This window comes from Bos javanicus, chromosome 5 (assembly GCF_032452875.1).
Source record: "Bos javanicus breed banteng chromosome 5, ARS-OSU_banteng_1.0, whole genome shotgun sequence".
Lineage (NCBI taxonomy): Eukaryota > Metazoa > Chordata > Mammalia > Artiodactyla > Bovidae > Bos > Bos javanicus.
Window position 1 is genome coordinate 97,676,159 of NC_083872.1, and position 55,086 is coordinate 97,731,244.

Sequence of the window (55,086 nt, forward strand, 5' to 3'; positions counted from 1 at the left end):
ATTAATACCCTTTATAGGCGTGAAGTCTTGTCAAAATATTATTTTAAACTCATTTTACAAATGGCGGCATTTTCGAAAACCTCATTGTCTCGCAGCTGCACCACCCACGCTCATCAGGGGCCTCTCTCTTTTTTCCTTTTATCATTTGCGAATTCATGGATTCCACAGCAGTGTAACCTAGACTTTCCCTAAAAGGAAACGTTCTTGTGTTCCTGGTAAGTAGGCAGTTAAATTTATTTTAGGTTAAATTTATTTTCAGCCTGTCTCACTTCCCTTAGATCCTCTTTAATTTTTTGAGCCCCTACAATCTAGGCCATTCTGAACTTTTTGCTCAGCTGGACATTTCTGTTCAAAAGCTGTCTTCTCAGAAGACGCCTCCTTATTATTTTAATGGAAGTGTGTTGATTTACAATGCTGTGTTAGTTTCAGGTGTACAGTAAACTGGATATGTATATATTCTCTTCAAGATTCTTTTCCATTGTAGGATGAGTTATGGTAAGATATTGCATATATCTTACATATCTATCGGCCGTACAGTAGGTCCTTATTGTTTGTTTTATATATAGTACTGTGTATCTGTTAATCCCAAATTCCTAATTTATCCCTCCTCCTCCTTTCCCCTTTGGTAATCATGAATTTGTTTTCTATGTCTATGAATCTATTTCTGGGTTTTTTTTTTTAACTTAAAAATTTTTATTGATAATTCCATTTCACTTATTGGATTAAAGTCAGCTTATTTAATTTTACTTATTGTTTTATTAATTTTTATTGTAGTTGCTTTACAATGTTTTTATATTGGAGTATAGTTGATTTACAGTGTTACGTTAGTTTCTGCTGTACAGCAAAGTGATTCACTTATACATATATTTATTCTGTTTCAGATTCTTTTCCCATATAGGTTATTACAGAATACTGAGTACAGTTCCCTGTGCTATACAGTAGGACCTTGTTGTTTATCTATCTTATATATAGTAGTTTGCATCTGCTAGTCCCAAACGCATTTATCCTGCCCCATCCCACCATTCCCCTTTGGTAACCATTTAAGTTTGTTGTCTGAGTCTGCTTTTGTTAGTCAATACGTTCATTTGTATCTTTTTTTAGATTCTACATATAACTGTTATATAATTGTCTTTCTCTGTCTGACTTACTAGAAGTTTATTTTTTTAGAAGTTTCTTTAAAAGTATTGCTTTAAAAACTAATCAACCCTAATGAGTCATGGAATTAGGATTCACCTATAATTTGAAGAATGTGTGATTTTAGTTCTGCAGGAAAATGACCCCCAGAAATGCTGGGCTCTGGTGACAAGTCCATGTGTAATGTATCTGGCTTCAGGATTGTGATGCCAGTCTGGAAGCTTGAGAACATCATCTGGTTTCAGCGACAGGCAGTCACTAGAGCAGTTCCAGCTATTTGCCCACAGCAGGTAGACATGAGATGAAGGGGGTTTTGAATGAATACTCTCTGTTCTGTTTCCCTGTGATCTCTCCCAAAGAACGGTCTCTTTAAGGAGACTGTGTTCTGCTAGTAGGACCCTGAGTGTGCTAGACAGACCTTGGCTAGGATAACTGGGCAGCAAAAAGGTAGATGTGAAGAGTTGTAAGGTGGAGAGACTGGAGGGGCACACCGTGGCCCTTGTGTTCTTGAGAAGAACGGATTTATGCGCTGTTCATCAGCTCAGATTCATTTAAACTTCTGGGCTATCTGATTCTCCAGGCAGATGCACTGTACTTGAATGACCCTTTAAAAATTAGTAGAAATTGGGCACAGGACTCCAGTGACACCTCCAGACAGCAACATCTTCCTTAATCACAAGTATGATGGTTGTTTTCAAGGGCTCTTCAGTCAGCTTCTGTGTTGAAGTTCAGGTTCTGCTTACCACCTATTAATCAGCAAATTATTCTCAAACCCCAGCATCTCTGTTTTTAAAATGGGGGAAAATCAATGTCTACCTGTATTAGGGTTCTCCGGGAAAAACAGAACCAATAGGACATAGATGACAGATAGATGGATAGATGACAGTATTTTAAGAAATTGGCTCTTAAGAGTAAGGGGGTTGGCAAGCTGGAAGTTTGTATGGTGCGCCAGCAGTCTGGAAAATCAGGTAGCTGCTGTAGTTTTAAGTTTGAAATCTGTAGGGCAGGCTATTAGGCAGAATTAATGCTACAACTTTGAGGCAGAATTTCTTCTTAGGGAAACCATTTTTTGCTCTTAAGGGCTTTAACCAATTAGATAACCATATTATCAAAGATAATCTTCTTTAAGTCAATTGATTGCAGATCAAAGGGCAATTACAAAATACCTTCACTACAACACCTAGATTACTGTTTAATTAAGTAACTGAGTGCTCCTGCCTAATAGAATTGTAGTAATAAAATGAGCCCAAATCCATGTCAATCATTCATTTGGTGCATTACTAAACACATGGGAAGCCCTCAAAAAAGGTTTTCTATTGTTATTTCAATTTAGTCATTGCTAACCCAATGGATGTTTCCATTTTCAAGTTATTTAGCACCTATTGCCATGTGCTAACTCTTGTAGAAACAGGTTTTTAATACCATTCTCAGATTGTGGCATTATTTTCCTTCTTTAGCTGTTTTTTTTTTTTTTTTTTTCCAGCCTTGCTAGGATTTTGCACACTGAAGGTGGAAAGACTTGGGAGAAGGAACTTGAATGGAAAGCAGGGAGGTGGCAGAACTACTTCTATTCACTCACCCCAAAGGGGATTTTTTCCACCCTAGAACTATTTCTTAAGAAGGTACTTGTGTGTGCTCAGTCGTGTCTGACTTTTTGCAACCCCGTGGACTGCAGCCTTCCAGGTTCCTAAATCCATGGGATTTTTTAGGCGAGAATACTGGAGTGGGTTGCCATTTCCTCCTCCTTCTGGACCCAGGGATAAACCTGAGTATCCTGTGTCTCTTGCATTGCAGGCAGATTCTTTACCACTGAGCCACCAGGGAAGCTCTATTTCTTAGTAAGTCATGGTCTAAATTCAGGATATGAGAACACTTGAGAATGTAGACTTCCATCATCAGTCTTCAGTTGGGATTTCCACATATACAACAGAAAGAACTGATGGAGGGAAATTAGTTTCAGCTGTTATTCATTCTAGTAGAATACGAAAAACCCATGAAACAGGACTTAAGTCACTCTTGGCCATAGTTAATTGTAGGCAACTCTGTAGATAAAAACATGTAACCATTGTATATTTTCAGTGGAACTGTAAGTGAATCACACTGTAATTAGAAAAACAAATTTAAATGAAATCAAGTGAAATTTAAGGTGTTGTTTTTTGGGTTTTTTTTTTAAGCTATTTGGTAACTGGAGTGAAAGGGCAAAGAAACACAATGAAAAGCCAGAGATTGAAACTTATCAACACCAATATTGTAAGGAACTTTTAAGTTTATTTTGAAGAAAAATTTAAACCAGCAAAATGATATATGGCTTTTTTTTTTTTTAAAGAAAAGATATGTGAGTATGTATACTATTGGAAGGACAAAGGGGAAAAATACTAAAAGAGTATTAGTTTTGTGGTTTAAAGGAACTCTCAACTAAAAAAGACCACATATTAACACTCAGTGTAATTTCACAGACTAGGTAGAGATCTCTAGTAGCATCTGTTTCTGTTCTGTTTATCTGAGCTGTCACACCTTCTGGAAGGTGAAAGTGAGACCTTGCCCTTTGGCAGCCAAGATTGCCCACAGGCTGAATGGACCATAGGCTGGAGGGACTGGCATTCATCACCTGGCCTCAAAGAACTGCTGATGATCTTAGTGTGATTGTCCCAACCTGGCTTCACCCCCCCAGAATAAATTCTATAGACTAAAGTTGACTCCTCTCCCTAGTCATCCTCATAGGAGATTGAAGTATATTAACCAGAAGCTAATATATTCGTTTACAAGGGGGTAGAGTCCTTTCCAATGACCAGAAAGCTTAGATGATTTATTGAGGGCACATTCTTACTAATTTTGGAATTATTGGGAACCTGGAAGTATAACGGTAAGTTGCGTGATGAATAAGGGATCTGAAAAAAGAGGAGTGTGGTCATTGTTTTTGTTTACTGTTATTTTGGAAGATATTTGAAACTAGCTTATTTTTATAAACTGAGTATGAAATCTGCATTTCATATGGAAAAAAATGAAAAAAATTATATTAGTTATTATTGCATATGTTTGTGGCTCAGTTGCTAGTTGTGTCTGACTCTTTGCAGCCCCATGGATTGTAACCTGTCAGGCTCCTTTGTCCATGGAACTTTCCAGGCAAGAATACTGGGGTGGGTTGCCATTTCCTGCTTCAATGGAACCTGTGTCTCTTAGGTCTCCTTCATTGACAGGCGGGTTCTTTACCATCAGCGCCACCTGGGAAGCCCCTATTAGTGCATATCACCCCCAAATTTGGCAGATTAAAATAAAAGACATTGTTTAATCTCATAACTTCTGTGGGTCAGGAGTCTGGACATAGCTTTGATTCCCAAAGCTGTCGTTTGATTCACAAGGCTGCAATCAGTGTTGGCCAGGGCTAGGGTCTCATCTGAAGGTTCAATGGATGTAGAATCTTGCTTCCAAGCTCATGTGATCTTGGAATTCAGTTCATTAAGGGCCTGAGGTTTGAGAGACATCATTATTTACTTTTCATCATGAACCCTATAGCTTTTGTGAAATAAGTAAGCATGGTCTTTATTCCATTGAAGTGACAAAATCCAGAATTCACTATGGGCTTTTGGCCTGTTGATTCTGCGCACAAGAAGTAGAAATAATCTGAACTATTATCCAAGGCTACCTAGTGGAGGTGCAGGTGTCATCATTTCTAGTCTGCTGACTTGATTGGGTTTAGGGCTGTAAAGCGCTTGACATTATTTTCCTCTCAGGAAAGGGGCACTGAGGCACAGCAGGATTGAACTGGGCTCTGCTGGACCTCAGGAAATTTTCCCTGCTCAAATATTTACCCTCCTGCAGAGTCAAAATAGTGCAAAGCCAGAGCGTATTGTCAAACTGCAGCCTAACCCTCAGCCCAGGAGCAGTGTCACAATCGGTAAATTAGTTCTATCACTTTGACCCTAAGGCTTGCTTTAAGAAAGAATTCAGCTGATTTGCCTCCTAGTCATTTCCAGAATCCAGCTGGGTATTTCTCTGCAACCCAGAACAGTTTCTGAGTCACAACCATCATCTATCTGTCTTGTAAGCTGAATCTGATATGGACACCAAGCTGCCTACAGACTTACAGAGTCCTTTAAGCTCCACGTGTCCTCCAGTCATGTAGTTTGGGGGCCTCAAATGTGCCTGCTCTGATCAGGGCCATTCCAGCCTACACCAGGCCTTTTTCAGTGGTGTGCTAAAAACCCACTCTCTGGCCGGGGAGGGAAATGCCTGATTTCTGTGGTGTCGATACTCCCATCATTACTGATTAAAAGCTGCCCATCTGATGTCATTCAGCATGCAGTTAGGTTAGACGCACACCACTGGCTTTCCTCTAGGGCCAGCAGTACGCCAGCTGCAGCACACAGCTGTTCTGCACGTTTTAGAAAAGGTACCCTCCGGGTGAAGAAATTAAGAAAAGCTCCTCTCCGGGCAGACCCACACCACCTGTATGCCCTGGTGAGCAATGGCAGGTACCCTTTCCCGCACACGTGGCTTATCGAAGGGAAGGTGATTTTAGGCCCATCACTTCCTCAACTGTGTGCCCTTGTGCAGTCCACATTCTGTAGCAGTCCTGGCTTCGATTCACGATACTCTGTGATTAAGTAAAGTGGATGGAATAAGGGAAAAATGAACCAGGTTACCTAGCAGCCTGAAAACCTGCTCTATGCAGATGTTACTGCCAGGTGGAACATTAATTGTTCCTTAGTCTAATCAGTTTAGTCGCTCAGTCGTGTCCAACTCTTTGCAACCCCATGGACTGCAGCACTCCATGAAGGCTATTATTGCTAAAAAGAGCCTCCAGCTACACCATTCCAGGGATAGACATAATGATATAACTAAAAAGGCTTCAGAAACATAATACCTACAACACTACATATTTAGATTCTAGTCCATTAAATGTTTATCTTTAACGAATGACATTTTAACAACAGTCAAACCCAGGCACACTTAATGTAGTTCTTTACTAAAGAAGCAGTTTCTCATAACTCTATTTAGCCTATCAAATTAACTCTGGAAAATCATCCTTCCCCTTTTTTACAGATGAGGAAACAGTCTGAGAGATTAAATAATTCAAGGTGACTCAGAAAATGGATTCAAGACCAGTTCTGCCTAAATCTTTTTTTACTCTGCTTATACAGATACACCCCAGTACTATGAAACAGACAACCTGAGATAGCTGTGGTGAAGATATTTTATTTTTCATAAAAATATAATTGTACAATGCTCTTCAGAAAAAGAAGGATTCCTTCAATGCCCCCAAATACCATGTGGTTTAGAATTAAATTTCCTCTCTTTTAAAACTAAAAATGTAATTGATAATATGCAACTGATTTTCTGATATATCACATTTATGTTTTTCATTTTTATTAGCCTTTAACTAAAGGTGAGCCCAGTTTAAATCTATACTTTTTATAATGAGTCAAATCAAGCCTATTACAATTCAAAGATGATAAAATAAAATGCTAAATGGTGATGCTCATAAATACTGTCAATTAGCTGGTAAAGAGTGATATGAATTTGCTGCAGCAAGATAAGATTCTGATTCAGATATATTAGAAAGATTTTAGATAAAATAGAAAAAAATTTAAGAATGTCAACTATATGCTAAAATTTGACCTAGTCAAACTTATTCCATGTTATACTCAGTTGCTCTAATACACAGCAGGTCTGTGCTAAATTAATGACAGAATATGACTGGCCTAAATACATAAATATATCTCCCTCCTTACCTTCCTTTGGGAAAAAGGAAAAGTGCTCTGTCTACTCAGAGAGGCCTGAGTTCACTGACTCCCCCCTCTTTTGTTCTCTTTCTGTGTGTCTGTTGTCCTTACAGGTAAGTAAGAGATGCCAGGATTTCAGCTTGCTGCCCCCTAACTGGAATGGGGCGAGAAATGCTCCAGCTGTCTTCATCAGCGACGTTTATTAACGTGCTTCAGGGGGCCCAGGTGTGCAGCCTGCACAGAACCCAAAGCAATTGGAGCTTTCTTATTTAAGACCAATGAACTTTCTCTTGGTTTGATCTACTGCAAGATACCAAATAGACCGGTTTCAGAATAAACTCAAATAAATTATAATTTACTTTCACCCAAAATTACACATCCTCTACCTGAGGACAAAGTCAGTGCTCTTTCTTGTAAAGGGCAGCAGGGGAACAGCTTAAAGGAGCCAGTGATTTAAAATCACAACCAGAGAAGAAACACTTGGAGCACAATGGAGACATTCCATAGAAGAGCCACATTCATTTGGAATGTTTGCTTTGAAAACAACTCTTCTGGGGAATTCAAAAGGTACTGAACAAAGCAACAGAGTTAAATCTTGGGTTGTTTTGCAAAATAAAAATATACATTTGAATAGACCAGATGGCAAAAACATAACCCATTACAATCTGAACACTGTATTTAAAACATTTAAATTCTCAAGTCCTGAATATTAACAATCTATCTATATTTATGATCCAAAAAAGACATTAAATACTCTTAAACCCCTAGTCCTCCAGAACAGAGAGACCCAACAGACTGGGCTAGTGGTTTATCAGCTGTCACAAAGGACTGGACTTGGGATCTGAGTCTGGGACCTACGCACGAGAGCACTTTAGGAACTCAGGGAGGCACTTAATTCCAACGCATGGCCTCAGAGAAAGGACGGAAGTACCTTGTCACCTGAAACTACGTGGTCCGTCTCATGTTCCGCCTCACAGACAAGCTAGACTAGAATGCCTCCTCCTAAACTAGTTTGTGACAAAACACATTATATTTGGAAACCAAATGTTTGCTTCCTCAGAGCAAAGAACAATTACAATTTAGCAGCAACGGAGACCACAACCTCCTTTTTTAACTACGCGAAAGAAAAGAGAGAGTGTTAAAGTGTCTCAGTGGGGACGTCAAAAGATTCCCAGGTCTGAGTGTATCATATGAGTGTGATTCCTCAACCATCATTCCACTTGGTAGCCAGGAAGAAAGCAAAGGCAGCTGTGATGGGAATTGGAGAAAACGCCTCTGCCCTCGCCCCTCCCACCGGGCCCCCTGACTGGCGGTGCTGGGTAAGACTCTGGCTCCAGTGCTTCACTCCGGAGCGGAGGCAGGGCCAGGGCCCAACCGGAGGCACAGCCGCAGTGTATTTCTCTCTGGCTCAGAATACATTCATAAGGAAACTCAAGTCAGGGAAGAAACTAAGTGTTCTGGTTATAGCTAAAGCCATTTGACCCACCAGCAATGTGTCCCTCATTTGGTTCCGGATCTCCTGAGGCAGAAACTCCCATCTCAGCAGCTAATTTCATCCCACTGTCTTTAGAACAATTCTCCTAATTAGTTGACTACACAACGAAATGTGTGTGAACATTCACTCCTGCCCTCCCCCATATACATACAGAAACACATACAATAGAAACACACACATACATACATACTCTGGGTTGTCAAGATGATATATGCTGCTGAAATGCCTAACAGGTTATTTCTTATTTCAAAATAAAAAGTTTGACTGATTATTCTCCAAGTATGGATCAGGCCCTAATAAACTTGTATAAATACAGTTTGAAAAGACAGCAATTAAAGTTTTAAATAGAAGCTATCTTAAGGACTTTCTTGATGGATTTTGTTAATGTGTACATTATTTAAAACAGGCATATCATTATGGATTACAAAAATAGAAGTGTATATATTTGTTACTATATATTCACAGCTTATGCTGGAATGGCTCACAGGAGAAATCATGGTTCATGCAGAAAATAAACATGACTCAAGTAAATATAAAGAAATCAGATTAGGTCCATAAAAGGCTGAGGACTTAGTAGTTAGTCATCAGCCCATTTGGTTTCTCTTTGTAGGGCAATCAAGAACATGAAAGGAAATGACACCCAAACACACATACAAATACAATTACATGAAGTACATGGAAAGAATATAAATTAACCAGTAAAGCAATGTGGAGTTGAGGTGCAAAAATACAATCTTCACTCACTCTTTCTTTTCTTGTGCTTTCAAGCATCGCAACATGGCAATACCAACCAGAACGAGTCTGAATGTCTGTAAATTTTCTAAGTGTTGAAAATCAAAGCAAAATTCTTTGAGATCTATGATCACACATTTTGGTAGAAACTGCAGATTTACAGAGATGACTGAGCAGTAGGTAGTAAATGGAGCCAAGAAGCACAATCTTGCCTATTCATCCTCCATAGGGTCAGAATATTGGCTTCAGTCACTGACTCATCATTTTATATGATCTTCACCCTGAAAAGTAAAGTTACTAATGTAAGAATGTTTTTAAAGAGGTTTGGTTAATCTGTTTTAATACGCATTTTTAAAATTTAGTATCTACAGGAAGACTATTTTTAAATATAGACTGAAAGAAAACTGAACTGAGTGGCTTTTTTCCCATTAATTCCATTTAGATTAAGGCAAATATTACTTCATATAATAAAAGTGATCAAAAAGCCAATCCTTCAATTTCATAAAAAATTCTAAAAATAATTTTATTTATGTATTTATTTTCGGCTATGCTGGGTCCGTGTTACTGTGTGGGCTTTTCTCTAGTTGCGGTGAGCAGGGGCTACTGTTTGTTGCAGTGCACAAGAGTCTCGTTATGGTAGCTGCTCCTGGGGAGCATGGGCTCTAGGGAGGTCAGGCTTTAGCAATTGCGGGTCCTGGGCTCCAGTGCACAGGCTCAACAGTTATAGCCCAGAGGCTAAGTTACTCCACAGTATGTGGGATCTTCTCAGATCAGGCATTGAACTTGTGTCTCAGATTCTTTACCAGTGAGCCACCAGAGAGTCTCTTCATAACAATTTTTTTAAAGGATAAAAAATTTATAACATTTCCTTATAAAAAACAATCACAATGATGAACAAATCAACACATGACACCTTCATTCTAAAATACAGCCTCATCAACAAATGGTGCTGAGACAACTGTTATCTTCACATGCAAAAGAATTAAGCTGGACTTCTATCTTATACCACATAGAAATATTAACTCAATCAATCAATGATACGTAAGACCTAAAAGCATAAAGCTCTTAGAAGAAAACGTTGGGGCAAATTTTCACGACCTTGGATTTCACAGTGAATTGTTAGATAGGGTACCCAAAGCATGAACAACAAAATTAAAAATAGATAAAATGGACTTCCTCAAAATTAAAGTCTTTTGTGCACCAAAGGACACTTATCAAGAAAGTGAAAAGACAACCTATAGTATAGGAGAAATATCTGTAATCATATATCTGATAAAGGTCTAGAATCCAGAATATATAAAGAATTCTTACAACTCAACAACAAAATGAAGAACAACTCAATTAAAACATGGGCAAGGGACATACACAGACGCTTTTTTCAAAGATATACAAATGGCCAGCAAGCACATGAAAAGTTGCTCAGCATCATTAAGGAAAAATGGAAATCAAAACCACAATCAGATGCCACTTCACCAGGAAGGCTACATTTTTCAAAAATGGAAAATAAAAAGTGTTGGCAAGATGCAGAGAAATGGGAAACTTCATATACTGTGGTGGTAATGTAAAACATTTCAGCTGCTGTGGGAAATAATTTGTAGTTCTTCTAAAAAATACATAATTACCATATGACCCGGCAATTCCACTTCTGGTATACACCCAAAACAATTGAAAACAGGCACTCAAATGTATACTTATACACGCATGTTTATAGTAACACTGTTTGCAACAGCCAAAGGTAGAAACAAATATCCATCAATGGATAAATGGATAAATAAATTGTGGTATACATGTATAAGAGAATATTATGCAGTCATAAAATGGAATGAGATACTGATACATGCTACAAAGTGGATGAACCTTGAAAACATTATGCTAGCTCATTCAAGAAGCCAGACACAAAAAAGTCACACACTTATGAGTCCATTTATACAGAATATCCAAGAACAGGTAAATCCACAGAGACAGAATGCAGATTCATAGTTACCAGGACCTGGAGGGAGGGTGATAGAGTAACCACTAATGAGTTTAGAGTTTTCTTTTGCGGTGATACAATGTTTTCTAAATAGACAGAGGTGGTTGCTGTACAACAGTGTGAAAATCCCAAATGCCTCTCAATTGTTACTTTAGAATGATTAATTTTATGTTATGTGAATTTCTCCCTAACTAAAAAAAAATCCTTATGGTGATGGGCTACTGAAATATATAGAGCCTGAGCTAGGTGAGGACAGGTTCTACCTACAGCTGTGTGACCCTGGGCACCTTACCAAGCTCCTGTACTATTTCTTTATCTATAAAGTAAAAAGTACAATTATACTTAACGCAGTGATTGGAGGAAATAATTAAGATAAATATAAGTGAAAGTACTTTGTAAATCAAAATCAAAATAAAAGGTATTGTTATTATTAACAATAACTAGGGGATTCCCTGGTGGTCCAGTGGTTCAAACTTGGCATTTTCACTGCTGTGGGCCTGGGTTCAATCTCTGATTGGGGAACTATTACCCCACAAGCTGTGCAGTGAGGCCAATAATAATAATGACAACTACTAGAATGGTACACTCTCATTTATCGACGAACTCTACTTTTTAAAATTGCCATGAATTTATCAGCTGCTCTTTATAGACCCCATGTATAACACATTTCAATATTTAGAATATAATCCAATTTCACTTGGTTACCAGTGTATTACAAATGACATCGCCATTTTATTTTATTTGAAAACACAGCAAGGGAAGCGGTCAACAGAAAGCCTATTTTGAGTCACTCCTCTGAAGATAAACTCTTCCATGTACCGTACTCACAGGAGTTGCTGTTAGCGTCTGTCTTCCCAGCTTTCATGTGCCTGCTTGAGTTCTGCTGAGATTTGCTCTGCTCTTCTCCAGTGAGTAGGGCCTTTATTTCAGAAGGGATTTTACCTTGGTCCATTGCCATGCACCACTGCTTGTACTGAAATATGTAAAATATAATTGAGTAAAATTCTACTAGTCAGGTAGAAAATCCTAGACAGAACAACTCCCATAACTAGAGGTCAAACTGGCTGCTGGCAACCCCACCTTCTACTGTATTCCTATTCATGACCTAGGACATGGATGAGGCCTGCTATCTTCAGAAAGGAGGGTGAAAAACTACCACTGAATTTCCTTGTGATGTGCTGGAGTACTGCTCAGATGTAAAAGGCCCCTCTGGCTAAAATACCACCTCCCTGTGGAGTGCCACGGGAGAAGGCAATGGCATCCCGCTCCAGTACTCTTGCCTGGAGAATCCCATGGACGGAGGAGCCTGGTAGGCCGAAGTCCACGGGGTTGCTAAGAGTTGGGCACGACTGAGCGACTTCACTTTCACTTTTCACTTTCATGCATTGGAGAAGGAAATGGCAACCCACTCCAGTATTCTTGCCAAATTTAACTGGAGAATCCCAGGGACAGAGGAACCTCTTGGGCTGCCGTCTATGGGGTTGCACAGAGTCGGACACGACTGATGTGACTTAGCAGCAGCAGCAGCAGTAGAGTGCCACACATCAAAATTCATCTCTTTGTGCTGTCACATTATTATTTCCACTCCTAAAGTAAGTAACTTTGTAATTTCCTTTCTCTAGTTCATAAATATTCACTAAACATCTACTTTCTACCAAAGTGTATACTATAGACTTTGGGGGTATAAAAGATTAATCAATCCAAAGATTAAGTCCTCCAGTGGCTTACACTGCAGGAGGTAAAAAAATAATTTATAAGTTAAATTCAGCATATTAAAAAAAAAGTCTCCTGAATAGTGTGCATCTGGACTCTCGCCATGCCCCAACCTGACCTTCTAAAAAGCTGGGGCAGCCTGTCCCCATGTTAATGATCATGTTAGCTACATCTTTCTCTCTTCCAACCTATCACCTCCTCCCCTGAGCTTACAGTACTATCGAGGTTTCTATTCTCTTGAAATCTGAATGAATGAATAAAAGCAGGCCTAATAGTATCGTACAATGCATATTGTTACATATTGTTATACTGCTTTTTCCACTTAGCAATATGTTGTGTCTTTCCATATCAGTACATACATATGTGCACTGTGATTTTCATGGCTACAAAGTAGTCCAATATATGAATGTAGTATGATTTATTTAACCAATCCCTGACTGTTGAGCATTTGGGTTATTCTCCTTTTTGTCTCATATCGTAAATAATCCCTTAGTGAAATAGTCACTTTCTACTCCCACCAAGAACGTATGAAAAATGAGTATTTCCCTACGTTCTCTCTAACAAATAAATATTCTCTCTCATGTTCATCAACTGTATAGCTGAAAACTCGTATCTTCAGGTTTTAATACAATTTAGGTTGACTGTTTCGTACATTTACTGACAGGCTTTCTTACCATTTCCAGTTCCTCTCTAAGAGCACAAATGGCTCTTTCCCGGCTGGATACCAATTCTTCCAAATACTGATACCGCAGTTTTTTCCTGGCCCGGCATTCTCTTGCACTCTGCCGGCTCCTCTCGAGTTTTGCCTTCAAGTCAATTTTGGCTGGCTTTCGACCACGTTTGCCGGGCTTCTTCACTTTACCTCCAACCACCTTCAGCAAGAGAAAGTAGTAGTCATTTTTTTCCCTTAGTTCTGAGTCTAGGAAAGTGACTGTGGCTGCATATTAGCAAGGAAAACATTTACAAATAAACAAATAGAGCCCACGGAACTAAGAAAGCACGATCCCATCACATGCCTTATGATTCTTTGCTTCATATTTTTTTCTGATACTTTTCACACCAAGAATAGGGAAGAAACAGTGTAAGTGTTTATTATTTCTACTAAACTTTTTTTCATAATAAACTTTACATAGCTTTATAGTAAACTTTGGGTTTCTCTGGTGGCACAGACAGTAAAGAATCCACCAGCAATGTGGGAGATGTGGGTTCGATCTCTGGGTTTGGACGATCCCCTGGAGGAGGGCAAGGCAACCCACTTCAGTATTCTTGCCTGAAGAATTCCCATGGACAGAGGAGCCTGGCAGGCTATAGTCCATGGGGTTGCAAAGAGTCGGACACGACTGAGCAACCAAGAACACACTCATAGTACACTTTATGAACCATAAGCAGCTGGATAACAAGAAACTGCCATTACACATTTTGTTCACAAATTATTTTTATTAAGAAAGTCATAAGTAAATAAAAATCAGTATTGAAAAGTGTAAGTTCAGTATGATCTCAATCTCACAAAACAACACATAGAAGAAAGGATCTTAACCAAAGGTCAGTGAGGACTTTTCCAATAGGTGTGATTAGAAAAAGCTTCTTTCTCATCTGTATTTTTAATTATTTTCAGTATTTATAATTAGAAAAATATAAAATTTCTATTTAAAATTGGGTGTATATATAAATAAGTACGTATCCTAAGCAATTTGGCTCTCAATTCCCTCTTCAAATTTGTTGAGCCCAAAGGAACACACGGGAAGACCCTGACATTTTCGGGATAATTCTCTCCTGCCATTAGAAGTCTATAATTATAACCCTGGGACTGTCTCAGGAGATTCTGCCTGCTCCCACTGGTGTCACAGACATCCTCTCAATACCCCTGCTGTTCAGTTACCTGCACAGGCATGGTTTTTTGGTGACTGGCAAAGTAATCTAATCTTCTTCATTGTTTAGCTTTGGAGTTTCCCCAAGTTCTTACACAAGATATAACTATGAGATAAAGGTAATGAATTTTAAAATACATGAACCTGAACTTATACATCAAATGAATTTCCTTTAAAGGAGTCACTTTGAAAGGGGTACATTTACTCCAATGAATAACCTTTCTTGAAAGCTGCTTTTGGAGCCAGTTTCTTATAGGCCACAACACAATACACCATATTACTTTCAAGTAATACATTATTCTTTAAATTCCCAAGCAATCTGATTGTCCACTTTGTTTATCCAATGAGGTTACAAATGATGTCTAGTTCTTTCTGAAGATTACCCTCAAAGAATAAAAATGTTACAACTTCAGTATACTGAAAGGGATATTACTGAGGCTTTAAAAGTTAAAGTTAAGTCGCTCAGTTGTGTCCAACTCTTTGCGACCCCATGCACTGTAGCCCACTAGGCTCCTCCATCCATGGGATTCTCCAGGCAAGAATACTGGAGTGGGTTGCCATTGCCTTCTCCAGGGGATCTTCCCGACCCAGGGATCGAAACCAGGTCTCCCGCAATTGCAGGCAGACGCTTTAAAGGCAATTTTAAAAGAGAAGATGAAAAACTCAAACACTGGCAAATCATTGAACTAAATGTAGAAGTCTTAACTAGGTAACAAAACTTAAAGGATCAATCTTCATTTGGATATTAAAACTCTGATTTGTTTGTATGCTTGAAATCACCATTAATACTATACACCAACAATGCCCAGTACCTTGTAAAGATCAGATCATTGCTTAGTATCATGGTTAGATCAGGAAAACCAAATTTCATATGTGAGTCGGCTACATTTACCAAATCCTGTGTCACAATATGACAGCTAACCATTGCATCCAGCATTTTATAGAGTGGCTCTGAAATGAGACTGAATACTCCGAGGCTCTTGGAAAAAAAATCTTTCCTTTCTACCACCATCTTCAAAGCTAACTGCTTCAGTGCTACTCCCAAATTAGTTTGAACTTTTCAAAAACTGGTCTTTTAAAGCTTTCCTATTCTGTATCATCACGTTTTTTAAATTTCAGTATAATAATATACACGCCTGGGAACTTTTCTTCACAGTTAAGTATACAATTAGCAATTGCTGGGTAACTAGCTGATCCAAGTATTACTATGGGCTAAATTTTAAATTATGCTTATCAACTGTGCAATTTTAATGAAGTATTTTGAAATCACCCTTCAATAAAACATAGTATATTTGCTATTGATAGTTTTTAAAAAGCAATATGCTGCTAAGTTACTTCAGTTGTGTCCAACTCTGTGCGACCTCAGAGACGGCAGCCCACCAGGCTCCCCGTCCCTGGGATTCTCCAGGCAAGAACACTGGAGTGGGTTGCCATTTCCTTCTCCAGTGCATTAAAGTGAAAAGTGAACGTGAATTTGCTCAGTCGTGTCCAACTCTTAGCGGCCCCATGGACTGCAGCCCACCAGGCTCCTCTGTCCATGGGATTTTCTAGGCAAGAGTACTGGAGTGGGTCGCCATTGCCTTCTCCCAAAAAGCAATATATTTATAGCCTAAACCCATGTCCTTAGTGAAATAAACGGTAATCACATCTATTCTTTATATAGTAAAATGAGTCATCAATCACACACCATTACAAACCAGTATCTTCATATATTGCTGTTTTTAATTAATTAATTCAGGAATGGAATTCAGGAATGGCGCCTTTGAGAAGTCAGAAGGACATAGTGTACTGCACAAACTTCACTGATTTTTTTTACACAAACTTAGTGTAGTCATAAAAATCAAACAAAAGGTATAACCCTTTGTTTAGTTTTCATGGAAGTAAAATATTTAAATTGCAACTATTTCCTTTTTTTTTTAAATTAGAAAGGCAGAGTAAATAAATCCAGGGTTCCTGTACTTTACATCATCTGTAAAATTACATTTAAGACCACATAACCACCACTTCTCTAGCTTAATTTTTCCTCAGTCAGTAATAAACTGAAATTTTGGCTTTTGGTGCCAGCTAAAATCTGATTAATGTACCAGTTTTCAAGAGAGTCAAGCACATCACAGGATTATTGTAAATCTTAAGTAAAATAATGTATGAAAGCACTTTGTTTAAAAAAGGAGGGGATTATCATCATACAAACGCAGGTTAGTATAATAGTTGCCTTAACAACTGAACTTTACGTATTTCATACGCCATAAACCTTGGGGGATGGATAAGGGAAGTTAATTAGAAATGAGGAACCAGGAACTAAAACTGAAATCAACCCCACGAATTCCTTAAATATGTCTGAAACAAAAGTTATTCTTATTAATGCTTCTTAAAATTTTCATAAATTCAAAGGCAACCACATACTCTCATTCTCTGAGGAAGCACATTAATGTGGCTAAATAAAAGTACTAATTTGTGCACAACACCGACTCCAAAGAAAACTATTAAAATAACTCTCCAATTTAACTTTTTTTCCTGTTCTAATTTTACTTCTACTAACACAGGACCACATAAAAGTTTAAACAGCTGTTTTTAAAACAGTGTACTTTATCCACCATCCATTTTACCTCCTTTTCCTCCCCAAGACATATTTGTTAGCTCAGGACAGAAGGTCCTAGGGGAAACACTCACAAGGCCTGTGTCCCTAACACCCAGCATTAAGAAAAGCAACCTGCTAGCCAATGCTTTTTCTTGCTCTGCACAGCAAACTTATTTAACAAAGGCAGGATATTAGGGATGTTAGATTTCAGTTTCGTGTTGCATGCGCTCAGTCATGTCTGACTCTTTGCAACCTCACAGACTGTACCGCCAGGCTCCTCTGTCCATGGAATTTTCCAGGCAAGGATACTGGAGTGGGTTGCCATTCCCTTCTCCAGGGGATCTTCCTGGCTCAGAGACTGAACCCACATCTCTTGTGTTGCCTGCATTGGCAGGCGGATTCTTTACCACTGAGCATTCTTTACCACCTAGGGTTTCACAATGAGTTCACAATAAATGTTTAATAAATATGACAGATAAAACACAAAAGACAGACTTCCCTGGCGGTCCAGTGGTTAAGACTTCACATTTACAATGCAGGGCGTGCAGGTCTGATCCCTGATTAGGGAACTAACATCCCACATGCCACGCAGCCAAAAAAATATATTAAAAAATAAATAAAAATTTTAAAAAACCCACAGAAGACATTCCTAAGTAACCAATGAGTCATAGAAGAGATCACAAGGGAAATCAGAAAAATACTTTGAGATGAATGAACAGGAAAATACAACATACCAAAACTTTTAAGATACAGCTAAAGCAGTGCTCAGAAGTAGCTACAAACACCTAAATTAAGAAAGATTTTAAAGGCAATAACCTAACTTTTTACCCTAAGAAACTAGAAAAAAAGAGCAAATTAAACTGAAAACAAGTTGATGGAAAGAAATAATATAATCAGAGTAGATATAAATAAAACAGAGAATGAAAAAACAATCAAACCAAAAGCTGGTGCTTCAAAAAGACCAACAAAATTGACAAACCTTTAGCTAGACTGATCGAACAAGAGAAAATGTTCAAAACCCTAAACTCAAAACTGAAAGAAAAGACATCACTATTACCTTTACCAAAGTAAAAATGATTACAAGAGAAGACTATGAAAAATTGTATGCCAAAAAACCAGATAACCTAGTTGAAATGGACAAATTTCTAGAAAGATAAAAAGTAGCAAGAGTGACTCAAGAAGGAATAAAAAAATCTAAAAAGACTTATGACAAATAAAGAGACTGAAAGAGTAATCAAAAAATTTCCCATAAAGAAAAGTCCAGGTCCAGGTGACTTCATTGGTAAATTAACCAAGCATTTTAAAGAATTAACACTAATTCTTTACAAACCCTTCCAAAAAAACAAGAGGAAAGAACATACCAAGTTCATTCAATGAGCCAAAATTAGCCTGATAACAAAAAACCAAGATATAAGAAAACTATAGACCAACATGTCTTAAGAATATAGATGGAAAAATCTTTAATAAAATACTAGCAAACTAAATCTAACAGCATATAAAGAGGATTATATACCATAACTGGATGATTTATCCCAGGAATAAAGGTTGGTTTAACAACCAAAAATCAATTACTGTAATATACCATATCAATAGGAGAAAAGACAAAAATTACATGTTCATCTCAACAGACTCAGTAAAAGCGCTTGACAAATACAACACCCTTATATTATTTAAAAAAGCAAACCTTCAAAAAACTAGGAATAGAAGGGAACTTCAACCTGGTAAAGAGCATCTATGAAACAAACACCCACAGCCAACATCATGTAGAGGTGAAAGACTGAAATCTTTCTCCAAAGATCAGAAACAAAACAAGGATTCTGTCCTCTCCAGTCATGTCTATTCAACATTGTGTTGGAGGTTCTAGCCACAGCAATCAAGAAAAAGAAAGAAGGCATTCAGATTATAAAGGAAAATTTCTATTTGAGGATGATATGATCTTATATACAGAAAATTCTAAGGAATCTGCAAAAAAACTATTAGAACTCATGAGTTGAACAAAGTTGCAAGATACAAGATCAAGATAAAAATATCAGTTGTGTTTCTATACACAATGAACAAGCTGAAAATGAAATTATGGAAACATTCCATTTAGAATAGTATCAAAAATAATAAAATATTTAGGAATAAATTTAATGAAAGAACTGCAAGACTTGTATACTGAAAACCACAAAAATCACTGTAAGAAATTAAATAAGATATAATAAAAAGACATTCCCTGTTAATGGGTTGGTAGACTTAATACTGTTAAGATGAGTACTCCCCAAACTGAGCTACAGATTCAACACAATTTCTATCAAAATTCCAGATGACTTTTTGCATAAATTGACAAGATAATCCTAAAATTCATATGGAAATACAATGGACCCAAAATAGCCAAAGCAATCTTTTAAAAGAACAAAGGCAGAGGACTCCCACTTTCTGATTTCAAAACTTATTAGAAAGCAATAGGAATAAAGATAGTGTGGTACTGGCACAAGGACAGACATAGAGATCAATGGAAAAGAACTGTAAATCACATAAGAGACATACCCAGAATATAACACTCACACTCAACAATAAAAAGATAAATAATCCAATTAGAATGTGGGCAGAATATTTGAACAGACAGTTCTCCAAAGACATATGCCAATAAACATATGAAAAAATGCTTAACGTCATTAGGGAAATGTGAATCAAAATCATGAGATACCTCTTTAAACCCACTAGGATGGCTGCTGCTGCTGTGTAATCAAAAAGACAGCCCAGAACAAGTATTGGTACAGATGTGGAGGAATGGAAGCTTCATACATGGTTGATGGGAATGGAAAATGGCGGCCACTTTGGAAAACAGTTTGCCAGTTCCTCCAAAATATTAAACACAGAATTACCATATGACTCAGAAATTCTATGTCTTGTTTTATCTCCAAAAGAAATGAAAACATACATCCACATAAGAAATTGTACACAGATGTTCAGGGCACCATTCATTATTCATGATGGGTAAAAAATGGAAACCAACCAAATGTGCAAAGGTTGATGAATGGGTAACAAAATATGGTGGATCCAAACAGTGGAACATTGTTCAGCCATACAAGGGAATGAAGTGCTGATACACGGTAAAACGTGACTGAACCTTGAAAACATGCCAAGAGAAAGAAGTGGAAATACAAAAGGGTGTAAGATTCCATTTATACAGACTGTCTAGAGCAGGCAATGTACAGCAACAGAAAGCATATCAGTGGTTGCTTAGGGCTGAGAAGGGGAGGGAGAGAATAGGGAGTGACTGCTAAAGGGCTTGTTGTTTGTTTTTTAAATGAATAGATTGTTTTTAAGATCTGTTTTAGGTTTACAAGAAAATTCAGCAGAAAGTACAGAGAGTTCCATATATCCTCTCTCTCTGCCCACACAGTCTCCTCTATTAACATCCTGCATTAGCATGGTACATTTGTTACAACTGATGAGCCTCATGTTGGTATTAATAAGTAAAGACCATAGTTTACTTGAGAGTTCACTCTCTGTTGTATAATTCTGTGGGTTCTGACAAACCCATCTGCCACTGCAGTATCATACAGAGTATTTCCACTGTCCGAAAACCTCCTGCACTCTACCTATTCCTCCCCCCTCACCCTGAAACCTTGGCAAGCACTGACTTTTATTACTATCTCTATAGCTTCGCCTTTTCCAGAATGTCATGTAGTGGAGTTGTACAGTTTGTAGTATGTAACCTTATTCAAACTGGCTTCTTTCACTTAGCAATATGCATTTAAGTTCCTTCACACCTTTTTGGAGCTTAATAATGTGCTTCTTTTTAATCACTAAATAATATGAGTAACTTCCTCCATTATATGGATATACCTCAGTTTATTTATAAGGGATTCTTTTGGGGGTGATGAAAATGTTCTAGAATTATCAATAGACAGTGGTGATCACTGCAAACTCTGAATAAATACACTAAAAAAAAAAATCACAAAATTGTATATTTGTAAAGGATGAATTTTATAGTATGGGCTATTTTTAAAAATGACATGAACCTTAGAGAACAGAAAACAGCAGCAAAGGAAAAATGAAGGTGCCACAGAGACACAAGCAGATGAGGAGGAAAAAAACATGACGGGGGTGGAAGGTTTGAGCATGCTGCTGCTGCTGTTGCTGCTACTAAGTCACTTCAGTTGTGTCTGACTCTGTGAGACCCCAGAGACAGCAGCCCACCAGGCTTCCCTGTCCCTGGGATTCTCCAGGCAAGAACACTGGAGTGGGTTGCCATTTCCTTCTCCAATGCATGAAAATGAAAAGTGAAAGTGGAGTCACTCAGTCGTGTCCGACTCCTAGCGACGCCATGGACCGTAGCCTACTGGGCTCCTCCGTCCATGGGATTTTCCAGGCAAGAGTACTGGAGTGGGGTGCCACTGCCTTCTCCGACCGGCTCCCCAGTCAGTGGGTTTAATTTCCGTGGAAAGAGGAGTCATGATTTAGGTGCAAGTCCTTCAGGGGCTTCTTCAAAAAAGGAAGACTCCAGTGTCCAGAGGAAGTCCTATTCCAAAGATTTTTGTATCATTTTACTTTCAGTGTTTTCAGAACAAACACAAAAACAAATTCAGAGCCAACTCAGGGTGTGCAGGGAGACAGCACTCATTCTCTCTGCCGACAAGCCCTAACCCTAACCCTCCACATGGCAGCTCACATTATTTCACACCACTGGAGGGGAAAACTGTTATCCTCACCTTTTTCAGTTAAGGTGGGGAAAATTCATTTATTTATTCAACAACCATTTACTGAACACTCACTTTGCCCCAAACACTGTCAAACTCTAGAAATGTTAATACAAGAAGATAGGGTCCTTACCTTTAATGTATTTTGACTTGTGAAATGCAGCAGACATATAATAACATTATAAAGGGCAATAACATTATAAAGGGCAAACATACCACCAGCTTTATATGCTGCTGGTAAGGAGATGCACATGCATGCGTGCATGTGTGAGCGCACGCAGGCACACACACAACACACACGGTGATCTATTTCATGGATGACCCAATGTTTTTATTTTTTATTGAAGGATAATTGCTTTACAGAACTTTGTTTTCTGTCAAACCTCAACCTGATCAGCCATAGGTATACATATATCCCCTCCCTTTGAACTTCCCTACCATCTCCCTCCCCATCCCACCCCTCTAGGTTGATACAGAGCCCCTGTTGAGTTCCTGAGCCACACAGCAAATTCCCGTTGGCTATCTGTATTACACATGGTAATGTAAGTTTCCATGTTACTCTTTCCACACATCTCACCCTCTCCTCCCCTCTCTCCGTGTCTGTAAGTCTGTTCTCTATGTCTGCTTCTCCACTGCTGCCCTGTAAGTAAATTCTTCAGTACCACTTTTCTAGATTCCATATATATGCATTAGAATACAATATTTAACTTTCTCTTTCTGACTCACTTACTCTGTATGATAGGTTCTAAGTTCATCCACCTCATTAGAACTGACTCAAAGGTGTTCCCTTTTATGGCTGAGTAATGTTCCCTTGTGTATATGTACCACAACTCCTTTATCCATTCATCTGTCGATGGACATCTAGGTTGCTTCCGTGTTCTAGCTATCGTAAACAGTGCTTCAGTGAACACTGGGTACACGTGTCTTTTTCAATTTTGGTTTCCTCAGGGTATATGCCTAGGAGTGGGATTGCTGGGTCATATGGTAGTTTTATTCCTAGTTTTTTAAGGAATCTCCATACCGTATTTCATAGTGGCTGTATCAATTTACATTCCCACCAACAGGGCAAGAGCGTTCCCTTTTCTCCACACCCTCTCCAGCATTTATTGTTTGTAGACTTTTTGATGATGGCCATTCTGACCAGTGTGAGGTGATATCTCATTGTAGTTTTGATTTGCGTTTTTCTAATAATGAGCAATATTGAGCATCTTTTCATGTGTTCGTTAGCCATCTGTATGTCTTCTTTGGAGAAATGTCTGTTAGGTCTTTTCCCCACTTTTTGATTGGGTTGTTTGTTTTTCTGGTATTGAGTTGTAAGAGCTGCTTGTATATTTTGGAAATCAATCCGTTGTCAGTTGTTTCATTTGCTATTATTTTCTCCCACTCTGAGGGTTGTCCTTTCACCTTGCCTACAGTTTCCTTTGCTGTGGAAAAGCTCTTAAGTTTAATCAGGTCCCACTTGTCTACTTTTGTTTTTATTTCCATTACTCTAGGAGGTGGGTCATAGAGGATCTTGCTTTGGTTTAAGTCATCTAGTGTTCTGCCTGTTTTCTTCTAAGAGTTCTATAGTTTCTGGTCTTACATTTAGGTCTTTAATCCATTTTGAGTTTATCTTTTGGTGTGGTGTTAGGAAGTGCTCTAAACATGTAGCAGTCCAGTTTTCCCAGCACCATTTATTGAAGAGGCTGTCTTTGCCCCATTGTATATTCTTGCCTCCTTTGTCAAAAATAAGGTACCCATAGGTGCATGGGTTTATTTCTGGGCTTTCTATCTTGTTCCATCGCATGGATGACCTAATTTTAGTTCAAAGATTTTCAACATCAAAGCAAAGCCTAGAACCCAAGTCCCCTGATTAGCATCATAGCAGCTTGTCACAAGATGACTATCATCAAGCATGACTATTTCCCTTCTAGATTCCCAGGTAGGACTCATTAACCTGAACACGTAATTCCCTGAAGAGACTAAAACTGACAGATGCTTTATATGCACTGCTATATTAATGCTAAATAGTCACTCATTTAATGACTAGATTCATTTACTCCAACTCACTAGTCACTTGATGGGGGGAGTGGTGAGGAGATTAAGTAACAAATGTTTTCACTTTATGCTTCTTTGAAATTTCCCTCAACTCTCCATGCCCACTCACTGAAGTCATGCCAATTTACTCCTTTACAAAATCCCTGATTTAGTTCTTCTTTTCTATTCCTCCTACATCACTACCCTACTTACAGACTATTACCACAGGTTCCTGGCAGGTCTCTCTTCCATGTCTCCATGTCTGTCCTTAACTTCCTTGGTTAATCTATCTTACAAAGAACATCCAAATTAACTTTTCTTTTCCACTTATTAAAATAACTTTAGTGTGTTTTTCTTTATTGTGAAAAAGTAATACCTAATCATTACAGAAATGAATAAACTTTAAGGGCCCCTAGATATTCACGACCCAAATAATCATGATGGTGTGATCACTCACCTAGAGCCAGACATCCTGGAATGCGAAGTCAAGTGGGCCTTAGGAAGTATCACTACGAACAAAGCTAGTGGAGGTGATGGAATTCCAGTTGAGCGATTTCAAATCCTGAAAGATGATGCTGTGAAAGTGCTGCACTCAATATGTCAGCAAATTTGGAAAACTCAGCAGTGGCCACAGGACTGGTAAAGGTCAGTTTTCATTCCAATCCCAAAGAAAGGCAATGCCAAAGAATGCTCAAACTACTGCACAATTGCACTCATCTCACACGCTAGTAAAGTAATGCTCAAAATTCTCCAAGCCAGGCTTCAGCAATACGTGAACTGTGAACTTCCTGATGTTCAAGCTGGTTTTAGAAAAGGCAAAGGAATCAGAGATCAAATTGCCAACATTCCCTGGATCATCGAAAAAGCAAGAGAGTTCCAGAAAAACATCTATTTCTGCTTTATTGACTATACCAAAGCCTTTGACTGTGTGGATCACAATAAACTGTGGAAAATTCTGAAAGAGATGGGAATACCAGACCACCTGACCTGCCTCTTGAGAAACCTGTATGCAGGTCAGGAAGCAACAGTTAGAACTGGATATGGAACAACAGACTGGTCCCAAATAGGAAAAGGAGTACATCAAGGCTGTATATTGTCACTCTGCTTATTTAACTTATATGCAGAGTACATTGGAGAAGGCAATGGCACCCCACTCCAGTACTCTTCCCTGGAAAATCCCATGGACGGAGGAGCCTGGTAGGCTGCAGTCCATGGGGTCGATAAGAGTCGGACACCACTGAGCGACTTCACTTTCACTTTTCACTTTCATGCACTGGAGAAGGAAATGGCAACCCGCTCCAGTGTTCTTGCCTGGAGAATCCCAGGGACGGGGGAGCCTAGTGGGCTGCCGTCTATGGGGTCTCACAGAGTCAGACACGACTGAAGCGACTTAGCAGCAGCAGCAGCAGCAGAGTACATCATGAGAAACACTGGGCTGGAAGAAGCACAGCTGGAATCAAGACTGCTGGGAGAAATATCAATAACCTCGGGTATGCAGATGACACCACCCTTATGGCAGAAAGTGAAGAGGAACTAAAGAGCCTCTTGATGAAAGTGAAAGAGGAGAGCGAAAAAGTTGGCTTAAAGCTCAACATTCAGAAAAATTAAGATCATGGCATCCGGTCCCATCACTTCATGGCAAATAGATGGGGAAACAGTGGAAACAGTGTCAGACTTTATTTTTGGGGGCTCCAAAATCACTGCAGATGGTGACTGCAGCCATGAAATTAAAAGACGCTTACTCCTTGGAAGGAAAGTTATGACCAACCTAGACAGCATATTAAAAAGCAGAGACATTACTTTGTCAACAAAAATCCGTCTAGTCAAGGCTATAGTTTTTCCAGTAGTAATGTATGGATGTGAGAGTTGGACTATAAAGAAATCTGAGCGCCGAAGAATCAATGCTTTTGAACTGTGGTGTTGGAGAAGACTCTTGAGAGTCCCTTGGACTGCAAGGAGATCCAACCAGTCCATCCTAAAGGAAATCAGTCCTGGGTGTTCATTGGAAGGACTGATGTGAACCTAAAACTCCAATATTTTGGCCACCTGATGCAAAGAGCTGACTCATCTGAAAAGACCCTGATGCTGGGAAAGATTGAAGACAGGAGGAGAAGGGGACGACAGGATGAGATGGTTAGATAACATCACCGACTCAATGGACGTGGGTTTAGGTGGACTCCGGCAGTTGGTGATGGACAGGAAGGCCTGGCGTGCTGCTGTTCATGGGGTCACAAAGAGTTGGACACGACTGAGAGACTGAACTCAACTGAGGCTGTGTCTCTTTGCAGCTCAAGAAAAGACCTCTGGCTCAGCTCTGCTTACTAGGTCACCAAATCCAGTTTCCTGTGGCTGCTGTAACAATTACCACAAACTTGGTGGCTGAAAACAACAGACATGTATTCTCTCTGTTCTTGGCAGGACTGCACTCCCTCTAGAGGCTCTAGGGGAGAAGTCATCCTTTGTCGCTTGCAGGAGCTGCTGGTGGCCATGAGCATTCCTTCATCTGTGGCCACATCAGTCCAATCACTGCCTCTGAGGTCACATTGCCTCCACCTCTGTTTCTCAAATCTCCCTTGGCCTCACTCTTAGGAGGACATTTATCACTGGATTTACAGCTCATTCAGAGAATCCAAGGTACACTCATCCTCTCAAATCCTTACCTAAATCACATTTGGGGCCATCTAGTATTCCCTCTTTATCCATATAAGGTGATATCCACAGGTTCCAGGGGCTAGCACGTGGATATATCTTTCTAGAGGCCATTCTTCAACATGCTACATCCAGGCTCTCACTCACCAAGCCATTTTTCTCTTTCATTTACCCCAGCAAGTCATGCCAGTGTCCTTAGGGACCTCACCCTGCCCCCTGAATTCCTACTTGTCCTCACCAATTCTCTAAATGTTCCCTCTTCACACCGCCCACCCCCATCCCACCATCCAAACCAGCAAATACTAAGCTTTCTTTGGTTACAGTCAGCCCTGGCCCTCATTCTGCAAAGCTCTTGCTGACAGTCACTTCTGTCCACATGTTACTTTTCTTCTCCATATTTCTGGAACATACAGTCAATAGCACACTGAACTGTATGTTAGAGTGGCCTCACAGATTTAAGTTCTGTTGCCTTCAGGCGATGTGAGCACCTCGGGCACAGAAGCTGCGCTATTTCTTCTCCAGTCCCCATTGCATCTGGCCCAGAGACAGACATTTATTCAAAGACTGATGACTGAATGAATAAATGCAAAGAAAAATTAACAATATTTTGCAATTTAATTTAAATTGGTATTACTATGACCACCATACCACCAGCTTATAAAAGTTGTAAATTTTTTTTTAAAAAAAGAGAAAAAAGAAAACGAAACCTCTCTCATAAGGGATATAAAATCTGAAAAACCAATCAATAACTCTTATTATTTTACCACCCCTCTTGCACTTATTTCCATCCTAATGCTCTAATTCTTAAGGCAACTCATCAAAGTTTCAAGTTGTTAAGTGTACAAGAACTACTGTATTTACATGAAGTGGTAGCATCAACCCCAGCTAAGAAGGAAAATAGCAGGAAAGCCTGTTTCACTTTTCTTTTGAAAACATAAAGTGAAACCTTATCTGCCATCAATTAAAGAAAAATAAGACACATATGACTGTGGCCAGACACTGCGCTTTACCACTTTAAAGAAAAAAAACAAGCAGCTACACTTTCATTTGGGGTTAAGGCTCCTTTAACTTCCTTCACAGCTGTTGTTCAGGCTTTTTCTCTTTTATTTACCAGCTCTTCCGAAAGAGAGAAAGTCTAATCCCATCTTCCTGCTGCTAACCTCTCTGCCAGGTTTTCTAGTCAACAGAGGAGAAACAAGATAAAGCAGGCATTTCTGACTGAGTATTCACCCCTGCCTCTCCTCGCCTAACCCTTAATCCTCCCCTCCCCTTGCTGTTAACTGTTTGAAGCTAAATGTAATACAATTATACATATATTTTAGCAATCCCCAAAACTATTATAGACTGACTCAGTAACAGTGGTCTGCAGACATATCTCATTTCATTGTGCTTCACTTTACTGCGTTTTTTTTTTTTTTTTTTTTTACAAATTGAAGGTTTATGGCAACTCGGCATTGTCAGATGATGGTTAGCATTTTTTAGCAATGATGTACTTTTTTTTTTTTTAAAGAGATCATGCTATTGTATACTTAAATAGCATACTTTAATAACATACTGTCATACTACTACTAGCATACTTAAATAGCATACTTTAATAACATTATACTGTTATACTACACAGACTACCGTCTAGTGTAAACATAACTTTTATACTCATTGGGAAACAAAAAAATTTACGAGGCTTGCTGTATTGTGGTATTCGCTTTACTGCAATAGTCTGTAAGTGAACCTACAGTATATCTGAGTCGGCCTGCACACTGTATTCAACTCTCTTTGCTTCCTTCCCACCCACTTTCCCTCAACCACTACATTTCGGCTTCGGCGCCATCACTCTGTTGAAGCTTCTCTTGCTAGGTTCACAAACCACCTCCTATTTTTGAAATTCAGTGGATACTTTTTCCCTACTTCCTTTAGATGGAATACTAATCCTTTTTGTGTGTGTGTGTGTGTGTGTGTATCTCCTATATCACTAACCTCTTCTTTTCAGTTTGTTGAATCCTATTCCTCCACCTCTTCTGATCATTTTATAGTCTGCCAGGGTTCTGTCTCTAGCTCTCTCTCCTGTCCACCTTCTTCATCCTTCAAGGATTTTATGCATGCTGCATACACCTATATTCTAACAGTCTCCAGCATCGTCTTCAGCTCAGGTCTTTCTTGTGAGCAGTGTAACCAAGCTGGTGAGGAGGAGTCACACAGAACAAGCATTTATTTTGAACCCCTTATGCACTATGTTTTTTTTTTTTCTAATACATGTAACATTTCATTCTTAACTCTTACACTAACTCAATAAAGTTAACCCATCTATTTTATAGGTAATGAAATACAGTTCTGATAATCTGTTCAACATAAATCATAGCAATATTTTCATTGATCAGTCTCCCAAGGTAAAAGTGTCCCAAAATAAAAGCAAAAATAAACAAATGGCACTAATCAAACTTTAGAGCTTTTGCACAGCAAAGGAAACAAACAAAAAAAAAAGACAACCTTGAGAATGGTAGATAATACTTATTAACAATGCAAATGACAAGGGGATACTATCCAAAACATAGGAACAGTTCACATAACTCAGTATCAAAAGGTAAACAATAAATGGGCTGAAGACCTAAAGGACACACAGATAGCCAACAGGCACATGAAAAGATGCTCAACGTTGCTTATTGTTAGAGCAATGCAAATCAAAACCACAATGAGGTGCTTACCTCACACCTGGCAGAATGGCTATCATCAAAAAGTCTACAAGTAACAAATACTGGAGAGGGTGTAGGAAAAAAGGGAACCCTCTGACACTGTTGGTGGGAAGGTAAATTGGTACAGTTACTATGGAAAATACTATGGTGGTTCCTTAAAAACAAAAGGAGAGCTACCATATGATCCGGCAACCCCATTCCTGGGTATATATTCAGAAAAGAAGAAAACTCTAACTCAAAAAGATACATGCATCCCAATGATCATAGCAGCACTATGAAAGTCCATAACCAAGACATGGACATAACTCAAGTGCCCCTCAGCAGACTATTGGTTTAAGAAGATATAGTGTGTGTGTGTGTGTGTGTGTGTGTGTGTGTGTGTGTGTATGTGTGTATAATGAACATATGTGTGTGTTATATATATATATTATATATATATATAAAATGGAATATTAGTTATAAAAAATGAAAGAAATATTGCCATTTGCAGCAACATGGATGGACCTAGAGAATATTATACTTAGTGAAGTAAGTCAGAGAAAGACAAGTATTATATTACTTAATGTAGAATCTAAAAAATAATACCAATTAGCCTATATACAAAAAAAAAAAAGACACACTGACAGAAAACAAATTTATGATTACTAAAGGGAAAAGGGAGGTGGGTAGGGATAAACTAGGACTATGGGATTAATAGATACACACTGTGTTTAGTTGTTCAGTCATGTCCAACTCTCTGTGACCCCATGGACTGTAGCCTACCAGGCTCCTCTGTCCATGGGGATTCTCCAAGCAAGAATACTAGAGCTCGTTGCCATGCCCTCCTTCAGAGGATCTTCCCAACCCAGGGATCAAACCCAGGTCTCCCACATTGCGGGCCATCTGATTCTTTACTATCTGAGCCACCAGGGAAGCCCAGGAATACTGGAGTGGGTAGCCTATTCCTTCTCCAGTGGATCTTCTCGACCTAGTAATGGAAATGGGGTCTCCTGCATTACAGATAGATTAAAATAGATAAGCAACAAGGCTTTACTGTATAGCACAGGGAACCATATGCAATATCTTATAATAACCTATAATGGAAAATACTCTGAAAAATATATATATAACTGAATCACTTTGCTGTATACCTGAAACTAATGCACTATTGTAAATCAACTATACTTCAATTTAAAAAATAATAATCTGTCCAAAATCATAATAGCTTGAAAGTGGTAGAAATCAGATTTCCCAAATTTCTTAGCTTAACTTGCCAAGCAAATCCTGATCGGGCACCTGGTTATCTTTCCATCCTTGTCTCTGCCCACATCTCTACTTGTGCCTTATGCTCAGCTCAGGGATCAGCAAACTTCAGCCCACCTGGCCGACTAAAGTCAGCCAGCTGCCTGTTTTGGGAAATAAAGTTTTATCAGAATACAGCCACACCCATTCATTACGTTCTGCCTATGGCTGCTTTCACGTTTCAATGGCAGAGTTGAGTAATTACAACAGAGATCACATGGCCCACAGATATTTACTATCTGGTCCTTTACAGAAAATCTCCCAACTCCTGCTCCACCTTGTACCAAAATACTTATTTTCCAGTGCAATATGCTTTAGTATAGGATGTTCCCTCTTTCCCATTTTCTGGGGGACTTCTATTCTTCCTGACAGATTCATGCCTACTGTGTGAACCCATGTCTGACAGACCCAGACAGGCATCCATTCTTGGTGCCCTCGAAGCACTTTGCTGTCACTGCCCTCGTTTCTCACCTCACCACGCAGTAGTTATTTTTCTGTATGTTTATCTAGTCCACTGAAACATCAGTTCCTGAGAATATTATAAACTCTTACTCATCTCTGAATCTCTACTGTCTAGCACAATGTCTCGTACATATTAGGTGTCCAACAAATGTTTGATGAAGAATGGAGAAATGAACAAACTTTTGTGAAAATCTTAAAGCACAAAACATTCTGAATAAGGTTATTTAAACTTCAATTTCAACTGATATCTGCAGAGGTACCCCAATGTACACGGGACCTAGACAGGAAAAGGGGGCACATTTAAAATGTTAACAAGCTGTCTAGTTTGGCAAAGGAGCTGGCTCTTCTGCCTTGGTCTTGTTGAAAGCATGGATGGATCAGGAGGACAGAAAAGGTAGAAAGTGTCTGAGCTCTGTCACTGCCCAAAGAGGGCAGTTCCAGCTGTAGCAAAGGATGGCTAAGGGGCCAAGAGGAGGGACTTTAGGGGCCAAAGGACAGCTCTGGTTTGGTTTATTCACTACGTCATATCTGACTCTTGTGACCCCATGGACTGCAGCCTACCAGTCTCCTCTATCCATGGGATTTTCCAGGCAAGAATACTGGAGCAGGTTGCCATTTACTTCTCCAGGGTACCTTGCTGACCCAGGGATCGAAACTGGGTTTCCTGCATTGCAGGCAGATTCCTTACCAACTGAGTTCTGGGAATGTCAAAGAGATTTTTTGGCCAAGTAAAAATTTTTGTGAGAACCAGCACTACTCAGAACAACTGAATGGAACAAAGACATAAGGGGTAAGGAAGGTATAAGGCATTTTAAGATAATTGTGCGGAGCTCAGGTGGAAAGGAAGTATGCAGAAGAACAGCAGCTCATATCAGTATTCTGAGGCCAGAGAGGGACTTTCTCACCAGTCCCTCAAGTGGAAATTGATGCCCTAAACATCATATCGGAGAAGACAATGGCACCCCACTCCAGTACTCTTGCCTGGAAAATCCCATGGACGGAGGAGCCTGGTAGGCTGCAGTCCATGGGGTCGCTGAGGGTCGGACACGACTGAGCGACTTCACTTTCACGCATTGGAGAAGGCAATGGCAACCCGCTCCAGTGTTCTTGCCTGGAGAATCCCAGGGACGGTGGAGCCTGGTGGGCTGCCATCTATGGGGTCTCACAGAGTCGGACACAACTGAAGCGACTTAGCAGTAGCAGCAGTAGCAGCAGTAGCAGCAAATGTCATATAGGGCATTATATATTATACATTATATATTATAGTTAGGCTATACAGAAATGTCATCTTTTATCAGCTTTGTCTGTGGCAGGAACGCAGCTATCTAGGGTATTTCAAGTCACTCATTCATTCATTTGATAAACATGAAAGTCAAATATAAAATTGGAAATAAGAACTCTCTATGATCAAAGCCCCTGAAAATGACTCCTTTCAATTTTCTTTATAATTGAATTCAGCAGGTTAGGGAGAAAAGGCTTTCATAAAAAGAAACACTTTTCTCCAGTGGAGGACACATAGGTGGGCTCAAGAGACTACCATTCGCACACAATCTGACAGGGAAGGGCCATTTCACGTCCCATTCCATTGTTCCTGTCCCATTTGGGAGCATCATTAAGAAAGGAGGGTAGTATGGGGGAAACACAGCTGCAAATATCACGAAAGAGCACACACCTAATAATGACTACAGTGAGCATCTCGGGTGCCTGCTGCACTGTGCAGAAGACCAAGGACATCGCTGCCAGGTAATGTAACAATGGTAACATTTCTGGGTGCCTAAGTATGTGTTTACTCTGTACTTGATGCTTCCTATGCATGATCTCTGATCCTCAACAAAGCCTGGGAAAAAGGCAGTGACCATTTAACATAAAACAGAAGCTCAAAAAGGTTACCTCAACCAAGATTTTTTTTTTTCCTTCCTAACTAGGTTAAGTAGAGATCTGCTCAATCAGAATTTGAGATCTGCTACTCAGCACTTCCCCAAGCCCTCAGTCTTAGATACCCACTCTGTCTCTTGTGTTCTTTTTCCCGTTTGCTGTAGTCTGTATACTCTGGCTCAGCAGATCACATTGATGAATATTAATAAATCCCAGCTACACCTCGAGCAGTCTCCTTAATGCCTCTCTGTTCCAATCCAGCTTAGTCTTTGTGAACCAGTACTCTATGATGTAATGTACCAGGCACATTGCTAGACACTTGGGAGGCAAAGCTGCACCGGCCATTCCAATCTGTCCTGCTCTGACTCCAGGAAACCAGACAGCAGAACATGCAGCGCTCTTGCAGACTCACTCATCACCACTGATGAAAACAACTCAGAATACAGAATCTTTATAAAGAGAGGTCGTCACAGTGTCATTCTATTTCCTGACCTGTTCATTCAAACACTGCTTCTCTCTGACTGCTGACCCTGCCCACTCTGTCCTCGTCCTGTTGCCCTGGCCTTTCTGTCAGTCCGTCTGTCATCTTTTATGCTCTCACCGGCACAACCACACTTCCAAGCCCCAACCCTCGGCTTCCCTACTGCAGCTTCCCTCAGAACCTGAGACTCCATCACCCATACATAATGGGAGGGAAAATGTGTTGTGTGTGTGAGCCTGGATGGATATATTGGGAGAACAATACAACTTCGCAGGACTGTAACAATTAGAGCACAGGGAAAGGCAGGATTGGGAGCCTTTTAAAAAGGCCGTTTCATACCGCCTGACTCCTCACAGAGTAGTCCAATCTTGCAGTACATGGCATTTAAATATTACTCATCCATGGCTTCGACATGTATTCAAAGTGAAAGTAGTATATTCACAGAAGCAATATCCATCCACATACATCTGAAATGGATTTCCTTTTCCAAAATCATTAAAGAATAAAGAAACTGCTGGTTTCTGCCACAAAAACAATGAATTAGTAAAGAATGAGAACTCAATTCATTTTGCTTACCTATGAACCATCTAAGAAGTTACTTGTGAATCGTTATGAATAGTCTACTTGCAAATTTTAACCTCACTCTTTTAGGCAAAACCGTAACACCATACCCTCCACTACAGCTTGCTTGTTTTAGAAATAAGTTCTATGTGATTTATAGGCAGGTAAAATAACTCAAAATCCTGGTTTGTTTTTTTTTTTCTTGAATTTATTTGAGATTACTGAAGACTTTGAGAAAGTTATTAAATATTTCAAAGGTTTGAAAAAGAAACAACCAAAAATTCTGTAGAATATACCATGAGAGTCTCCAACCACGGAGACTAAAGACTATGTTAATTTGGCATCCTTTCCCAGCCAGCCGTATCTAGGAAAGACAGTGGATACAGTATTCGGATTTAATTTCAAAATTAACACTGAAAGATCAAGCTAGCAAAGACTGTTATGGAAAATTACCTTCTGATTTTTCTAGAAAAGTTTTAGAACTCCCTGTTTCTGACTTGGAAATCCCACTTCCTATTAGGAGGGCTTTACCCCTTTCCAAGTAAAGGTTCCTAGAGGTGAGTCCTACTTCCAGAGCAGTGCCCTGGGCTGTCCCTGCTGTCACTTTTCTCAGAGCCTCCCACGGGAATAGGAAGAGGAGATGATGGAGAGTAACACAAGCAGCACAGAGAAGATGGAGATTTTTTTCAGCCTCTCTGAGGATGTGTCAAACAAAAACTTAATAGCAGCAAAGTGTTACTGGTTAGGTGGAGGGGGAAAGGGTACCCAAACGAAGGAAAAAGCTCTCAAAAGCAGCATGCCAGAGACAGTGGAAAGTAAAGCAGAGGGAAGGAGTAACTGGCAAATTCTAAGGTCTGATGCCTTAAAGAAAAAAAAGGCGAACTTTCTAAACATTCTAAAACATCAATAAGCTGATGATCAATTAACTGGGCATCACTATCTTCATGACACATAACTAGATGACACTAACGAGTAAAGACAGGAAGGTTATAAACAAACTATATGAATTAACCAATAATGAATATCGTCTGTTATCTTAACGTCGCGGGGATAAGTGACCAGCATAAGCGAAGAGGGAGTGGGCATAGATTAACAAGAAGGAATTTACTTCTTTTCTTGAAGAAGGCTTTCTAGAGGTTAGATTCCAGGCTTTGGACGAATAGCAACAGGAGATTAGCAGAGTGTTCCAACCAACCACAGGAAAATAGCTCAGAGGGGGAGTGAACAGATTATATGAATGGGGCATTGAGTAAAGGAGCCTGAGAGAAGAAAAGGGGACGGTCTAGGGGAACAGGGCCGGTTCAGGGTGCCCTAGTTTAGGTCTCCAATGTGGAAAAAGGCTGGTTGGGGGCAACGGAAGGCAAAAAGAAAAAGCACAGTAGCTTCTTCACTTATCTCGGGAGCATTAGGGTCTGCACCACCTGGAAAAGCTGACCAACAAGCTTGCCCTGAGTGTGATTTTTCCGGAGTGGGCCCTTGTTGGAAGAACGCAGCCCGCTGTTCCCTCAATTCTTGTCTGGGTACCTGGGGTCATAGCTGGAGTCGCAGGGGTGTCTAAGGCAGACGTCTATTGGGTGCTGGGTGGACGGGGCTGAGGCTCAGCGGCGGGACGGGCACTTAGCGACAAGCAGGCGGCGGCGGCAGGGGAGCGTGCAAACCCCAGGACTTACCTTACTGTCATCCATCTCGGCAGACAGGCCGGCCCTCCCCCGGCTCAGCCGGCCTGGTCCGGCCCGGCCCCGCCCCGGGGGAAGAAGGGGATATGGTTCTGACCGCCTCCTCTCGCCTAACAGTTCGGTTCCCTGATGCCACAGTCACGGGGACGAGGGACCAGTTCAGGAATGGCAGAGCGGACCCTGGAGGCGGCCCAGAACGCCTCCCTTCGCTGCCGCCGCCGCCTCCTCCTCCCCCTCCATGACAGGCTCTGGCTGTGTTTACAGACGCCCTGGAGAGCAGCCCAGACCGGAGGGTGGGCTGGAGCGCGTCGCGCGGATTGGCCCGCTCGGCTGCCGTAGCACCGTAGCATTCTGGGGATTGTAGTTTCCCTCCCCGCGGTCTCTGCGCGGTGGACTGGAAAGGAAACTACAATGTCCACAGAGCCTCAGCCAGGCGGCGTCCGTTTTTCTGCCGAGGAGCGCCGAGGGGGCGGAGCTGAAGCTAGGTTTCCCACAGTGCGCGCTCATAAATGTTTGGGTCGGTGGTTTCCAGCGGCCTGGGGACTAGGAGGGGATCGTTGGGACCTAGCAGAGGCAACCCTGAAGGACGGTCCCTGGGAGCAGGCAATCCTCACGGACCCCGAGAAAACCATGAAGATTGTTTATTTTAAAAATTAAGAAACAACACCGCACCCCCACCCCCTAAAAACAACAAAGAATGTGAAATCGTAGATGCTTCTAGAAACCATTTGACAGTTCCTCCCAGTGTTAGACCATATGGCCAAAAACTCCACCGGAAACTACAGTTTGTCCCTTCTGTCCTAGAAGCGTTATTCAAAGTAGTCAACGAATGGAAACAACCCAAATGTTCAACAGTAGATGAACTGATAGGCCCATCCTGGTATTTATATAAAAAAGAATATTCATGATGAATGAGGTTCTGATACCTGCTGCAATGTGGATGAGCCTTGAAAATACACTTAAGAGTAAAAGATGCAGGACACAAAGGGTCGCATATGGTGGATTCCATTTAAATGAACTGTTCAGAATGGGTAAAGAAAAAGTTGGTGAGTGGTTGTCAGGGGCTGGGGTTGGGGAATATAGTGGATGGGGTTGGGGAATATAGTGGATGGGGTTGGGAAATATAGTGGAGGTGGAGGGTGGGGGACCAGGAATGGGGCGTATTGATGGGTATTGGGTTTCTTTTGAGGTGGTGAAACTGTTCTAAAATTGAGTTAGTGATAGCTGCACAACTCAGAGAAAGCAATGGCAACCCATTCCAGTACTCTTGCCTGGAAATTCCCATGGATGGAGGAGCCTGGTAGGCTGCAGTCCATGGGGTCGCAAACAGTCTGACACAACTGAGAGACTTCACTTTGACTTTTCACTTTCATGCATTGGAGAAGGAAATGGCAACCCACTCCAGTATTCTTGCCTGGAAAATCCCAGAGATGGAGGAGCCTGGTAGGCTGCAGTCCATGGGGTCGCGAACAGTGTGACACAACTGAGAGACTTCACTTTCACTTTTCACTTTCATGCATTGGAGAAGGAAATGGCAACCCACTCCAGTATTCTTGCCTGGAAAATCCCAGGGATGGAGGAGCCTGGTAGGCTGCCGTCTATGGGGTCGCACAGAGTCTGACACGACTGAAGCAACTTAGCAGCAGCAACAGCAGCACAACTCTGACTATACTAAAAACTACTGAATTGTATACTTGAAGTGAATATCATGATATGAGAATTTCATCTCAATAATAAATAAGGAAGAATGTTTTGGCATTGTCCACTTTTAGTAAAGTCAGTGGGCTTGTTTTGAACGGTGTTAGGCCATTGAGAGGAGAAGGCAATGGCACCCCACTCCAGTACTCTTGCCTGGAAAATCCCATGGATGGAGGAGCCTGGTAGGCTGCAGTTTATGGGGTCGCTGCTCAACGTTCAGAAAACGAAGATCATGGCATCCGGTCCCACCACTTCATGGGAAATAGATGGGGAAACAGTGGAAACAGTGTCAGACTTTATTTTTCTGGGCTCCAAAATCACTGCAGATGGTGACTGCAGCCATGAAATTAAAAGACGCTTACTCCTTGGAAGGAAAGTTATGACCAACCTAGATAGCATATTCAAAAGCAGAGACATTACTTTGCCAACAAAGGTCCATCTAGTCAAGGCTATGGTTTTTCCAGTGGTCATGTATGGATGTGAGAGTTGGACTGTGAAGAAGGCTGAGCGCCGAAGAATTGATGCTTTTGAACTGTGGTGTTGGAGAAGACTCTTGAGAGTCCCTTGGACTGCAAGGAGATCCAACCAGTCCATTGTGAAGGAGATCAGCCCTGGGATTTCTTTGGAAGGAATGATGCTGAAGCTGAAACTCCAGTACTTTAGCCACCTCATGTGAAGAGTTGACTCATTGGAAAAGACTCTTGATGCTGGGAGGGATTGGGGGCAGGAGGAGAAGGGGACGACAGAGGATGAGATGGCTGGATGGCATCACTGACTCAATGGACGTGAGTCTGAGTGAACTCCGGGAGTTGGTGATGGACAGGGAGGCCTGGCGTGCTGCGATTCATGGGGTCACAAAGAGTTGGATACGACTGAGTGACTAATCTGATCTGATCTGATGAGTTGGACATGACTGAGCGACTTCACTTTCACTTTTCACTTTCATGCATTGGAGAAGGAAATGGCAACCCACTCCAGTGTTCTTGCCTGGAGAATCCCAGGGGCGGGGGAGCCTGGTGGGCTGCCGTCTATGGGGTCGCACAGAGTCGGACATGACTGAAGCGACTTAGCAGCAGCAGCAGCAGGCCATTGAGAACTTGACAAAGACGGTGTCTTCATTAATGTTCTGAAGAATCCTTTGACTCTCTCTTCAGACTCGTACTAAGTGCTTTGCCAAGTCTTTCCTATATTCAAATTGAGGTAGAGTTACCAAATTTAGCAATAAATATATAGGACACTCACATCTGAATTTCAGATAAATACCTGTTTAGTATAAGTATGACCATGCAATATTTGAGACACACTTTTACTTTAAAAAAGTATTCTTTGCTTATCTGAAAGTCAGACTCAACTGGGTGTCTTTTTTTTTTTTTTTAACTTTTTCTTTTGTGTTGGAGTATAGCTGATTAACAGTGATGTGAACTAGTTTCAGATGCACAGCAAAGGGACTCAGCCGTACATATACATGTGTCCATTCTCTTCCAAACTCCCCTCCCATCCAGGCTGCCACATAACATTGAGCAGAGTTCCCTGTGTTCTACAGTAGGTCTTTGTTGTTATCCACTGTAAATAAAGCAGTGTGTACATGTCCACCCCCAACTCCCTAACCATCCCCCCCGTCCCCACCCACCGTAACCATAAGTTCTTTCTCTAAGTCTGTGAGAAAGTGTCTTCTATTTTATCCGACAACTTCAAATTGAGGAAGAATAAAAATAGAAAAGCAGAATCATCTCCATCAAATCTGTGTAACACTTCAGAGGAACTAAAGCAGGTCAGTTCCTCCAAAGTAAATGCCACCTAACAGGTCATGACGTGGGGTTGCCTGGCGTGTTGCAGTCCATGGGCTTATGAGGTGAGGTCTGCCCAGCCGGGACTGTATTCCAGGTAGTCGTAGAGACTCCAGCCACATCCTCTCTGACAGTTAGGGGAGCGCAAGTCTGTGCTCCTGCAGGTTCTCCTCTTCCCTCACCTACTACCCCTTTGGTCTGAGTCCCTTTGTACCTCCTTCTAGCCTCCTCTTCAGCACCCAGTAAAGCCTCAGTCCTCGTCCCCAGCTACCCCCTTGCCCTGCTAAGCCCCCTTTTTGGAGTGGAGCTGCCATTCTTCCAGATTAGTCCTTTGTCACTCTCCCTGCATCCCTGCTGACAATTGCCAGCCCCTCAGGAAGGAGGACTAAAGACCTTTTGAGCCAGGTAGTGAAAATTTGAACACTCCCAGGGAAGTAGTGTGTACACCAGATTCAGGAGAGTGATTTTCTATAGGGAGGGAGAGAGGAACTAGATGGAGAAGGTCTTGGGGTGGTTAGTTGCATATTTAACTTTTTTTTTTTTCAGCCGTTCCAGGTCTTAGTTGCAGTATGTGGGATATAGTTCCCCAGCCAGGGATCAAACCTGGGCCCCCTGCATTGAGAGCGTGGAGTCTTAGCCATTGGACCACCAGGGAAGTCCCCAGATACAACTTTTAAAGAGATGGAGCAAATATATGAAATCTCTTGGTGGAGGTACAGTGTATTGTTTCCTTCATATTTCTGTATGTTTGAAATATTACACAGTTAGAATAGGACTTTAAATTTAAAAAAACTATAAACACTTTAGAAAGTGTGGAAATATGTTAAATTATTTACTAAAAACTTAATTTATAAAAACAAACCTCAGGAGACTTCCCTAGAAGTCCAGTGGTTAAGACTGCACCTTCCAATGCAGGGGATGTGGTCCGATCCCTGGTTGGGAAGCTAGGATCACACATGTCTTGAGGCCCAAAACACCAGAACTTAAAACAGGAGCAATATTGTAACAAATTCAGTAACAGTGGTCCACATCGGGAATTTGCTGTATGACTCAGGGAACTCATGGAGAAGGAAATGGCAGCCCACTCCAGTATTATTGGCTGGAGAATTCCGTGGACAGAGTCTGTAGCCTGGTGGACTGCAGTTCATGGGGTCGCAAAGAGTTGAACACGACTGAGGCAACTTAGCACACAGGGAACTCAAACTGGGGCTCTGTAACACCTAGAAGCATGGGATAGGGTTGGTGGTGGGAGGAGGCTCAAGAGAGAGCGGACGTGTATATCTATGGCCGATGCGTATTCGTGTATGGCAGAAACCAACACAATACTGTAATTATCCTTCAGTTTACAATAAATTTTTTTAAAAAAAGAATAAAGATGAAAAAAAGGTCCACATCAAAAAAATCTTTAAAAAAAACTCTGAATTGTATCATAAGATAAGACTTGGTAAAGAGAATAATACTTTGGCCACCTAATGTGAGTAGCCAACTCATTTCGAAGAGACCCTGCCTGATGCTAGGAAAGACTGAAGGCAGAAGAGGGCGACAGAGGATGAGATGGTTAGATGGCATCACTGATTCAGTGGACATGAATGTGGGCAAACTCTGGGAGATGGTAAGGGACAGGGAAGCCTGGCATGCTGCAGTCCATGGGGTCGCAAAGAGTTGGACATGACTGAGCGACTGAACAATAAAGGGAATAAAATCTTATGAAGGAGTGCTGTGTTAAAATATGTTAATCATTTGCTGAGAAATACCCAGAATTGGTAACAAAGAGGTGAGAAAGGACAAAAGAAGGTATTTGCTTCTGTACATTTTAATCCTCAAGGAGTCTATAATCCAGGAAGGAGAAAGTCACACACACACAGGAGACTAGGAACAACCACTGAACGGTACAGTCCGAGTTTAATGTCTCTGTGTTAAGTGGTTCAGAGTGGGTAGGGAGAGCCAAGCATCAGGCTGATTCAGAGGAAAGGAAAAGTGAACCGAACACTTTTTTTTTTTTAAGGAGTGGGAGGAAGCTTAGATGAAGACTCATATCTCAGGGTCCTGGGCATATTTTATATCCATGCTTTGCAGTCTTTTTGTCCTATATTGCCTTCTCAAAGAGAACCTGTTTAAGCATGCAATTCCTTTAAAACATGCATATAATTTTCTCCTCCCTGCCCTCTCCATCCCTCCCTCCCCAGCACACACACACACTGCCAGGCTTTTCATGTACTCTCAGAAAAGTGAAAGTGAAAGTCACTCAGTCATGTCCGACTCTTTGTGACTCCATGGACAGTCCATGGAATTCTCCAGGCCAGAATACGGGAGTGGGTTCTCCAGGGGATCTTCCCAACCCAGGGATCAAACCTAGGTCTCCTGCAAGCAGATTCTTTACCATGTGAGCCATCAGGGAGGCCCATCAGACAATCCACATAGAGGCACTGATGGCCTGTGGTGTATTTTCTCTGCTGCTGCTGGGGAGTTCCTTGTAGTGAATTCCTAAGCACCATGGCACACACCCACTCCCACTCGATCTGCATGCCTTCCATGCCCTCATCTCTCTCTTTCTCCTGTTCCCATTACTGCTTGGCTAAAAGAGCACAGGTGTCCAAACAGAGTCAAGATGATCTTGTTACTCCCTGGGCCACATGGGCCTGCTTGGCACATAGCCCCTGGGGAACGTCAGAGAGAAAGGAAGCTCATTAAAATAGCTTGTTGGCCTCCAACTGGCTTTCGATTAAGTTTGACACATGAGTCTAAGAATTTAAAAATTCTCCAGCCCTTTCCTAACGTTCAGTGGAAATAAAAATTGGTTGATTCAATTCTGGCATGCAAATTGGTGCTAGACCCATTTCCAATCTAGAAATAGTAATAATGAACAAGAAAACCTGCCAAGAAAGAAGGAAAGGTGTTTGTGAAATCTACCATGGTAACCTCTGACCCACCTTAAGACACACCATACATTTGGGGAAGTAGGTATCCTGGAGTCACCCCAGAAGTGACCCGTCATTACTTCTCTGTCCCTGGCCTTTCTTTTCAAAGAGTTGTTTGTCTGTGGCTGAGTGATCAAGATTTTCAAAATGCAGCAGAGTTATATGGTGAATTTGTGGATAGTCGCAAATATGACACAGAGACCCAGAAAGAAAAGGAGGAAAACTATTCAAAGAAAAAACAAAACAAAACCACTGATTGAAGAGAGGCAGGGGGTGGCATGAGATTAAGTGAGGAGGGTAAAGGAACAAAAATTAACCTCATTTAGAAACCACAAACAAGGGTAACAGTACGATATTCTGCACTCAGGAATGCCATGGCTACGTGGATATGTAAATATGGCACTAGAACAACAGAGCGTTATTGCCGCTGATATGGTACTCTTCAGAGGTACAGAGAAAAAGTGGGTGGGTCATGTGAAATTCATGAAATGCTTGAGGTGAACTCACTGTTGAAGTATTAGTCCTCTGTTTTGTTTGGTGTGTGGTTTTCTTTTTCCCCAATGTATTTTATAGATAAGTATTCCTCTGTGCTTTTTGTTTCTGAAAAGTTTGACTTTATTGTCATGAAGCTATAAAATATTCCATCTCAAAAGTTTGGTTTTGTTCTAAAGGCATTTTGCGAAATGCCCCTCCCCCTTTTGCCCACACGGACAAATATGCCTACATTTGCATACAGCACAGTACCTACTTACTCTCTGCACTGGTTAGAAAGTCCAGAAGTAAGAGCCTAAAGGAACATTTTCAGAATGAGTACATAATTCAGCTTCTAGCTTGTTAGCAGGAGCAAAAGAAATAAGACCAAGAAGGACTAAAAAGTCTGTTGATGAGGAAGGAAAAAAAGCTCTGATCAGCATAAAAATAAGGAAGAGAAAATGAAGCTCAAGGAACCAAAACCTTCCCTGCTCAAACTTTCCCTTACCTCTTCCCCTTCACCAACGTACTGAAACTGTCACCTCCAACTCAACAACTTTTCTCAGTGTCATCCCAACTACCGTTTCTACTGAAAATAACTAAGTCTTATAAAACTCTCAGGCGGGAAAGAATAAAGTGTACCCATGTTTGCAGAAAAAAATGGAAAATATACTTATTTGGCCAATAAGCAGCTCTTTAAGACTAAGCTACCCCTTCTAAGAGATGACTTGCTAAGCATCGCTATTAGTCATTGACACTTTAGTATGAATGTGGTGGTGCTTTTTTTTTTTTTTTGGCCTCATACTTGCTACCTAAAGATTAGGTTTAGGTTTGGGAGTAAAGAGGAGTATATATACAGTTCTGAAGGATAGGCGTTCTAAGAAGGGGAGAGATCTGGGTAGACCTGATTGCTATGCTATGGCTTTGAGCTTTTAAAGAGCAGCCAAGTAGACCCTGGATGCCTGTGGAGGTTAGGACAGAGACAGATGAAGAGCCAACAGTTAATGACCAGGTACCTTCTTTCACAAATCTCCTGAGGATTTACCCAACAGACACACATAAGACAAGCACATTTTATTCTACCGACTCAAACCTGAAGATGCTTAAACTTACCATGGCACTTGTGATAGAGTAAGTAAAAAACAAAACAAAAGAAACTCAGCCTGCGTTTTTGCTTAGAAACTTAAAACAAAACAAAAAAAACCCACCTTCCATCAAAGTTCACTTTTGAGGTTGTTTCCAGTATAAGTTTTAGTAAACCCCGAGTTGTTTGCTGAATGGAAATCTGACAGGGCTCCTCTTCCAGGTCTTGCATTTTTAAGGAAAAAAAGATTGGAATCCTGGTTAATCCAGGAGGAAGCTTGGTTTTAGTACCTGTGACTTCAGAAGGTCAGCAGGGGACCCATTTCTTATTTTACGAAGTGACTTCTCCAAATTTTGCTTCAGTTTTCTCCATTTCTAAGAGAGAGGAAAAAAAAAAAAGCAGTCAAATTTACCCCGGGGCCCTATCAGACTTACTTTAAAAAAATATAGAATTTCAAAATAATTTATTTCTTTTTGGCTGTGCTGGATCGTCATTGCTGCGTGCGGGCTTTCTCTAGCAAGCAGGGGTTACTCTGTAGTGTGTGAGCTTCTCATTTCGCTGGCTTCTCTTGTAGAGCACAGGCTCTATAGCGCAAGCTCAGTAGTTGTGGCACACAAGCTCAGTTGCCCCGAAGCATGTGGGATCTTCCCCGACAAGTGATCAACCCAGCATCCCTTGTATTGCACGCTGGACCATGAGGGAAGCCTCCAGACTTATGGCCCGCCAGATGTTTTTAAAAGCCACGAACTATTTATGAGGACTTAAGTATTAATATTTCCTATCTCTCAGTATTATCTACTGCTGGAAGTAAATACCTTTGACTCTTTCTGTCATTACTTCTAACATTACAGATATTGTAATTTTTCTATTTGGTATCACATATCTTCCTTTGGGCTTCCCAGGTGGCACTAGTGGTAAAGAACCCGCCTGCCAATGCAGGAGACACAAGAGATGTGGGTTTGATCCCTGGGTCAGGAAGATCCCCTGGAGGAGGGCATGGCAACCCACTCCAGTGTTCTTGCCTGAGAATCCCCTGGACAGAGGAGTCTGGTGGGCTACAGTCCATGGGGTCCCAAAGAGTCAGACAGGACTGAAGCAACTTAGCATCATGCATCTTCATTTATTTTTGACTCGTTTACATGTTTAAGAATTTTTTACAGCATATTTTCAATTCCTTTAAAGCCTTCCTTATCTACACAAGAAGTCTTCCATTCCAGGATATATCTTTAAACCTTTTCACTTGTGATAGGGTTGTTTCCAAAAACATTTTAGCCTGAATATGGTTAATGTCAATCTTCTTTGGTCAATACAGTGTTACTTGAATGGGACAGCACCTAATTTTGTGAGAATATTAGAGGACTTTCCTGGTGGTCCAGTGGCTAAGACTCCGAGCTCCCAATGCAAGGGACACAGGTTCGATCCCTGTTCCGGGAACCAAGGTCCAGCATGCCACATGGCACAGCCAAAACAAAACGAAAAACCACAAACACAAAATGAAGGTAGCGTGCAATGTAGGCATGTAAGAGTCTTAAAAGAGTTTGGCGCTGTCCCTCTCCTGACGCTCCTGCTGTTCTCACAGTGATGAGAGTCAAGGCATGAACAGCAGCCCCCCTCCTTCCACTTGTTACCAGCAGTCCATACGTGTCATTTCAGATTTTACAGATTTACTTTACATTTCGGCTCTCGCCTCTAGCTGTTTCTCTACAGGAGAAGAGAAAGTACTTTTGTCCTAAGTGACGCTGCCTTAGACCAGCCTGCCACGCTGTAGCGAGGCCAGCAAGATGGCCTCGCCCGGGCAGGCGCACACGCCGTCGGGGGCTGTGCACGGAATGCCCGTCGTCTGCCGCAGTGTCCGGCGCCTCTGGCCTCAGCGTGGACTCTGACCCTCTCCTCTGTGCCTCACCCTTGCCCCTTTCTCACACGGTTCCTGCCTGGTGTTCTGTTGTTCTTGCTGTTTCATGTTTTCAGACAGTGAGTCCTGAGAAGGAGTTATCCGTTCCCTACACCTGTAGGATTGTCTCAGGTTTGTTTTGTCTTGGAAAACTCCAGGCCTTCTGCTGTGTTGCCCTCCGATTGCCTCCTTTCCCGCTCAGCTCGGAAAGTGTCTGTTGATCAGCTCTGTTCTGGCTGCTGCAGGTAAGACTCAGATACAGGTGGCTCTGTTCCTGCCCAGTCACAGCTTCCAGACAGGGTCACACCTCCTTCATAGTAACCGCTACCCTCCCAACCCTCCCGTATATCCACCTCAGAGGCCTGGAGGTAAGATGGGAGTGGTCCTGGCTGCTCTGCCCAACAGTTGCATTTCCTCCCCACCTCCCATCCCTTCACTCATTCACACTTCTTTTCTCCCTAGTTTCTACCCCTACATCAAGATCCACTTCTGTCCTGGCCACCGAAGCAGCCCTTGACACCCAGTCCAGCTCTGCCTTCCTTCAGGTTGGGGAAGAGCTAACTGGGCATCTCTCCAGGTGCCGGCAGAGCAGCTCAGGCAATCAAAGTGCTAAGGTACCCGAGTTGCCAAGCTTTGAAGAGGCAGTTTGTTGGGGGCAGGGTTGGGGGGTGGGGAGGGGGGATGAAGCTGGTGATGGAACTTCTCAAGGGAGCTGCCTGCCCAGATTTCCCTCTTAAATGTTTCTAGCTAACAGGTGGTCCCTCCACTGGAAGTAAATTCCTGGGTATTTTTACCCAACACCTCATAAACAAAATGGCAATGCTATTGGCTATGTCATACAACCAGGCGTATTGAATCATGTCCCCATTCATCAATTTGCCAAACAAAGCAGGTTGCTATCTGAGCTTGTTTGGAGAGAGGCTAACTATGGGAAGGAAGAAAAACTCAGGCATCTGCCTACACGTACACTGTCAAGATTTAAATGATAGATGTGCTCAGTGGTATCCAACTCTTTGTGACCCCATGAACTACAGCCCACCAAGTTCCTCTGTCCATGGGATTTTCCAGGCAAGAATACTGGAGTGGGTTGCCATTTCCTTCTCCAGGGAAATGATACATACAGGATGACTTGGTGCATTTTTAAGTGACCCTTTCCCTACAGAAGACTGCACTGGCAGCATGGTTGACACTCTAGTCATTGTTATGAGAACCGCACTATAATGCCTTGGGGAGGCCTGTTGCACTGGAACTGAGGTAGGGAGGAGATGGAACCCAAGAGAGATGCAGAATGTATCCAGAGGATAACTGATTTATTTTTTTTTAAAGGCATTTTATTTTTTAAAGTCTTTATTGAATTTGTTAAAATACTGCTTCTGTTTTATATTTCAGTGTTTCTTTTGGCATGTGGAATCTTAGCTCCCTGACCAGGGATCGCACCCGTATCCCCTGCATTGGAAGGTTAAAGTTTTAACCACTGGACCATCCATGTTTTATAAATCCATCCATTCATTTAAAAACACATTGAGCAGCTCTCATTAGGCCTTGTGCTGTATGCTAGACACACCAAGATTCACGAGGCTTACACGCTGATGGGGGATTCTCTATGTATGTGCAGGATAGTGTGTTAAGTGTGATAATAAAGGTACACATAAAATATAGAGGGGATCTAGGGGGTGTCTTTCCTGAAGAGCTCATTTCTGAGCCAGGTCTCAAAGGATGAGTATAAAGCAAGAAAAGATACATTTTCAAAGGCATCTTGGTGTGAAATTTACAATGGGGAACCCACACATAATTTGGTTTGAGTGTAATTCAGGCTTCTCAGGAGCTGGGAAGAGCAGTGTCAAGAGCTCGGGCCAAATGTATACAGGAGCTAGATGATGAAGCACATTGAATGTCTAGCTTGGGAGTAGGGACTTAATGTGAAGGTGCTTGGGAGCCACTGGACTTCCCAGGTGGCGCTAGTGGTAAAGAAAGTGAAGTTGCTCAGTCGTGTCTGACTCTGTGACCCCATGGACTGTAGCCCACCAGACTCCTCCGTCCATGGGATCTTCCAGGCAAGAATACTCGAGTGGGTTGCCATTTCCTTTTCCAGGAGACCTTCCTGACCCAGGGATTGAACTCAGGTCTCCCACATTGCAGGCAGATGCTTTACCGTCTGAGCCACCAAGGAAGTCCTAGTGGTAAAGAAGCTGCCTACCAATACCAGAGACATAAGAGACTCTGGTGGGGAAGATCCCCTGGAGGAGAATATGGCAACCCACTCCAGTATTCTTGCCTGGAGAATCCCATGGACAAAGGAGCCTGGCAGGCTACAGTCCATGAAGTCACAAAGGCTAAAGCAGTTTAGCACAGGAGCCACTGAGAGTTTAAGCAAGAGAGTGACAAATCTGGGGGAAATTGACTGTTTCACATGCAGTTGGCAGCTCCTCAGTATCTGTTATTTTATGATATTAAAAAAAGTAATTTTATTTACTTTTGGCTGTGCTGGGTCTTTGTTGCTGTGCAGGCTTCTCTCTAGCTATAGTGAGTGGGGACTATTTTTCATTGTAGTACACGGGCTCTTCATTCCAGTGGCTTCTCTTGTGGAGCACGGGCTCTAGGCATGTGGGCTTCAGTAGTTGCGGTTCCTGGGCTCTAGAGCACAGGCTCAGTAGTTGTGGTTCGTGGGCTTAGTTGTTCCGAAGCCTGTGGGATCTTCCCAGATCAGAAATCTGACTCATGTCTCCTGCATTGGCAGGCGGATTCTTTACCACTGAGCCACCAGAGAAGCCCCCGTACTTTTTTTTTTAATATTGATTTATTTGGCTGCACCAGGTTTTACTTGCTGCACACAAGATCTTTGATCTTTGTTGTGGCATGAGGGGTATTTAGTTGCGGCTTGCAAACTCTTAGTTGTGGCAGGTGGGATCTAGTTCCCTTCCCAGTTAGATCAAATTTGGGGTCCCCTGCATTGGAAATTCAGAGTCTTAGCCACTGGACCACCAGGAAAGTTCCTATTTTATAATATTTTATTATATTATGTCATACTTGTAATATATGTATTACAGCAGATGTATATCACCAGGAAGAAATGGATGGGCAGATAGAATGCTAGACAGAGAAACTGAATTTAGAATCTTTCATTTATTCAATAGAGTTGAAAATATATTATTTAAGAGAGGTGGAAAACTAAAACTCTGTGTTTTCCACAGAAACTTTCCTTAAACAGATGGTATTTCTCTTTTTCATTTGTAAAAGTAAAAAAAAAAAAAAAAAAGTAGCTTTTTATTTCAAAGTTAGTATTTGCCCATGGTTAAAATATCCCAATAGCAAAGAAGATTGTAAGGTAAAAAGTAAAATTTCCAGACACACTTTCTAGAGTTAACCATTGTCTAGCCTTCCAGAAATGTTGAACACACTACAAAGAGTAGAAGTACCTTCCTCTCATTTTTACATGCTGCTGCTGCTGCTGCTAAGTCTCTTCAGTCGTGTCTGACTCTGTGCGACCCCATAGACGGCAGCCCACCAGGCTCCTCCGTCCCTGGGATTCTCCAGGCAAGAACACTGGAGTGGGTTGCCATTTCCTTCTCCAATGCATGAAATTGAAAAGTGAAAGCGAAGTCACTCAGTCATGTCCGACTCCTAGCGACCCCATGAACTGCAGCCTATTAGGCTCCTCCGTCCATGGGATTTTCCAGGCAAGAGTACTGGAGTGGGGTGCCATTACCTTCTCTGTCATTTTTACATAGATGGTATTAAATTACACTGTTGTGCACATTTTTCAATTAACAATATGTACTGGACATGACTCCATTGTCATTGAATGTGGAACTCTCTCCTTCCTTCAGTCTTGGTTTTCTTTCCTTTCTTTCAGAATGTACTTTTTGTTTTCCTCTTTATTTTTACTGCTGCTGCTGCTGCTAAGTCACTTCAGTCATGTCTGACTCTGTGCGACCCCATAGGCGTCAGCCCACCAGGCTCCCCCATCCCTGGGATTCTCAAGGCAAGAACACTGGAGTGGCTTGCCATTTCCCTCTCCAATGCATGAAAGTGAAAAGTGAAAGTGAAGTCACTCAGTCGTGTGCAACTAAACAATAAAAAAATACACAACTTTGATTATACATCTTTCTGTTCCTGTGTGACTGTTATCTGTAGGACAGATTCCTAGAAGAAGAACCTCTAGATTAAGTATTTAAACCCTTGAATTTTGGCAGGTTACTGCCAAGGTTTCCTCAGAAAGAGTTACAAAGTATTTATTTCCACCAGAAATTTCCATTTCGTGTATGTTTCCTCACCAGACAACATGGTTTGTTATCACACTTTTAAAGTTTTGCCAACTCAATATATTAAAAATTGGTATCTTGCTGATACCTTAATTTGCACTTACTGAATTAGCAATGAGATTGGATATTCTTTGTGTATGTGGTGGGGCTTTCATATTTTGTTTTTTGAACTACCAGTTCATATTCTTTTATAGGTGGTTGGTCTTTTTCTTCAGATTTCTAAAAACTCCATATGTATATTCAAGAAATTATTGCTGATATCACATATGCTAATCATTTTTTTTTGCCCAGATTGTTGTCTTTGACTTTGTTGGTTGTATTTTTAATTCCATTTTTCAGTAGTCATATTTATTAATCATTTCTTTATGACTTCTGGATTTTATGTCATAGTTAGGAAAGGCTTTGACAAGCCTTTCCTTGTCAAGAAAGGCTTGTCATGACATGATTATACAGAAATTCATTGTTTTATTCTAGTACTTTTTACAATTTCATTTTTATATTTAAACCTTTTCTCCACCTTGGATTTATTTTTTATGTACAGAGAAAAATGGAGTCTGCTTTTATTATTTTTCTAAAAGACTGACCATTTATCCCAATGGTGATTATTGAATATTTTCCCTACTCATTTGGAATGCTCCCTTTATCATAAAGTTATTTCATTTGCACTTGGGTTCGTATCTGGACCGTCTACCTTTTTCCATTGACCTGCCTATTTCAGCACTGTACTGTTCACTGATGTGGTTTAGAATGCATTTTTAAAATGTCTAGTGGCTTTAAGGCAGTAAAAGCATTTTATATGATAATATTATTATGGCTGTGTGTCATTATATATTTGTCCAAACTTGTATGATGTGCACCACCAAGAGTGAACCCTAAGGTAAAGTATGGATGTTGAGTGATTATGGTGTGTCAAGGTAGGTTCATTCCTGGTTAAAAAAAAAGAGAAAGAACCATTACAGTGAGCAATGTGGATAATGGGGGAGGCTATGCATGTGTGGGGTGGTAATAAATGGTAAGTCTGCATCTCCCTTCAAGTTATACACTTAAAGTTGCTCTAGAAAAACAAAGTCTTCTAAAAAATAAAATCAAAGAATTTAAAAACGAACAGCACTAACTTCCTTTCATTACTCTAGTCTCATCCTTTAAAAAAAATTTTTTTGTTGAAGTACAGTTTTACAATATTGTGTTAATTTCTTCTGTACTATGTATTCTTTTTCCTGTTCTTTTCCATTTTGATTCGTCACAGGACATTGAAGACAGTTCCCTGTGTTATAGAGCAGGGCCTTGTTGTTTTTCATCCTGTATATAGTAGTTTGCCTCTGCTAATCCCGAACTGCCAATCCTTCCCTCCCCTCCTCTGCTCCTCTTCGGTGACCACAAGTCTATTCTCTATATCTGTGAATCTGTTTTTGTTTCATAATATGTTGATTTGTATTGTGTTTTAGACTTCACATTTAAGTGGTACCATGGGGTATTTGTGGAAACTTCTAAAAGAGATGGGAATACCAGACCACCTGACCTGCCTCTTGAGAAACCTATATGCAGGTCAGGAAGCAACAGTTAGAACTGGACATGGAAAAATAAACTGGTTCCAAATAGGAAAAGGAGTACATCAAGACTGTATATTGTCACCCGGCTTATTTAACTTATATGAAGCGTACAGCATGAGAAACTCTGGGCTGGAAGAAGCACAAGCTGGAATCAAGATTGCCGGGAGAAATATCAGTAACCTCAGGTATGCAGATGACACCACCCTTATGGCACAAAGTGAAGAGGAACTCAAAAGCCTCTTGATGAAAGTGAAAGAGAAGAGTGAAAAAGTTGGCTTAAAGCTCAACATTCAGAAAATGAAGATCATGGCATCTGGTCCCATCACTTCATGGGAAATAGATGGGGAAACAGTGGAAATAGTGTCAGACTTCATTTTTTTGGGCTCCAAAATCACTGCAGATGGTGACTGCAGCCATGAAATTAAGAGATGCTTAATCCTTGGAAGGAAAGTTATGACCAACCTAGATAGCACATTCAAAAGCAGAGACATTACTTTGCCAACAAAGGTCCGTCTAGTCAAGGCTATGGTTTTTCCTGTGGTCATGTATGGATGTGAGAGTTGGACTGTGAAGAAGGCTGAGTGCTGAAGAATTGATGCTTTTGAACTGTGGTGTTGGAGAAGACTCTTGAGTGTCCCTTGGTCTGCAAGGAGATCCAACCAGTCCATTCTAAAGGAGATCAGCCCTGGGTGTTCTTTGGAAGGAATGATACTAAAGCTGAAACTCCAGTACTTTGGCCACCTCATGGGAAGTGTTGACTCATTGGAAAAGACTCTGATACTGGGAGGGATTGGGGGCAGAAGGAGAAGGGGACGACAGAGGATGAGGTGGCTGGATGGCAACACCGACTCGATGGATGTGAGTGTGAGTGAACTCCGGGAGATGGTGATGGACAGGGAGGCCTGGCGTGCTGCGATTGATTCATGGGATCGCAAAGAGTCGGACACGACTGAGCGACTGAACTGAACTGAACTGATGGGGTATTTGTCTCTCTTTTTTTGACATACTTCACTTAGTATGATAAGTGCTAGGACCATCCGTATTATTGCTAGGACAATCCGTATTTGCCAAATATGCAAATGGCATTATTTCATTCTTTTTGATGGGTGAGTGATATTTCATTGTATATGCACCACATCTTCTTTATCCATTCATCTGTCAATGGACATTTAGGTTGCTTCCATGTCTTGGCCATTGTAAACAGTGCTGTGATGAACATAGGGGTACATTTTCAAATGTATCTTTTTGAATTATAGTTTTGTTTGGCTGTATGCCCAGGAATGGGATTGCTGGATCATATAGCAACTCTATTTTTAATTTTTTGAGGAACCTCCACCCTGTTCTCCACAGTGGCTGTACCAATTTACATTCCCACCAACAGTGTAGGAGGGTTCCCTTTTCTCTGTACCCTCTCCAGCACTTGTTATTTGTAGACTTCTTAATGATGGTCATTCTGACTCATATGAAGTGGTACCTCACTGTGGTTTTGATTTGCATTTCTCTAATAAGTAGCAAAGTTGAGCATCTTTCACATGCTTTTTGACCATCTGTATATCTTCTTTGGAGAAATGTCTGTTTAAGTCTCCTGCCCATTTTTCGATTGGGCTGTTTGTTTTTTTGGTGTGTGAGCTGCTTGTATATTTTGTAAATTAAGCCCTTGTTGGTTGTATCGTTTATTAATACAAATATTTTCTCCCATCCCATAGGTTGTCTTTTTGTTTTGTTTATGGTTTCCTTTGCTGTGCAAACACTTGTTAGTTTGATTAGGTCCTGTTTGTTTATTTTTGTCTTTATTTCTATTGCCTTGGGAGACTGACCTAAGAAAACATTGGTATGATTTATGTTAGAGAATGTTTTGTGTCTGTTCTCATTCTTATATTTCCAGATGTTCTATTCTCAAGTGCCAATAAAAGATGTAATTGTATGCTCTGTTTGTGTACAGTAACAATGGATGGTAAGATAATTTAATGAGTCAATAACCACTATGATTTTTTATTGTTGTTTTCATTTCCAGTATTGCAGTGTGAACAACATTGATTTCATATCTGATGTCTTTGTATGTACTATAATTTCTTCTTGTGCTTCCCCAAATAAACTTTTGGCTCGAGACTGTTTACCAATGTCCCGGTGTTCACTCAGTCACTATGCTGAACTTTTTTAAATGCACAAAAACAAGCAGTGCCTGTTGAAAGGTGAAAACCCAAGGCGTGTGCTAGAATGTGGGTAAAGAAAGCTCATGGCCATCCTGCCTCTCTGCCCACAGCCCCAAGTGAATGTGGGGTCCCAGAATTAGCCTTTGCTATCTTTTGCTCCAAGCCAGGTATCTCCCATCTGTGTAATATTTAAAGATGTATCATTTCATTCTTAGAAAAAAGAGAGTTACCAAGATCATTAAGGAAACCTTTGGAATCTTAGTAGCTGTAGCCATGGTAGCTGAATTCTAACTCTTGTGTGGTTTACCGGAGGCCCATCCTCTCTCTCCCCATGCCTTCCCCTTCTTGAAGTCCTTCAGCACTCAGAAGGTCTCTTAAAACCTCTATGAATTACAGGTGGAGGGTTTATAAATGAAAAGCCAGAAAATTCAGAAATTACAGGCAGAGGCAAATGACACAGTGGCTTATTGGCAAGCTCTGTCCTTCCCCATCATCATTTTCACCACCACCCCCTCTCCCCGACAGGATTTGAAAGTTCAGTGCTAGACATCCCCTTTATAGGGACCTGCCAAGGAATTTCTCAGTTAGGCTCCCAACTTGTAACTCTCCATCTTGAAGTTGCAGGTGAGTACTAGAAAACCTGGGGAAACAGGAACTGATAGACTCCCTCATAAAACATAATGAGAAGAGGTTTTGACTGGTTTACATGATCATAGTCCAGTGGTGCAGTGGTAAAGAATCCGCCTGCAATGCAGGAGACTCAAGAGACACAGGTTTGAACCCTGGATGGAGAAGATCCCCTAGAGAAGGAAATGGCAACTCACTCCAGTATTCTGGCCTGAAAAATTCCATGAACAGAGAAGCCTGCCAGGCTACAGTCCATGGGGTTGCAAAGAGTCTGACACGACTGAGTGATTGAGCATGCACGCATGCAAGAGAACAGTCCAGAGCCCATTACCCTATGAAGACTTAGACTCTTCCTTTGATGACCTTCTACGTGGTGACCTCAGATAGACCTCCTGTATAGGGATAGAGATTGAATTAAATGATCTTCGAGTTGGGCTGTGTACGAGTCATGGAAAGCTTCCCCGAGGAAGCTGAGCCAAATCTAAAATGAGATGCAGTGAGGCACAACAGCGAGAGGAGAGGAGAAAACGGCATTCCAGGTGGAGGGAAGAGTATAAGCAAAGGCATGGTGATGTGATGATACTGCATAGCAGGAGCTACAGATAATTTAGTACCATATTTTCACAGTATCAAATGCCAGGTAAGACACAGGAGGGGTGATGTTGGGAAAGAAGTAGGGACTAGCCAAATTCTAGAGGTCCTGGTGTACCATGATCAGAAGCTTAGGTTTTAGCTAACAAATGTTTGAAGGGCTTTTAAACAAATGAATGACCTATAGTAACTGGGATAACTCTCTATATAAATATACTGATGAGCTTAGCAAAAAAGTATACAACGCAATTTTGTACTTGGCCTAATTAGTGAATGCTGGTGAGATTGTTGTCATTTATATGCTATGAGATCATCATATTTATTCTTTCTTAAAATTTGTATTTATTCATGGATGTCCTGGGTCTTTGTTGCTGTGCAAGGGGTTTCTCTAGCTGTAGTGCGTGGGATCCTCATTGCGGTGGCTTCTCGTTGCAGGACATGGACTCTAAGGCGTGTGGGCTCA

The 55,086-nt window shown here is 41.0% G+C and overlaps 1 protein-coding gene across 1 annotated transcript; it reads right to left on the reverse strand.

Annotated features, from left to right (window-relative positions):
* Positions 1-6,310: 6,310 nt before the first annotated feature.
* On the reverse strand, positions 6,311-35,910 carry CREBL2 (cAMP responsive element binding protein like 2). The gene is made up of 4 exons (XM_061417810.1): positions 35,586-35,910; positions 13,444-13,641; positions 11,885-12,029; positions 6,311-9,365 (listed from the first exon to the last, which is right to left on the reverse strand). The coding sequence occupies exons 1-4, from the start codon at positions 35,598-35,600 to the stop codon at positions 9,361-9,363; spliced, it is 363 nt and encodes a 120-aa protein (XP_061273794.1). The 5' UTR covers positions 35,601-35,910; the 3' UTR covers positions 6,311-9,360.
* Between the last annotated feature and the right edge of the window lie 19,176 nt (positions 35,911-55,086).

Coding starts and splice junctions, on each gene's coding strand:
- CREBL2 (XM_061417810.1), bottom strand. Junction 12,030..13,443: donor TTAGAGAGGAACTGGAAATG/GTAAGAAAGCCT, acceptor TACATATTTCAG/TACAAGCAGTGGTGCATGGC.